General features: G+C 37.9%; 1 protein-coding gene and 1 non-coding gene across 2 annotated transcripts; one reads left to right on the forward strand and one right to left on the reverse strand.

The window, feature by feature from the left end:
* The first annotated feature begins 3,592 nt into the window (after positions 1 to 3,592).
* On the forward strand, positions 3,593 to 3,699 carry LOC140852285 (small nucleolar RNA R71). Its single transcript, XR_012135187.1, has one exon. It is a non-coding gene; the product is annotated as a small nucleolar RNA R71 (small nucleolar RNA).
* Positions 3,700 to 26,641: 22,942 nt separating this feature from the next.
* Positions 26,642 to 47,540, reverse strand: LOC105035174 (sulfate transporter 4.1, chloroplastic). Its single transcript, XM_010910622.4, has 17 exons — positions 46,866 to 47,540; positions 46,475 to 46,523; positions 46,155 to 46,356; positions 45,589 to 45,757; positions 44,312 to 44,377; positions 44,121 to 44,228; positions 42,987 to 43,094; positions 42,838 to 42,903; positions 31,762 to 31,822; positions 31,423 to 31,550; positions 30,286 to 30,327; positions 30,036 to 30,152; positions 28,916 to 28,967; positions 28,470 to 28,608; positions 28,269 to 28,342; positions 27,524 to 27,600; positions 26,642 to 27,452 (listed from the first exon to the last, which is right to left on the reverse strand). Exons 1-17 carry the CDS (start codon positions 47,151 to 47,153, stop codon positions 27,177 to 27,179), a joined length of 2,022 nt encoding a protein of 673 aa, XP_010908924.1. The 5' UTR covers positions 47,154 to 47,540; the 3' UTR covers positions 26,642 to 27,176.
* Positions 47,541 to 72,089: the final 24,549 nt, after the last annotated feature.

Raw genomic sequence — 72,089 nt, forward strand, 5'->3', positions numbered from 1 at the left:
GATAGGTGGTCTGCTACAATATTTTCAGATCCCTTCTTATCTCGAATTTCAATATCAAACTCTGTAGCAGTAAAATCTATCTAATCAATCATGGTTTGGCATCTTTCTTTGAGAGCAGATATCTCAAAGCCATGTGATCTGAATAAATCATAATTTTTGATCCTAACATGTATGATCGAAACTTCTCTAAGGCAAATACTACAGCTAGTAACTCTTTCTTGATTGTGGTATAATTCATCTGAGCTTCATTCAAAGTTCTACTAGCATAGTAAATCACTATAGGATATTTGTTTACCCTTTGGCCCAAGATAGCTCCTATGGCAAAATCAGAAGCATCGCACATGATCTCAAAAGGTAGTGACCAGTCTGGTGGTTGGATGATTGGAGCTTTGGTCACAGCTTCTTTCAGAAATTCATAAGCTTTAAGATATTCTTCATCAAAGTTAAAGGGGACATCCTTAGCAAGCAAATTACATAGAGGGCGGGATGTTTTAGAAAAATCTTTGATGAAACGATGATAAAATCCTACATGACCAAGAAAAGATCGAATTTGTTTGACAGAAGTGGATGGAGGAAGTTTAGAAATCAGTTCAACCTTTGCTCTATCAACCTTAATCCCTCTCTTAAAAATAATATACCCTAATATGATTCCCTCTTTAACCATGAAATAGCTCTTCTCTCAACTTAAAACTAAATTGGCCTCAATGCATCGTTTTAACATTTTCTCCAAATTATTGAGGCAACTTTCGAAAGATTCTCCAAAGATTGAAAAATCATCCATGAATATCTCTAGAAAATCTTCTACCATGTCTGAAAATATTGACATCATGCACCTTTGAAAAGTTACAGGTGCATTACATAATCCAAAAGGCATTCTACGGAAAGCAAAGGTTCCATAGAGACATATGAAGGTGGTCTTTTTCTGATCTTCTGCGTAAATTGCTACCTGATTGTATCCTGAGTATCCATCTAAAAAGCAAAAATATTATGGGCCAGCTAATCTCTCTAAGATTTGGTCAATAAAGGATAAAGAAAAATGATCCTTACGGGTGGCTGCATTAAGTTTTCTATAATCTTTGCAGACACGCCACCCAATAGAAAGTCGCATTGGTACAAGTTCTCCATGGTCAGTGTGGACAATCGTGAGTCCAGATTTCTTTGGAATGACTTGAGTGGGACTCACCCAGTGGTTGTCAGAAATAGGATAAATGATACCAGCATCTAATCATTTAATTACCTCCTTCTTGACTACATCTTGCATATTCGGGTTGAGCCATCTTTGCATTTCTCGGATGGGTTTGGCATTATCCTCTGTGTAAATATGGTGCATGCATATTGATGGACTAATACCTTTTAAATCAGCAACGGTCCAACCTATGGCCTCTCTATGCGCTTTTAATACATTTAACAATTGGTCTTCCTGTTCGTGGGTTAGGTCAGAGGCAATGATTATTGATAAAGTTTTCTCAGATCCTAAAAATGCATACTTGAGTGATTCAGGCAAAAATTTTAGTTCAAATTGTGGTGGGGCCTAGATTGAAGGACGTAGTGGTTCAGATTTTAACTTAGGTAAAGGCTAAATTTTCATTGACCAAGGTAGTGATTGTGCTAAATGAGGTGAATCAAGTAAGGCATTCACCTCCTGATCTTGGATTTCATCATTGAATTCATCCTGAATATCATCTTCTTTCAAATCTAATGAGAAATCAGTTTCAACTATCTCATCTATCAGATCAGTGAATGAACAGCTTTCTTCCTTTTGAGCATACTTTGAGGCATTAAAAACATTGATTCTCACCTTTTGATCCTTAAAAGAAATATCCATAGCTCTTGTTTTACAATTAATATTGGCATTGACAGTGGCTAGGAATGGACGACCTAAAATTATGAGATTTTGATTCAGCTCTTGGGATGGTTCCATATCAAGTATGAGGAAGTCTACTGGAAAATAGCATGTATTGACTTTAACTATAACATCCTCAATCAGACCACGTGGAGTCTTGACAGATCTATCAATTAGTTATAAAATAACCGACGTGTGTTTCACTTCTCCTATCCCAAATTTTTCATTGACCGAGGTTGAAAGTAGGTTGACACTAGCTCCTAAGTCTAACAAGGCTCAGTCAAAGGTGATGCCTCCTATAACACATGAAATCAAAGGTGCACCAGGATCTTTCATTTTCTGAGGTAATGGATTTAACAAGACTGCACTAACATCCTCAGATAACATGATTCTCTTTATTGTTCGTGGCTCACGCTTTTGGGTGCAAAGTTTTTTAAGAAATTTAGCGTAGGCTGGGACATGTTGAATTGCATCGAGGAGGGGTAGATTAATGTGAACTTGTTTAAACAACTCCATCAGTTCCTCGTTGCTTGCTCCTTGCTTTTTATGAGAAGAACCAGCTTCTAAGGCTGAAGGAAATGGGACTTTTGATCTATATATCTCGGGTAACTCATCTGCTTTCTTCTTTTCTTTATCTTTTTTGTTTAGATCAGTAGCAATTTCTGGCTCTGATTCTTCTATCGGGTTAGTCTTAGTTCCAATCTCTTCTTTCAAATTTTTATTTGGGCTAGCATCAGTACTAGCTTCTCTCACCTGATCTTGGTATGGGTCCTTAAGAATCCTACCACTTCTAAATTCAGTAATTGCTTTGGTATTTTCAAATTGAGGATTCTTAGATGGGATATTGGATTGATGACTAGGTCCAGATGGTTGATGAGTGGATGGGTTGTTTCTAAGATTTGGTACTGATTGGCTTGGGAGTTGACCTGGTTCTCTCCTCATGGTAGACTCAGCTAATTATCCTATTTGTGCTTCTAGTCTAGCGATAGATTGTTGTTGGGTCATAATCAATTGTTGTAGTTGGTTTAATTTATCGTCAGTTAGATAGTCTATTGAGGAGGTGGGTATGGTGGCTGATTTTGATATGATGGCTGGATAGATTGATTGGGCTGACCTCTATTGTAGGCATAATTTTGGTATGGAGACCTACTCTGAAAATTTTGCAAAAAAAAAATTTGGGTCTGAGCCTGAGTCTGTTGGGGTCTCCAAGAAAAATTAGGATGGTTCCTCTAGCCTGAATTATATATGTTAGAGAATGGATCATTGACAGGTTTGGAGTAACCTTAGGCAGCTTGAACTTGTTCTTGAATGAAAGGTGGAAACTGTGCAGCCATGGGACATTCGCTCACATGATGGGCCAGGCTAGCATAGATTGAATAAATCTCCTGATAATTAGGTGGTGGTGTGTATTGTGCAGGAGATTGTTGACCTAATGCTAGGAACTGATCAAATTTTTGAGCAAGAAGGTCGACTTTAACAAATCTTTGGGCTATTAGGTTCAGATCGGCCTTAGGACTAGAGTCTGTTTTCTTGATCTCAAAAATTTTTGCCCACTTTTGGTGAGGAATTAATCTTTCGTAGGAGGATAATGAAGCATGATTGATTGAATTTTTACTTAAAGTTTCAAATAAAGTGTAGGCTTCATCCTCACTTTTACTCATGAATGCACCCCCACAAGATGCATCTACGATCTGTCTGTATTGGTCATCTAAACCCTCATAAAAAGCTTGAACAATTTGCTACTTAGATAGACCATGGTGTGGGCATTTTTTAAGAAGTTCCTTGAGTCTCTCCCATGATTCATGAATTTATTCTTCTGGAAGCTGAGCAAATTTAGTGATGGCTCGCCTCATGGTGTTGGTTCGACCTATGGGATAGAATTTCTTAAGAAACTCATGCTGCATTTTAGCCTAAGTTTGGATTGGTCTCCCTATTGTGCCAAGCCAGTACTTGGCTTTGTCTTAAAGTGAGAAGGAAAATAAGGTCAATCTAAGTGCATCATCAGTAAAATTTTGAATTTTCATCGTGGAACAAATTTTTAAGAACTCATCCAGATGCTTGTAAGGATCTTCATTAGTATTCCCATAAAAAGATGGGAGCATCTGGATTGTGATCGACTTGATCTCATAGTGGCTTGCAGGGATATCAGGTAAGTGGATACAAGTCGATGGGTTATAGGTGAAAGAAATAAAATATTCTTTTATCTGCCTAGGTGATTCTCTAGGATCTCCAGCCATTTGATTTTTAGATTTAATATAAATCAACCGTTCAATCTCAGGATTGGGTTCAACTAGGTCAAGATAGAGAGATCTTCTACCTTGCATATACCAGTGCAAACCCTAATGCATATTTAAGTTTTTTTTTTTTAAGAAAAAAAAAAGAGAGAAGAAAGGAAAAGCCCTAGACCTAGATACGTAAAGTGGAAAGACTTAGTTATGGTTTAGTGTTAATTACAATCAAGTTAGCAAACAATTAAACCTAGACACCTATGAGTTTCTTAGACCTAGCAGTTTGATGTAGAGTGGCTTAGCTTAAATGTAAATTGGGTTTGTTCTCACTTCCTTCAACTAGCCAGGTAAGAGGTGGGATCGTGGGAATCCCTCTGTTGCTTGCCTTAGACACCAATTGAATTGGCTAGGTAAGCTAACAGAATCAATTAAATAACCACAAATCCACTTAGGTTGAGCCTTTATAACCTCTAGCCTTAGACACCAGTTTCACGAGTGAGTCCGAACTTACTTTGCATTTGACTTGACCACAATACTCAGAACTGAACTCGATCAATACTAGGGGCCAATGTCTACTTGATTTTAGTTAGGCTAGGGTTAATGTGGGATGCTGGTTGATTGTTTTTAGGCCAAGGGAGGGTGATAAAATCTCCACCTTATCTTGTTATGGGTGTTGCCCTTAAATTGATTTGAGATGAATATGCACAATCAATTTTAAACAAGAGGTTCTATGTAACTAAATTAGATGCATGAAACTAATAAAACTTGAAAGCTTATCTTGTCCCCAGCGATCACCAAAAATAAATCTACAATGATGAATGCTCCTAAAAATTAAGTTTCTACTCTTGTCATGTAATTTTTATTAGGTTTATGTGGATGAATTTTAGGTTAATTAAAAAAATAATAATTAATACTAAAAAAAATAATTAAGGCTAGGGTTAGGATTGATCTCACCAACTTGGAAGCTTTCTATCTCCCTTTTTTTTTTGAATTTTTGAATTTTTTTCTGTAAAAAGATAAAAAAAGTTAGTAAGCAATAGTCACAAGAAAACAAAAAAAAATCAAACATTAAAATTGGTGCCTTCTTCGGTAATGGCGTAAAAAATTTGATACGATCGCGATGCTGTCGTTAGGGCACCATGATTATCAATCAAATTTTGACTTCAATAAAAATTAAAAATATATAGAAAGTAGTAAGTTGGGTCGAATCCACAGAGAAGATAGAATTTTGATTTGAAATCTTTGATTTTACAAAAAAAAAAAAAATTTTGAAGAAAGCAATTTAAGTCAAAAAATAAAAATTAAAAGTATGAAAAATAAATCAGGTACTAAGATCTATTAACTAGATCCTAGCATCTACTTGCAATAAAAATAAATAACAAAAATTTAAAAAGCATAAAAATAAATTGGTACTAAGATCTACTAATTAGATCCTAGTATTTTCGTGCAAAAAATAAAAGACAAGAATTTAAAGTGCAGAAAAATAAATTTTGCATTAATTAAAATTAAAATTCAAGTATAAAAAATTTAAAAGAAATAATAAAATAAAATAAAAATAAAACTATAATAAAGATTTAAAGTTGATCAGTCAAACCTCATCGGAAAGATGGTTGATGACCTCTCCATCTTCCATCATACTCTGTAGAGCGAACCAACTTCTCTCCTTCTTTTTCTTGGGTCTCTAAAGCTATTTAATTTTTTTTTAATTTTTTTTTATACTTTTTACTCAATTTTTCTACTCACAAAGCTTATTCCTGGACCTCCTATTTATAGATAAATTTTTCATAATTTTTTGGTAGGAAAAGGAGTCCTAAAACCTTTAGAAATCATATTAATCCCCTTAGGAATATTCCTGACCATCGGATGGAGCTTAAACCGCTAAGATCTACCCAAAATCTATAGTTTTAATTCTTATTAAAGTCGGATCGAATCACAGCCATTTGATCACACCTGGAATTAGTTCTGGACCATCGGATTATGCTGATAATCTCTTATTCTCATTCGGGAGCATCCTCAGCCATCGGATCTCATGATGGATTCATTTTCGATCGTTCGATCACGCAAAAAATCTTCTTATAAATCAACAATGAACAGCAGTCGTTGGATCGATCTTTAGATTAAATCTCAACCATTAGATGTTGCAAAATAGCTTTTGCTGCCCGTAGACCGTGCCTGTGGACCGCGTAGCATTTTCGGTGGACCGCACCCTGGCTCTGTGGATCGAGCGGCCGGTCCACTGTACATTGAAAGCTATTTTCTTTATTTTTTAGGATATTTTAGCTCTATTTTTATTCTGATTTTTATCTGAAAAATTAAAAAAAAATGTATTAAATTTTTCAAAAATTTCTCTGCATTTTAGTATTTAAATTGCTTAATTAAATTAACTTCTATTTTTTTATAAACATATCTAATTTCATATATTTTTTAAAATTACTTATTTTTTAAGAAAATTCAATAAATTCATGAAATTAGGATTTTTAAGAAGATATTAGCATCATAAATTACCAAAAATTTCGATAATAAATGTAAAAATATATGATTTATCATGCATACTTTCAAAAGGTCCATCATCCTTCTTATTCTTCAGACTCATTAGGTAAGCAGGGCAATTTCGTTTCCAATTGCCATCAATATTACAATGGAAGCATTTTCCTTTATCAGCAATCTTTTTCTTTGAAACCACCTTCTTTGCCTTTTTTTTGCTCTTTACCTTTTATTTCTTCACGGGCATTTTCTTCTTTCCAGTAGACTTTCTTTTGAAAAAAATCCACTCTATAGCAAGTATAGAACCTCTTGACTCTTCAAGGTTCTCTCAGTTGTGATAAGCATGTTCATCAACTCGACTATGGTACATTGGATCTTATTTATATGGAAGTTTACTATAAACTGCTCATACGAAACTATCAAAAATTGTAGAATGAGATCAATCTGTAGGTCTTTGTCCATAGACGTTCCAAACTTCTCAAGCTCTTCAAGGTCTTGGATTATTGTCAGACAATATTCATGGACTGACTGCCCATCACACATCTTCACTTTGAAGAGTTACTTGGATACTTCATAGCGAGCTGCGCGACTCTGCTTACCATACAACTCTTGCAGATGAGCCAGAATCTATCTGACAGTTTTTATATCCTCGTGTTGGTACTACAATTCGTTAGATATTGAGGCCAACACATAGCACCTGACTTTGTTGTCATCGTCCGACCATTTTTCATGAGATGCTCTCTGATTAGCAGTCGGACGGATTGGAAGAGGGAGAAGGTCCTGATCAAGGACATAGGCAATATTTTTGGAACTCAAGACAATCTTTAAGTTTCAAAACTAATCCTCAAAATTAGGTCCGATAAACCTATTAGTCACTAGGATTTTGACTAGGAGATTGGAAGCAGACATAATTTTCTGTAGAGAGTCAAAGTTTCTAGTTAGATTTTATAATTGACTTAATCAATTTATTTTAAAAATTTTATTTTAAAAATAAATTTGGTCACTCACTATTTTCTTGGATCTCCACACTCTCCGGATAGAGAAATGAAATCTCTGTGATTAAGGGTTTTAGTGGGTACTGCGGTCCACCGACTAACTCACCATCTCACCTAATAGTTATTGATGATGGGTCAATCGATAAATGGATAACTCTTATCCAGTATTTTTCTAAACATGTTGCAGCCAATTTTGATCTCTAATTCGTGAAGCCTCACCATGTCCGAAATATTGAGCCACTTCTTAGTTAAGTCAAACGCATTGTTGATGCAAAATAGAGCTGTCATTGGGACTCTTACCATGTCTAAAATATTGAGTCCAACTCCTTCTCCACCTTGCAGCATCTCATGCCTAAAAATATGGTTGCATCTTTTCGATGCAACAGAACCATTGTGTCCAGTCGAGAATAGTTAACCTCGAAAAGGGCTCGCACAATTACAATGGTGGAAGACCGCTAGATTTAATATTTTATAGAGAGATTTAGATTTAGGTCTCATCCTTAATTAGTCATAATTGTTATGACTAATCTAGTGGCATGGGCTAGCTCAAATCGTTAAGCAACCTAAATCAAAACTTGATCGATCAAGTTGGCCAGATAAGTATGATTGTTGGGAGGGTTGCAGATGCTTGCCTTAGACAAGATTTGTTCATGGTCAGGTAAGCATGATCTCAATTAAACATCATGATCGAGACTTATCTTAGATACCAGTTAGTCAATAAGAATTGAATAGGTCAGTCTAGACTCGATCTCGAACCACTAAGCCAAATTAGGTCTTTGAGTTGATCGACAATATATGGCTGTTCATCGATCTGACCAATCTATAACTAATTAGATTGATCATGAGTATGTTTGATCCAGTACTAACTAACTTTTGATTCGATTTGATCAATCACTCAAACTAGACCTAATTGAGCTATCCACACCCAAAATCCATATTTTATAAAATTGTCTTAGATCTTTATTTCTCAATTTTAGATCCATTTAATTTTATATCTTAATTCTTAATTAAGTCCATGGGTCTTATTTAGATGTCCAAACAATTTAGTTCTAAAAAACTTAAAATGTATCTCATACATAATTTTTTGCTTACCTTAAGTCGACTCTTCAGACTTGAGTCGACTCATCATAGTGAGTTGACTCGACTTTGAGATCGAGTCGGCTCGTCGTGATGAATAAAAATCCTGTTGCCTAGCCTATTGAACTGAGTCGGCTCATCTACAAACCAAGCCGGCTCTTCAGGGTCTCAAGTCAGCTCCAATAAAAATGAGTTGACTTGCTAGGGTCTCGAGTCGACTCGAACATAAATCAAGTTGACTCGATAGGCCAATAGAAAGTTTCAATGTTTCAATTCATATGTGCATACCAAAAGGTTCTAGTTTAGATGTGAAAATAATTTTTTAATCTAAACAACTTTACATGCAACATATCAAAATAGATCCTAGGGTTTTTGGATCTAGGCTTTTACAAAAAATTAAATTTTTTTCTTTCATAATTCTTCTTCATGAGATGTGATCACAGCGGCATCCCTACACGCCATAAGAGAACCCATCGATTGGACAAGAGAGAAACTTTAATCTCTGCTTCCTCTTATGATCGGACGGCCATGGTGATAAATCCATTTCAAGTACTAGGCTACTCAAAGATTCAACTAGATCTACACATATATCTCATATATCAAAAATAGATCTAGTCTAACATGTAGATCTAATCTAAACATGCTTAAAAATAGATCTAATCCAAATATTTTTAGATCTGATCACTACTTTAGATTATATTTGAATCAGATCTGATCTTGATTTAGATCTATGATCCATACAATCTGGCTTTGATATCAGTTGAAGGATCGGGTTGCACACCAGATCGGTCAGAGTCGGTGGCAGCGGAATTCAAAACTTTTTTTCGACCCGACATGCAATACATAGATCTAAATCAGATTATAATATGATAAATTAGTAAATAAATAGAGGGTGATCACATCATCTTGTGCGGGTAGATGATCTTCATAATTCGATGATCATGATTTTATTGAAGTCCGCTGTCGAGCCGTGCACTTGTCTGACCCCTTCAGGTATCCACTTAGACCTGACTTGGGATATTTTCTTCATGATTTGATCTGCCTACTCCAAGGCAGGTCTAAGGGCTCTTTGATCAGCTACAAAATTGATCTCCAAGGCTGTTAGATCAACTCTTGATGTAGCCTTTCCTTCCTTTGCTTGGACAGCACCTAAACTCCTTCAAGTGCACCTTGATGATTGGCCCAACACCTTTGGGCGTAGAGTGTAAAAGCAACCTAATACTTTAGGTGTGTGGAATTGGAGAATTGGTGGAGATGAGAGAGAAGCAGAGTTTTGGGAAAGGGACTTCAATTTCAATTGCCAAACTGTTTGGCATTGGGTCAAATTTATAGACCTAATGAGGTAACCACCTAACCAACTTTGGGCAGCTCCCATTTGAAATCAAATTTTAAAATGGGGTCTGCCACTCTCTCCCTCCCTTCTTATCCATATGGGGCGACTCCCCCTTCTTTCTTTTCTTTTCTTCATGCAACATTTGCACAAGAAAATCAAAGAAGGCGCGGAAGGATAATCCTAATTAAATTTTAAGTGGATCTCATCCTTAACAACTTCATTTAAATTTGAACCATTCAAATTTAAACTTGAATTCAAGTGGGACTAACTACTTTGTTTAGCTTTGAAATCTTCAAATTCAAAGAAAAATTCAAATAGAATTAATTTCCTTAATCACTTATCCTTATCCAATAGGACAGGCGTGCACCCTCTCTTTGTGCATGGAAAATCATGAACAAAAAGTGAGGCATGCGCTCCTCTCTTCTCCCATTCCTCATGCACCCCATTTGACTTTCAAATGGGCATGCACCCTTTGAAATTTGAATTTAATTCAAATTTAATTGATGAAGATTAAATGCAACCAACTCTTGATGCCAAATTAAGAGCCCAAATAGATTAGGCTAAACCCTATCTAATAGGAAACTCAATCTAGGAGAAATCCGGATCTAATCATTGGCTAGCAAGATTTTCTTGGATCCAATTAGACCAATTAGGTCCAATTAAGCAATCCAAAGCCAAAATCCTTATTTGTGTGATCTCATAGGTTTAATTCTGTATGGTAATGGGATATGTTATGATCTCTATCAGCAATATCATTGAAACACTTTTTGATGGATTAAATTGTTTTTAATTCAACTAATTAGAATTATTGATCATCAAAATAATTTTAATTTATTTCATAATACATCAGTGACACCTAATAGTATGTAGTGACAACTTATCATAACTAAAAAATAAACCTCTAGATGTAGTTACCGTATAATTCGATTCTTTTATCATGAGTTTCGATAGGATCGAGGCTAAGGATAACTCATCAAACCTCATTCCTATCATATGTCAGAATTAATCGATTCGAGTCTGATGTGAAACTCAATAGAAACATCTTTCTATCTTTCACACGGTCATGACCATGGATTTTAGGACTCAATCTCATAATCTATATAAGACTACTCTTCTATCGAGATCGATAAATTTTATTTTGGTGTAATCTAATTTCTATAATGAACATACTACAACCAACATACACTTTAAGACTTCGAATGGCTAGGAGATCGAGTTATGGTGTAGTCAGACTACAACACCCTTAAGGTGAATGATCGATGCACCTCAGGTCAGAGAACTAAACACAACCACAGCATCGAGGATGTCACTGACGAGAAGATAGATATTCTTATGATTGTTCATGATTGGTCATGCTCAGTATCCTTATTATCAATAAGTACTTGTACTTTTATTTCGGTATCTTCACACCATAGATTCAAGACTCTTCTATCAGAAGAAAGTGATTATACATTAATCTTTCAGATCAATCACCATCTCCATGATAATCTTTTGATCAAAAGTAATTTATGAGTTAACTATAATGGCACATATCTCAAATTCTTAACTCTTGAGAGTATATGTCATTATACCCATTAACCTAATGGACAATTCATAGATACAATAAACACAATGTGAATGAAAATAACTCAATTTTATTAATATAAAAGTTAATTTTATAAATTATATTCTAAGAAAATTGTACAAGTGTCGGCCAATTAGACTTCTAGCGCATACATCCAACAAAATGATATTGTCAAATTTGGAGAAATTATGAGCAAAGAAGAAATAGGCACCAAACTTGACAAATTGCAAATGTGCATGGAGTGACAAGTAGGCATAATCCGATTGGATTAACAAGTTTTTCTTAAAGAAAATTCATCCTATCATCCGAATGTTGCTTGTTGTGGTTACCTAGTCATATTGGAAAGAGAGAAATGCCACCATCTTCCTCCGCAAATCCTCTTACTCATCTTTTGTTGCTTCTAAAGCAATCTGTGTGATATCCAATCCTAAAACCCCACTCCCTTACACGAATCTTAGGGCATGAAAAGAAAATAAAAGAAATAAAAAAAATAATGTTGAAGACTCCCATTGGGAGTCTTCTTCTATGCAAGCCCATCGGAGAGGAAGGCTAATCCAGAAAGGATTCGGCCTCCTCTCCACCCTATAAATCCCCTCCTCCCTCCTTCAAAGCCATCCACGATGAACACCGGCCTTCTCCCTCTCTGTTCTCTTCATTTTCTTTCCATTGAAGCCATGGATGTCCTTATCATGTTTGCCGCAAATCCTCATCAGAGAGCTCATTGGAGCCTGAGGTAAGCCCCAGCCCTCCTTCTTCTCTTCCTTCTCCTCTTTTTCATGGCATCGTGCACCTTTGTCGACCGTCGGATTTGCTGAAAAATCTATAAAAAAGCTAGAACCCTATTTTTTTTCTATTTGATCAAACTTTGTTCTCTCTTTTTCGATCACCGATACCGTCGTTTGTAGCACCTTACCCCTAAGTCTAGACCCCCACCTTCCTGTCCATCTTCTCTGAAGGTCATGGCCATTAGTGATCGGCCAATGATCGGAGAAAATTCAAAGAAAGGGGCAGTCTCTCATTTTTTCGAAATTTTATGGTTTTCTTTTATTGGCCGACTGCTTGCCATCCACCTCCTTTGCTCCGCTGTCGTTGGCCACTTGCTATCATGGCCAGCTGTCGATCTTTCGGCTAGGAACCACCACCCACGTCCCTCCTCTGCTCGGCCAAGAAAAAGAAGAAGAGAAGAAAAGGAAAGAAAAGAAAAGAAAAAAGAATGAGAGAGAAGGGATCTTTGTCTTGTCTCTCTCTCTTCTTTAGTATCTTTCTCTCTACACCATCTTTCTCTCTCTACTTGATCCACGGATCCCAGTATAAACTCAAAATGATTTTTCTATAGAGGCCCAGCATCACTTCGATATCCATGCAAGATGTTGGACCCCATCCCAATCATGTCAAATATCTTTAAAATTCTCTATTGATGAACCATATTGATTGATCTTGGTCTTGATTTCAGTCTATGTTTCATGATTTCTTGATTGAGTCACTTAGATCTAATTCTCAGTTAAGAGGCCCTATATTACCTCGATGCCCGGACAGGCTGTTGAACCGACCACTCAATCTGTAATCTTCTTTTTTTATGATTGAATTTATTGAAAAAAATTAATTATATTTTTAATATGTTAAGTAGGTTCGATAAATTCATCTATCAAAATTTGAAAGACTAAGATGAAAAAGATAAGTAATCATGATACTTCTTACTTACTTTTAAAATTATCGATTATTTTATCATAAAAAAATTATTTTATATTTTTATAAAATAAAAATCAAGCATATGCATTGTAAAATTCATGATTCATGATATAATAGTGATTTATGACTATTTTAATATGAATGACTTATTATGAAATATGAACTTCATATTTATGAAATATATATTTTGTTATGAAAAAAATAATTTCATGAATATTTTATTATTAAAAAAATTATTTATTGATTATGAGCTCAGTAAAATTGTTGAGTATTTTATTTATGTATGATTCAAGAAAGTAGGATTCAATGAAGCATGATTTAAGAATGCTTGCTTTAAGAAAATTTGATTTAAGAAGTATGACTATAGGCTCTCAGATAGCTGTATACGGTCTTACCAGCAGATTATAGTAGTTAGTATACAGCCTTCACCAGTGGGTTACAATAGCTGGGCACACGGCTCTCGCCAGCAGGTTATAGTAGCTCGGCATGTGGTTCTCACCAACAGATTATAATACTTGGCATGACATGATTATGATCCTGTTATGAATATAATAATGATCTTAGTATTTAGTCTGAAAAAATTATTAAAATTATGAAATAACAAAATAACAGATGATTTATGACTTCGCTTATAAAGTTAACACAATTTATGACTTTGTTTACTTTATGCATTGAAAATTATGTTTATGTAAATTGTATAATTTATGCATATGCAAGAGTATGATTTATTTATGATATATTGTCATTACAAAGATTTTATATTCCAATAGCAATTATCTTCTCTAAATGATTATTGATGCATGTGTAAACTTATGCTTGATTTTGGTAACATAATGTAAGGTTTACTTACTGACATGATATAGCTCAAATCTTTTTCTTTTTCTTTTTCTATCCAGAGAAATAAGGTTAGGACCGACGAAAAGATCCAAACTTGGAGATCTGCATAACAAGCTTAAAAATTTTATAGCTGAAATTTAGTTATTTGATGATCATGGATTTGTTGTAAATAATTATGAATTTTTAAGATATGGGTGTTGCTGCAAGGCTCAAAATCTAAAGTTGGATGGTCGAATCGAGTGAGGCTGAGCTGAAGTGATCCTTGCGACCTGATGAGAATTCCTCCAATTTATAAAATCAGTCAAGAAATTGGATGGGGATCCTTCAGTTCTTGACCCTCCAATGCTTAAGTCAGTTCGAGCCTTAAGAATCGAGATGAAAAAGAGTAGAAGAGCAAAAGAGATTGAGTGGAACTAGAAGAGAACTAGGTAGTAGCCAAGATTCTGGTCTAATTTTCTATCAATAGAGTCTCTCCTAATTTCTGAGAGCAGAAGTCACCTATGGAGGATCCCTGACCCACTATTTATAGAGGAGATAAGGAGGTCATTCCAAAGTTTGTTAAGTCATTAGAGGAGTTTGTTAGATGACTAGAGAGCCACCTGTAAGTGAGCTGCCATACAGCTGTGCATATGAGCTGGATATGAGATCGTGATCAGCTGTGACTAGATTGCAGAAACCACGATGGACATTTGCAGAATGACTAAGTCCATCAGTATAATAGTTCTCTTCAGTATATGACTGGGGTGAGATAGAAACGTCATAATAGTCATCCTAGATATAAAAGGCATCAAGGTTTAGATCGGTAAATATCTGACCTAAATATTCTCTTATCTATTGAGATGTCATCCAGATATAATACAAGGATGTCCTTTATTTAGATCGATAAAATATCGAGATGTATCTGCTAACTGATAAATTAGTCTACTGAAATCTGACGCTTTGAGATTGATATCTCTTTGATCTCATATGATGATGCCACATGTCTTGAGACTGGTTTAATGCACCAATACTTTGTCTCCTACTTCCTATGTCCGAGGTAATAATTTTCTAATCAGACTAGGAAGTAAAAGTATCTTCATAAGGTTGGATTTTTACTAATTTGGGAGGTGTTTGCCGTAGAGACTGAATTTTACCAGTCAAGATATCTTATTTCCAAATTAAAATTTTTGGTTCGATTTATTACCGACCAGAAAATCTTATTTTCATACTTAAATTTTTGATCCGATCTTCATCGATTAGAAGATTTTATTTTCATATTTGACTTTTGGCTCGATTTTTCACCGACTAGGAGATTTTATCTCCATACTTAAATTTTTGGCTTAATTTTCGTCGGTCAGGAGATCTTATCTTCATACCTAAATTTTCAATCTGATTTTCATCGATTGAAAGATCTTATCTCTATATTTAACTTTTGATTCGATTTTTCATCGATCAGAAGATCTTATTTCTGTACTTAAATTTTGGATTTAACTTTTACCGATCAGAAGATCTTATCTCCGTATTTTACCTCTTGACTCGATCTTTCATCGATCAAGAGATCTTATCTCTGCTCTTACTTTTTGACTCAATTTTTATCGATCAGGAGATTTTATCTCCGTATTTTACCTCGAGACTTTTCAGACTGGTGTTGCCATCGCTTGGAATAAATGCGTCATACCTCAAGAGTGTCAAAATTAATTACTTGGTTGAAAATGAAGAAACTTGACTTTTCATAGAATAATCTATCAAATCTTTTACCATCATTGCTTGGATGGATGGTTTGAAAATATCAAATAAAAATGCACCATTTGTCAATACCTAATTGGCTTATCAGCTTGGGCACGGATCGGTCTGTCATGGCTAAATCTGGGGGGAAATGTGCCTAACCATCATCTAACTGAGTGTCGGATTAATGTCAGATGTCGTAAATCGATAAGGAGGTCAGTTAATTCAGACTGTCAGATCATCTATAAAAGATTTTTGTCCTCTGGTCACTATTTATTTCTGCTGTTACCATGCAGATGTACTATCAGACTATTTTCAGAGACTTCTCTATGTTGAATGGCTGTCGGAAATAGTGAGAAGCTTCATCGGAGCGGGAGGAAAGGAGTTCATTCTTCATCTCTTGGGAGGATTTTACTTGTTCTCCTTAGGTATCGGTCCTCTTTTATTTGTTCTCTTTTAGCCGTAGGATAGCCTTTCTTCCTTTTTCAATTCTTTTCATTTCTCCTTCACCTTTTTTCTCGAGAAATATGTCTAAGAGAGGTAGAAAGGGGATAGAGACCATTGGTGACTTACAAATTAGGTTATTGGCTATTGAGGCAAGAAATCCACCCCGAAAGGACCCTGAAATCGGTTCTATAAGTGAGGAGAGTCCGAATTATAGCGTAGAATCTCCTGTGCATGGTCTCATAGACTACCTCGATCTAGAAATAGAGGGATCTATTTTGATTGAGGAGAACCTCATAACCCTTAGAAAAAAATATGATATACTCGACGAGTATGAGATGATAGTGTCGAGTCTGAAAAGTCAGATTTCTGAACCTCCCGAGGGTTGTATAGCTTTCTATGATGAGTCCCTTCGATCTGATCTATAGTTTCTACTGTACCATTTTTTTAGTAATATTTTTGATTTTTATAGGGTCCACCCCACCTAGATAACTTTGAATGTAATTAGAATGATCATAGTATTCATAATCATGTATAATTTCCTTCACATAGATCTTAGAATATCCCTATTTAGGTCTTTGATCCTTTTAAAAAGGCATCCAAGTGAGAAGGATTGGTGGTATTTTTCATCTCGAAAAAATCATAAGTTTGGACCTAGTCTTTCCTCTTCAATTCATGACTGGAAAGGCTATTTTTTCTTCATCCGGACTCCTATTCCATGGAGTTTTAGGACTTTATGGGGATGTCCAGACATGAAACATAATTTCAATGATGAAATTCTCTTCGGAGATGAGGTGGTTCATTCAATCCTGATTACCACCAAAACACCCAAGCTATCCTCTCTAGTAAATGATCAGGTGTTATATGATGTTAGTATCAGCCTGTACTCTCCTCGGAGTAAGACTGAAGTATTTACTTTTCAACTTTATCCTTTCTTTCTTGTTTTCATTATTCTGAAACATATGTCTAATGTAGAAATGAGGTTCAATCCAGAGAGGGTGGAGGATAGAAAAAGGAAAGACCAATCAAAGCCATCTGCTGCTGCCCCTACACCAAAATGAGTCAAAGGTGTGGAACCTCTTGCTCAGGTGTTGTCCCAATCTTTTTCAGAGACACCTTCTCTGGCCAACTCAGGAAGAAGTGAAGCTTCTTGAGGACCACAAAATTTTCTCCGGGCCTTGTCACTAGAACCCCCACCTCGCCAACCCACTTTGGTGAGAATCAAAAATAACAATGTCCGACCTGTGCCTCCTTCCAAAGAGACAGGATGCAAACCGATCGCAACTTCCACAACCATATCGAGCTCAGTTGAAGGAGATGCCATGATGAGAATGTCACTTTTGAAGCTACCCCAATTAGGCTGCAATCTCCTCGAATCAGTGATGCTGACTGTTGATCTGGAGGCACATCGAAAAAATAAACCAAAGGAGATCGCCAACTATGGCTTCGAATAGCTCATGCATGTGAGTTTTCTTTTTTTTTTTTCTTTTCCTCTTTTTTTTTCTTTCTCTCTTTTTTTTTTACTTCAGTGAATAACCGATCTGAACCTTTGTCTTGTAGGTCACCATCGATTTCAAGGTCATGTATGAGAACGTGGCCTACTTGTTGAAAAATAAAGAGGTCATGGATGCCAACCTGATCATTCTCCAGGAGGAGAAGAAAAAGGAATCCAAACTTGCTACAGGACTCAAACATCAACTTGAACAGAAGTCGAAGGCATTGAAGAAGAAGAATTAGAATCTATTGGACTTTCAGCGAAAAATCAATGATCAAGAGAAAAAATTTTTTGATCTGCACACTATCGTCGAGAAGAATAAGAAACTGGAGCCAAAGCTTAGAGAGATGGAGAAAGCCAATGAGGCTCATGAGAAGGCCGTCGAGGCCTTAAAGAAGCAAGTTAAACAGAAGCAAGACAAGGTGGCCTTAACAGTAGAATTATATAAGGTCTTCAAGGAGTTCGAGGAGGAAGTATTGGAGAGCTCTGAGGGTGCATATGATTATGCCTTCAGTCAATGCCGCAATTTAATCAAAAAATTATATCCTAAGATAGATATCTCCAAGGTCACTCTGAAGGTGGCTGTCGAGATGGGCATAAAGGGGGATCTCGAGTCATCCCCTGAAATGGTAGAGGAGCCAGCTAAAGAGTCTGATCGATCTCTTACTGAGGTGAATACAACTGAGGCCATCACCGTAGAGCCTATATCTATGGTGTCTCTAGTAGAGACTGAGGTTCTCGAGGCCAGCAAAGAATCAGAGTCCACTATAGCTGTAGGGCCCACTATCACTGCTATTGCTGAGAGACCAGAGCAAATCAAAAAGAAATCAATCAAGAAGAATTCCATTGCATCGGTAATCATCCGATAAAGATTTTCTTTCTTTTGAGATGTATTAACCTGATATAGATCTTCTTCTTTTTTTTCTTTTCGGAACATGTAAACCCAATATGGGCTTTCACTTTTATATATTCTTTTCACATCAATGCAAGAAACATTTTCTAGGCATCATGATTTGGCTTGTGCATTCTAGTAAATTTCATTGCTTGTCAGGATAAAATAATTACATATATCTTTATAATTCAATAGAATCAAAAATTGATAACCTTAAATTTACCTATCATCAATTAATTGAAAGTCATGGTTCGGACATACCTTTATTGGTATGACCTCGAATGGATCAAGTTTAAGATTCAACCTTAAGATTGATATTTTGAAGAAAACCCAAAGACAATCTTGCTCCAGAGATTAATATAATATCATATTAGTTCAAAATTGATGTAAGATCTTTTCGATCTCATGTTCGATATAAGACTCATCAGTTGATGGGAGGATCAAGCCCTTCAGGGTTATGCTGGACTAAAATCTGAATTATTTGTGCCCTTCAGGACTCTACCAGAGTGAAATCCAGAGAAATCCAGATTAACATTCATGTCTCTTCAGGGCTTTATCAGACTGAGATCCGGATTAATATTTATGCCTTCAGGGCTTTATGGAGCTGAAATCTGGATTGATATATATGCCCTTTGGGGCTTTATCAAGTTGAAATTCGGATTAATATATATATCCTTCGGGGCTTTACCGGATTAGAATCCAGATTGATATATATGCCTTTCAGAGCTTTATCAGATTAAAATTCAGATTGATATGTATACCCTTCGAAACTTTACTAGATTGAAATTTAGATAGATATATATGCCCTTCGAAACTTTATTGGATTGAAATCCGGACTGATAGATAAGCCCTCCGAGGCTTTATCAGATTGATATATATGCCCTTTGGGATTTTATCAGACTGAAATTCGGATTGATATATATGCCCTTCGGAGCTTTATTGGACTGAAATCAAGATTGAAATATATATCCTTCGAGGCTCTACCAGTTTAAGGATCGAATCTCGATAAATGAGAAAACATGATATATAAGAAAGAGCTCGTTAGAGTATTCTCATTGATAATATTTTTTAAAATTTTTATAGAGAATAACAGACCTATCTAAATTTTTGATTCTATAAGCCCTTGGATGAATTACATCAGTGATTTGATAAGATCCTTCTCAATTGGGGGCTAGTTTACCTTGCTCGATAGGCTTTGAAACTTTAGCTCATCTTAGAACGAGGTCACTCTTCTGAAATGACTTCGATTTCACTCGGACATTATAATACTTAGTAATTCTCTACTTATAGATTGCCATTCTAATATAGGCTTGTTCTCTCACTTCATCAAGAAGATTCAGGTCGGTTCTCAAATGGTCAAAATTGATTACCTCATGAAAATTTCTGACTTTATCAGATAATAAGTCAATCTCAATTAGAATCATAGCTTCAGTCCCATAGGTGAGCCTGAAAAGAGTTTCTCCTGTCGAAATCCGATACATGGTTTGGTATGCCCATAGTATACTCTGTAGCTCTTCGGCCTACAATTTTTTTGTATCGATGAGCTTTGTCTTCAAATCTTGAAGGATAGTTTTATTGATTACTTCAGCCTCACCATTTGATTGTGGATGTCTAATAGAAGTGAGTCAATAATCAGTATAAAATTTGGAGCAGAATTCATTGAACTTGAGGTTGTCAAACTACCGACTATTATCAGTGATGATGATCCGAGGTAAACCAAATTGATATATTATAGATTTTCAAACAAAATCTCACATCTTTTTCTCTATGATTTGGGCTAAAGGTTCTACCTCTATCTATTTTATAAAATAATCAATGGCTACCATCAAAAATTTTTTTTGGCCTACTACTACTAGGAAAGACCCCAATATATCCATCCCTCAAATTCTAAAGGGCCAAGATGTGGTAATAGAAATAAGCTCAACAGCAGGTAGATATTGGATGTTAGCATATTTCTAGCATTGGTCGCATTTATTGACAAGATCAGCTGTATCTTTTTGAATAGTTGGCCAGTAATAACCTTATCGGATTACTTTATAAGCAAGTAATCTATCTTTCAAATAATTTTCACATATCTCCTCATGTACTTCTTGAAGTGCATAGTCAGCTTCAAAGGTGTCAAGCATCGAAGTAGAGGAAGAAAATAAGACTTCTTATATAAATAGTCTTCTTGAAGAACATACCATGGAGCTTGTCTTTTAATACTTCTGGCCTTAGTTGGATCATCAGGTAGAACTCCTTTAGATATGTAATCTATGAGAGGATCAATCCAACTCAGCTCATGATCGATCTAAAATATCAAGAGTACCTCAATACTAGGTCTATCCAACTGTTCAATCAGTACTTTCTGATTCAGTTCGAAAAAATCCAAAGTGGCGAGGTCTGACAGAGCATTAGCCTGGCAATTCTGACCTAGGAATTTGGAGTACTTCAATCTTTTCAAAATTTTTGGATAGCTTTTTGACATTCTGCAAATAATGAGCCATCATGAAATCCTTGACTTCAAATTGACTCTGGACTTGGCCAACGACAAGTTGCGAGTCTGTAAAAATCTTTAATTTTTTGACTTCAAGCTCTTTTCCCATTTTGAGATCTGTCGTTAAGGCTTTATATTCAGCACTATTATTGAAAGCGTAAAAATTGAACCTTAGGGTCTACTCAGTTACGAACCCTTCAGGACTAGTCAAAATTAAACTGATGCTACTTTTCTGAAAATTTGAGACTCCATCTATATATAGGATCTAGAATGAATCATCACTTTAGGACTTACTGGGATCAACCCATCATTTGGGATAGTGCACTCTGCAACAAAATCAGCTAGTACCTGACCTTTGACTACAGTTCAAGGTTGGTAGTGGATATCGAATTCACTAAGTTCAATAGCCCATTTGACGATCTGATCTGAAGTATCAACTCTTTGTAATATTGATCTGAGTGGCTGGTCTATCAATACTGCAACAGTATGAGCTTGGAAGTAAGGCCTGAGTCTTCGGGCTGCCATGATCAAAGTATATATCATTTTTTTGATCTTTTTATATCAGATCTCTGCATCTCGCAATAGTTTGCTGATGTAGTAGATAGGCCTTTAAATACCCATTTCTTTCTAGATAAGAATCAGGCTGACTGCATAAGATGAGATGGAAATATACATGTATAGTTCTTCACCTTCGATCGGCTTGGAAAGAAGAGGTGGAGAGCCAAGATACTTCTTAAGATCTTCAAAAGTAGTCTGACATTCTTTTGTCCAGCTAAAATTCTTGATATTTCTTAATATTATAAAAAATAGAAGGTATCTTTCAGTCGATCTGAAAATAAATCGACTAAGGACTGCCACCCACCCGATGAGCTGCTGGATTTTTTTGATAAAAGATAGGTATTTTATTTTCAATAATGCTCGAATCTTTTCAGGATTAACTTCTATTCCTCTTTAACTAATGAGAAAGCTAAGAAACTTACTTGAGCCAACTCCGAAGGCATATTTGTTTGAATTGAACTTCATCTAGTGCCTCCTAAGTTCTCTAAATACTTTTTTCAGATCGGCAATATGCCGATCCTCTTCGGTGCTTTTTACTATCATGTCATCAACATAGACCTTCATATTCCAACCAATTTGTTGCTTGAAAACTTTATTAATGAGGTGCTGGAATATTGCACCTATATTTTTAAGACCATTTTGTAACAATACAAACCTTTTTTAATGATAAAGGTAGTATTTTCTTCACCTTTTGGAGCCATTTGGATCTGATTATAGCTTGAGAAAATATCTATAAAGCTAAGGAGCTTGTGACTAGAGATAGCATCTATAAGCTGATCAATATTCGATAGAGAAAAACTATCCTTTGAGTAAGCTTTATTGAGATCTTTATTGTTGATGCATATCTTTCATTTATCATTGACCTTTTTGACCATAACAACATTGGTTATCCATTTCGGATAATGAGCTTCTCTGATGAATCTTGCTTTTAAAAGCTTATCAACTTTCTCATCAATAGCTTTCTATCTTTCTGGAGTGAAGCTTCTTTTCTTCTATTGAACCAGTCTGAAATTTAGATCTACATTTAGTTTATGAATAATCACATCAATAGAGATGCCAAGCATATCAGAGGTCGACCAAGCAAAGATGTCAGCATTTGTTCGTAGAAACTTGATCATTTTATCCCTTAAGTTAGGCTTAAGGTTGACACTGATCTGGATCTTTTTTTTTTGGATCATCTTCCAAATGAATGGCTTCAAGTTTTTCCATTGGTTCATCTCGAATTTTTCTGACCTCATCTAATGTATCTAAAATATTGATTGGCATAATTTTCATCGGTTGCTTTATCTTAGCAGAAATTATAAAATACTGCGCCACCATCTGGTTGCCACATATTTCACCAACTCTTTCTTTAGTCGAAAAACACACTAGCAGATGGTAAGTAGATACAACAGCCTTGAGAGCATTGAGATGAAGTCGATTGAGAATAGCATTATAAGTAGATGAAACTCTGACCATCAGAAAAATGAGCTGCATCGTTGACTATCTTAGTTCCTGTCCTGCTATAACCGGCAAGGTAATTTCTCCCTCGACCATCACAAAATTTTTTGAGAACTCGATGGGGGAAGTATCGACCCACCTGAGCTGTCTGGCCAAGTTTATTTTTAACAAAACATCATAGAACAATACATTAGTAGGGCTTTCATTATCAATAAGAACTCTTTTTACATCATACTTTGCTATCGCCATAGAGATGATGACAGCATCACTATGAGGGGTTTGAATTCCCTTTACATCATTATCAGAAAATGAAATAACAACTTCAATTCTCTATTTCTTGGGAGATGGGTCATCAGTGCCAGGTAGGACATCGGATATCATATTGATAATATCAATAGTTAGTTGGTTGTGGTCATCAGAAGTTCCTTCTACTGGAGGTCTGTATTCTTCGATTTTGATTGACCTAACATATTCGCCGAGGTAACGTCGATGCACCAATATTTTTATCTCATCTCGTAGCTGCCTGCATTCCTCGGTGTCATGGCCATGATCTCTATGGAAGCGGCAATATTTTTTCTTGTCTCTCTTTTGTGGAGGGGCCTTTAAAGGATCATGCCTTCAGATATATTTTTCTTCTTCAATTTTCATCAAAATTTGAGCATGGAGAGCAGATGGAGGGGTATAAGAATCAAAACGCCGAGGTGGGCTTCTTGATCTTGGATTTTTTCGGTGTCGATTTAAATTTTTAGTCTGTCGTATCTCATCATTCTCTCTCGATCATTTTTTTTTCATTTTTATCCTTCTTTGTCTGCCTTAAGATAGCTTCCTCTTCCTCGATCTAAATATACTTATGCATCCGATCAAGCATCTCATCATAGGTATCCGAAAAGTTCTTATTTAGAGAAAAAATTAGAAGGTTGCTTCGGAGTCATCTTTTCAAAGCAGACATGGCAACTGATTCATTAAAATTTTTTACTTTCAAGGTGGCCACGTTGAAACGAGCCATATATTTTCGAAGATCCTCTCCTTCCTATTACTGAATAGAAAAAATACTATCTACATGCCTCAAATGAGATCTGTGAGTATCAAAATAAGTGATGAACAGTCTCCCAAGCTGCTCAAAAGAAGAGATGGACCTTGTGGTAGTCTAGAAAGCCACACCCTTACTGCCTTCTTGAGGGTTGCAGGAAAAATGATGCACAATAGGGCATCGAAAGCTACTTGCAAAATCATGAGGGTCCTATAACCCTCGATATGATCCATTGGTTCAGCAGAGCCATCAAAAGACTTGATGACGGGCATCTTGAACTAGTTTGAAACTAATTCATTTAAGATTTCATGAGAGAAAGAAGATCGAAGATTGAAACTATTCTTATTCTGAGATCGTCCTCCTATCTGGAGCTCTACCAGACATTTTTCAAGATTCAGGACCTTAAGCTCCAGGTCGTCCCCTCTTTGAATTTTCAGAGTACTAGGGGTAAATTCATTGTCAGCCTCATCAATGTGGTATTCATCTTGATGGGCTGGTTGATAGCTGTGCTGAGATAAAGCATTTGGGAGATGAGCTTTTTTTGACTGTTGCTCCTTCTTTTGAAACTATTGAACAGCTACTGTCAGGACTTGAACTTGTTGAACAAGGAAGCTAAATTATTGAAGATCAACAGCAATTGATTGATGTGGTAGTGCCTTAGGTGCTCCTTCTAAAGCAGAGGGAGAAGAATGTTGAGCTCGTACCTTAACTATCTTTTCCACAAAAGAAATCAGAAGGCCCTCCTTCTAGCGCCAAACTATTATTGTAAGGCTCAAAATTTGGAATAGGACGAGTCGAATCGAGTGAGGCTATGCTAAAGCGATCCTTGCGACCTGATGAGAATTCTTTCAATCTACAAAATCAGTCAAAAAATTGGATGGGGATCCTCCAATTCTTGACCCTCCGATGCTTAAGTTAATTCGAGCCTTGAGAACGGGGGTGAAAAAGAGTGGAAGCAAAAAAGATTGAGTGCAACTGAAAGAGAACTAGGTAGTAGCCAAGATTCTGCTCTAATTTTCTGTTAGCAGATTCTTCTCTAGTTTCTAAGAGCAGAGCTTATCTATGGAAGATCCCTGACCCTCTATTTATAGAGGGGATGAGGAGGCCATTTCAGAGTTTGGTAGGCCGTTAGAGGAGTTTGTTAGGCAGTTAGAGAGTCATTTATAAATGAGCTGGCATACAGCTGTGCATATGAGTTAGATATGAGATCGTGGCCAACTGTGATTGAGTTGTAGAAACCACGGTGGGTATTCGAGAATGACTAAGTCTATCATTGTAATAGTTCTCTTCGGTATATGACCAGGGTGAGAGAGAGACGTCATAATAGTCATCCTGGATATAGGAGGCATTGGGATTTAGGTCGATAAATATCCAACCTGAATATTTTCTTGTCTGCTGAGACGTCATCCTTACAGAATATAAGGATGTCTTTCATTCAGGTCGGTAAAATATCGAGCTGAATCTGCTAACCGATAAATTGATCTGCTGGAATCTGATGTTTTGAGATTGATATCTTTTTGATCTCATATGATGATGCCACGTGTCTTGAAGCTGGTTTAATGCACCAATAATGGATTTGTATTTGATTTTGAATTTAGATGCTCTGAACCAATATTGGTTTAATTATCTGATGAATAATAAAACTGGATCTTCTATTATATTTTATTTATGATGTATTTTAGCTGATTATGATTGATAGACTTGGTGTTATTGAGGATGGTATCCTTTGGTAGCATGGTCGTGTTATGTCCCGGATTTGGGGTTTGACAATCTAGACCTTCAATGATTGGTTGGTTCTTTGCAATCACTCTGTTCTTCCTGAATTCAGACGAGTGTGGACCAACATCAGAAGCATTCCCAGTGACATTTAGGCCCCGCACCTCCCTTGCAACCACAAAATTGAGAGAAAGATCAATATAATCATAGTTGCAACGTGTTCACCTCTGTGTCATTGGCTTTTGATGCTGCCTCTTTTCCTTCACAATCCTGTTGCCAGGTGCTCTTACTACCTGTTACCAATGGCTCTGTTTTTATACCGCAAGGAATCTTGCAAGGAACCTTGCCAACATCGCTGCTCGACCTCACTTGCTCTGATTTCTGTAACCTGTAATTTGAAGTGATGTTGATCTCTATTTTTTGGTTTGTACACAGGCCCTTCCATGTAGTCTTTTATCTCCTTGTAAACCCATCCCCTGTAAATAGCTTCAGTTAATAACAAATGATGGGTGGCCGATCCTTTTCACAGCCTCCCTTCCTTTCAAAAAAATGTTACTTCCTACACATCAGCTGCTATGTAGGTATCTCCGGCAAGCATGATCAAAATTGGATAGATTTTGGACCTATTTGAGCTATATGCAAATGCACGATTGGTGTTGCAACGTACATTTCAAAATGCACAAGGGTATTTGCAATTTCATGCAAAATACAAGAGTTTCTTTTTTTTTTTTTAAAGCCCAGTTTATTTTCTAGGAAGTGCGCTAGTAAAAATAATGTCAAAAGAAAAAGGAAGAAAAGAACAGAGAAAAAGGGATAGACTTGTAAGATCATTCACAGGTGGGAATTAATGTCCTTCTATAGAACATAAGGTTTAATGTATAAAGTAGCTGAGGATCCTTTACAAATTGCTGACATTTTTTGGAACCTCGAGGCTTTGTACAAGATGGCTTTACGTTCTCATTCTTATCTGGTAGCTGACAGCACATCCACAATCAATTGTAGGTCGACGCAAATTAATTGGACCCACTGATCACTAACCATGAAGCACGTGTCTGCCAGCCTAATTTTAAAGCCTGTAAAACTTCAAAACCAAGCAAACAATCAAGGATATACAAGATACGAAGGTGAGTAATTTCAAGGCCATTAGCCAGTGGCTCTGCTGTGGAATCATTTCTTTCCAACAAAGCTGATTTCAGTCCTGGGATCTCAAGTCTGCCATTATTAGTTATACTTTAGAACGCCGTCCAACTTGTCACCGGCATGAAGTATCCTACTCGAGAAGGCCATAATACTCTAGTTTTTCATACCGTTCATGGACATAGGATAGCACTGACCGAACCAGCAAATGATAAGCCAGTCGAGAAACGACACTCAGACCACCTTTACAGGCAGCAAAGGCTCTTGACCAGGAGGGGATTCATCTCCATCTTGTTGTTTCCATAGCTTTTGGAGGAAATCAGGTTGCCCACAGGCAGTCGAATTCCCCAGTATTCTTGGTGCAGTCCCATGCAAGTTCGACATTTCCTGGAGGCAAGCCTGGACAGCCTCATGCACGCTCACAAAATACCAATTCTTGCCAATCATTTCAACAAGGCCTGATCTTGAGAGAGTCAGCAGAACTTTCCGGTTTGGATTGGAAATTGCAATCTGCAGAAGTTCCCATGGGATCAGTTAGAATGCAAAGTAAGAAATGGAATCTCAGATTTAAAGAGGTTGACCTGGATTTCTTGTGATTTGTACTCCTGATGCAGGTCCTTGAGAGCTTGAACAGCACTACAGTCAATATATGGAACAGCTGCACAAGATATACAAGTAATAGATAAAAGAAAGAGAGAGAGAAAGAAAGAAAACAATGATTATGTATTAGTATAGGAATAATTACTCTCTTGTCAACCCTGCTACACTAACTCATAGCACTATGTCTGACCCTTGCTGTTATCTTCCAGGCACGTCATTATAAGGAATAGAGGACCCAGATTGACTGTGGGCTGAATGTAAATTTTCATAAGCTACTTCAAATGACCAGGTTTTTTTTCACCAATTCCACAGATTCTAAATCCACGTTCTTGCAATATCTAACGGATGCTTGTTAATCAAGAATTTAGGAATCTCAACAAGATCACTTGGTAAATTCTGTTTGTGATACAGACCATGATAAAGCAATAGTAGATACTTGCTAAATTATCACTATATCAACAGGAAAAATAACAGGGTTATTTTCGTTGTGCTTTATAGGACCTTTAGATTTCCCTTTTCTTCTTTTTCTTGCAATGATTTATTGGTAAGGATAACTTACTGTATAAAGAGATAGGTTATAAAAGAAAGGAAATTAAGACAGACAAAAGTCCTAGTGTTTTATTTTAAAAGCCATATTTTTTACAGTATCCATAAGAACATCTTCAATGTCCTTTGCCTCGGTGGGAAAAAATAACTGATTATGTTCTGAATAACTTGAGAACTTACATGCCATTTCAATGATCACGAAATAAACCTTTTCGGTTTCTGGCCCGTACTTTTTGGTTTGATATTCTTGTAACCTGCTAACAAAATATTGTAATCAACTCCATGTTTCACAAGTTTGCATGATTATTCAATCTGCAAATTTGGCATGCCATTTATCAATTTTCTTGGTTCATATGCATTCTAAAAATCCTAAGCCTTCACCTGTCCCTGATGTAACTGGCATTTGCAAAGTAGATTGGTGCATCAATTCGAACAACAACAATTCCATCATATATACATGCTTCAGGATACTGTTCAATGTTTCTGTAAATGGTGGTCCCAGGAAGCCACCCCAAGACAGCTGCAATAACAAGATCCAGGACACAACTAATTACAAACTCCAAGAAAATAGTAACAGCAATTAGATATGTTAGAACATGTAAAGTTATTATATATGAATGTAAAATTCAAGCAATTTCAGTGTTAGAATGTAAAATAACATGGACATTAATATGATTGTAAGTTGTAATTACAGCATGACTTTGTCAGTTGTGTATTCAAACTGAAGTCGACTGAAAATATTTTACGTTACAAGTCTGCTAGCTCCCATGACCTATTTTTCATCAGTGTCTAAATCATTTTTGGGACAATCAAGAAGAAGCACTAACCAATATGTGGATTTGCTGATTCATGGATGACATATGCAAGGGAGGAGCTTACCTGCAATATAGATAAAATCAGAATCAGGTTTTCTTATACTTTGAGTCACTGATGCTAGCAATGTGATCTACATGGACTACTTGCATTGGTCAAATACGAAATCCTGAACCTTTAAGGACCATTAGCATAAGAGTTCACAGGTTTTAGGCATTGCTCATATAATATCTGTCTGATATGATGTTTTATATGCAACAACTCTAGTGCGGTACCACTAGCTGTTAGCTTGGATGGTATCACCTCTTGCTTCTTAGACAAGAGGATGGGGTTCCATCCAGTTGTCTTGGCCCTCTTTTCAGCCTCAATTTGAAAGTCCTGTTTCCATGAGTACAAGGCTCGGTCTGCCCAGAAATCTGGGTTCCCACGTAGGTAGGGTGGGGGTTTTTGAAACCAAGGGTGGGTTTGGGTTACTCTATGCTTGGTGTAATTATAGTTGAAAATTGATAAACAGGCTAGATTTCAGTCAGAAAGCAGTCTCGAAGTGATTATTTTGGATATCATTCACTGCTACAGGAATACACGACAAAAAATGAAAGGAATATTAATTTGTAAGAATAGGCCTGTGTGTCAGAAGAGATATTTCCAGTATATTATAGCAGGTGGCTAAGGTGGAGATCTGCGTCTGATGGCAAAGGAAAGGTGCATGAACATAGAATGATTCTGGCAGAAAAATAGTTGAGGTGCTTGCAGCAAAGCTAAGATAGATTGAGCCGGACATAGAAAACTCAAAGAGCTGCATGTTAGTAGGGCACAAAGTTTGACAGAACCAGATCATTTTCAAAAAAATTCCATACATGACATTTATGAGAGAAAACCAGTTCAGTTTCTATGGACAAGGTAATTCATAAGGCCAACTTTAAATAGCTAGGACAAGCTGTAATCATCAAGGTTGTCAAACTCACTTAACAACAACAATGGAATTCCAATTATAGCCTGAAATTAAAGAGGGGAAGAGTAAACAAGGCTGCTCTAAGAAGTAACCTATTTGATCAGACTTTATTAATCCAAAAAGATGAAAAGAATAATTTGTATCCAATTTCAAATTAACAAGCAACAGATAAAGATCCTTACCCCAACAAGCACACCAATCTCAATTCCAAGGAACAATGTTGTAATGCAAGTGATGGTCCAGAGAAGGAAATCTTTCTTGTCCACATGCCACAAAAACAAGGCTTCCTCATAATCCACCTGATGTGATACACATTATATGTACAAATGAGCAAATAACTTAAGCAACCTACCACGAAGTAAATTAAGCAAGAATAATTTAATTAATATTACAGATCAAAATACTACCAAGATCTGGTATTCAGGTACTTACAAGACTTATACCAACAGAAATCACGATGGCAGCAAGTGCACACTGAAACAGTAACATACAAAGATATGATTAGCATAATTATTCATCCCTTGAAAGTTTGAACTGTTGAAAAGTTTAACAGAAACAAGTTTAAAATAAGTCTAAGAACCAATCAGGATAATAATGATCCCTTATCAATGAAACCTCCACTCATTTGGTCATAGCTTCAGCCAATATGATAAACTAAAGCAGGAATTCCCTATGCATAAGCATTACAAACCATAGTTCCAGTAAAAGGCATGGCTGCATTACTTATTCTTTAGAAGCACAGATATCTTATATTTAAAGTTGATGAATAAATGGTTGGCCATGTTCCATCCTGTTGTCAAAGAAATTGGCAGCCCCAATTTCAGGCTCTTGACTAAAGCTGATAAAATATTTGCGGAAGAAGAGAAAAAATAAAAGAAAAAGGAAAAAGAGAAGAAACTTTATTATCTCTATTTCAATTTCATTTAATACATCTCAGAGGTTATTTATACTAGTATACAGACTGCATAAATAAAAAATAATAACCACTGATATAGAATCAAGCTAACAAAGAAAAATAATACAGAATAATATTAACAAAGGAAAATGCTATAGGATTGCATCAACAAAGAAAAATATTATGGGTTGTCGTGTGATCCCTAAAATCATGTGATCACTTAATATCATTCTAACAAAAGCAACAATGCCATGGCATATCTAACAGTCAAGATCAAGCTGATCAACGTACTTGAGGACTTGTTTCATCATTTTACGACACTAAGGCTAGAAAATACAAAGAAGCAGAAGCAAGGAGAGAATATTTGATGGTAACATCCCAAAAGAAAATCTGAACTGTATTTACTCCTTCTCTTTTCTTCTTAAATTACCTAAAAAAATACAGGCAAATTGTATTGTTAAAATGTTTCCATGTGATTTGTACAAATCAATTTCTTTGGGGTTCATACTACCGATCTAGCATGTTATGCAGTATTATGAAAAAAATGTTGTCACATGGAACCTGTATTTATATGCCAACAATCAGTCATTTCTATTTTTGGTTATTAATGTCAGCATATTGCAGGGATCTAATCCTGCTATGAGTCCATGACTTGCACAATAAGCTAAAACTACCTGAGGTATATCTGTAAACAATGGCGTCAAGAAAAAAAGAGCACATCCCACTGTTAATCCCATTATAACCCCAGATAATCCAGTTTTTGCCCCACTATCATGATTTACAGCGGACCTAGAAAAAGCACCTGCACAGCAACAGCCAAATTACCATGGCTATGCAAGGTCAGTACTCATTTTGAAGAAAGACAGAATTTTTGAGAGAATTGAAGAAAGACAGAATTACGGATATATAAATTAACTGGGGATCAGTGCTTTAGTGGCAGTGTTAGGAGAGAAAAAAATGATAATTTGATATCTTAATGCTTGCAATTGGTAAAGCACATTTAAGACATTCACCTGTAGCAGGGTATGCAGAGAAGAATGAACCACAGATATTGGCCATGCCAAGACCGAACAACTGCAAAAGCAAAGTAAAAAGATTATTAATTCATAATAAGGTTAAAGTTATGTTGCATGCTACATTTAATTTGTAAATGTAAGGTTAAATTATGTCGAATGCTACAGTACTGAATGATGTACATTACAGAAAGAGTATGGAGGTATTTGGTGCATTACATAGGTAATGTTGCTATGGTACTGTGATTGCAAAGGGAATGTGATTACCTGATTAAATAACAGTAATCCTACATTGCAGTGTTTGGTATGTACAGTAATGTTGTTGTAAAATAATAGAAAATCCTATATTGTAGTGTTTGGTATATAATTTAAATTACATGGAATATAGGCTAATTTTTTCAAAATACTCCATCCTTACTTGTTGATTATTGTTTATTTTCTAAAGGGATAATTTAATTTGAGAACCAACCATTTTCGGTGACATTACCAGTGTTTGGGTCTAGCATTGATTGTATTATACATCAAAATCATTTCAGAAGAGATGAAATGACAGAATCATTAGCATTGGTCCCCCAATGCATTCTGTTTTTAACCAGAAAATAATAGCAGGAAGCTCATTCTTGTAAATTGTAAACTTCAGGCATTTTGGTAGCATAAATGAAGACATTGAATTGTTTAAGATATATGATGCAACCAATTTTTAGCAAGTACTAGAAGATCATGGATCATCATTTTAGACAATATTAACTCAATGTAAGACATTTGTAGAGATGTTTTATGTTGCTGGGAGGCTCAAAATCTCAAGCGGAGAGATCGGATGAAGCCATGCTGAAGTGGCTGTAGCGATCCAATCCGAATCTTCTTCGAAGAAACCTGTAAAACAAGTCAAAAATCGATGGGATCCTCTGATCTTTGACCCTTCAATGCTTAAGTTAATTTGAGCTTCAAGAACAGGAGGTAGAAAAAGTAGAATAGAAAGCAGGAGGATTTGTATGGAACTATAAAGTTTATGACTTTGTGAGAGCTAGAGTTCTAGTGGCAGAGTCTCCCTCTAGTTTGAGCTTGGGATTTGAGAGTCAGAACTTACCTGGAGAATCCCCTAACTCTCTATTTATAGAGGGACTGATGAGGCCGTTAGAGAGTTTGTTAAGCTGTTAAAGGTCAGCTGTAAGTGAGCTAGAACATAACCGTATATATTTGCTGGAAATAAGGTCATACTTAGCTATATGTATCAGCTAAGGATGAGTTATAGTATGGCTGTATGTGAGATCATGGTCAGCTATGGCTTAGTTGTAGAGATTGTGGTGACTCTCATAGAATGATTGCTACCGCTAATATAATGGCTCACCTCGATAAAAAATTGAGGTGAGATCAAGTATCATATGAAATCGAGCGTCTCGGATATATAGAACACTTTGCTTCAGGTTGGCTTTCTTATGAGCTCAGTCTTTGATTCAGGTCGGCTTTATATGAACTCAGTCTCTAATTCAGGTTGGCTTTCTTATGAGCTCAGTCTCTTGTTGTTTTCAACTTTCTGTTGAGGTCGACTCCCGTTGAGGTCGATTTTATGGTGACTTCGGTCTCAAGTTGAGGTCGGTTTTGTGGTGAACTCGATCTTAAGTTGAGGTCGATTCAATGATATGGTGAGGTGGGATAAACTCCACAACACTTGCTCTTCACTTCTGAGTTTGAAGAAGTTATTTTGGATGAAAGAAGTAGTCCAAAAAAATAAGTTCTCAACTTGTTCGAGGTGATAAATTTGTACCATTTAATTTTTCAAGTGAACTGCTCATAATTTTGAGTAGATCAGAAGATATCCTCGATCCAGAGATCGATATTTAATAGAACTTCAAAATAACCTCGATCTGGAGATCGATAATAAAATTTCAAGATAATTTCGATCCAGAGATCAACAATAGAATTTCAAAATAACTTTGATTTAGAGATCTATATTTGATAGAATATCAAAATAACTTGGACCCTAAAATCGATATCTATATGAGCTAAAAGATAATATCGATTCGTAGATCGATATTTGAGAGATCTTATCTTCATTTATGTCTCTCGGAGCTCTACCAATCCGAAGATTGAATTTGAAAAGATCTTATCTCCATTTGTGCCCTTCGAAGCCCTACTAATCCGAAGATTGAATTTCATAGATTGAAAGATAATGTGCAAGAATAAGCTCATCGGACTATTTGTTATTGATAATACTTTCGAAGATTTTCATAATTCTAAGTATGGAGAGATCGATAGTTTATAAGATAACATCAATCCTGAGGTAGGTATAACCTCGACCTAGAGATTGATATTTTGTAGAGCTGAAAAGATAACCTTGATCGTGAGATCGATATTTATGTGAGCTGAAATATAATCTTGACCTTGAGGCCAATATCTGGTAGAAATTCAAGATAACCTAGACCTTTAGGTCGGTATTTGATAGAACTGAAAGATAACCTCGATCTTCAGATTGATATTTTATAGAACTGAAAATAACCTCGACCTCTAGATTGGTATTTTATAGAACTGAAAGATATCCTCGACCTTCAGGTTGATATTTTATAGAACTAAAAGATAACCTCAACCTTCAGGTTGGTATTTTATAAAATCGAAAGATAATCTCGACCTTAAGGTTGGTATTTAGTAGAACTGAATGATAATCTCGATCTTCAGTTCAATATTTTATAGAACTGAAAGATAATCTCGACTTTTATGTCAGTATTTTATAGAACTGAAAAATAATCTCGATCTTCATATCGGTATTTGGTAGAATTGAATGATAACCTCGACCTTCAGATCATTTATAGTACTAAAGATAACCTCGATCTTCAGATGGATATTTTATAGAATTGAAAGATAACCTCAATCTTTAAGTCAGTATTTGATAGAATATCAAGATAACTTCGATCCTAATATCAGTATTTGATAGAACTGAATGATAATCTCGACCTTCAGATCGATATTTTATAGAACTGAAAGATAACATCGACCTTCAGATTGATATTTTATAGAACTGAAATATAACTTCGACCTTCAGATCGGTATTTGATAGAATATCAAGATAATTTTGACCTTGAGATCGGTATTTAGGAGATCTTATCTTCATTTGTCCCTCTCGAGGCTCTACCAATCCGAAGATTAGATTTTTAGGAGATCTTATTTTTCATTCCTCTTAGGCTATACCAATCCAGAGATTATATTTTGAGAAGATCTTATCTCTATTTGTGCCTCTTAGAGCTCTACCAGTTTGGAGATTGGATTTGGAGAGATCTGTAATAGAATTTCAAGATAACTTCGATCCGAAGATCAATATTTCATAAAGCTGAAGATAACCTCGACCCTGAGATCGGTATTTTATAGAGCTGAAAAGATAACCTTGACCCTAAGATCAGTATTTGGTAGAAATCCAAGATAACTTCGACTCTGAGGTCGGTATTTAATAAAAATCCAAGATAACTTCGACCTTGATGTTAGTATTTTATAGAGCTGAAGATAAGTTCAGTCCTGAGATCGATATTTTCAAGATAACCTCGACCTTCAGATCAGTATTTTATAGAGCTGAAGATAACTTCAGTCTTGAGATCGGTATTTTCAAGATAACCTCGACCTTCTGATCGGTATTTTATCAAACTGAGAGATAACCTCGATCTGTAGATTAGTATTTGGGAGATCTTATTTTCATTTATACCTCTTGAGGCTTTACCAATCTGGAGAATTAGATTTTGAAGAGATCTTATCTCTATGCCTCTCGAGGCTCTACCAATCCTATGGATTGGATGTTGAGGAGATCTTATCTCTATGTCTCTTGGAGTTTTACCAATCCTGAGGATTGAATTTTGAGGAGATTATATCTCTATGCCTCTCGAGGCTTTACCAATCCTGAAGATTGAATTTTGAGGAGATCTTATCTCTATACCTCTCCGGGCTCTATCAATCTTGAGGATTGAATTTTGAAAAGATCTTATTTCTATGCCCTTTGGAGCTCTACCAATCTTGAGAATTGGATTTTGAGGAGATCGTTATCTCTATGCCTCTTAAGGTTCTACCAACTCTGAGGATTGGATTTTCAGAAGATCTTATCTGGAGATTGGGTGTCTCACCTTCTGATGAGCCTCTGTTGAGCTTTTTTATTGAGGTCAATTTTTTGATGAAGTCAAATTTATTTAGTCTTATCTACTCAATCTTCACCTTATATTTGGGCTTGATATTCGTCATGGCTTTATTTAACTTTTGTTTTAGTTTATGTGCTCAAGAACCTGTTGTCTTGCAAAAAGAAATAAAATAGTAGATGTAGTTTAAGAATCTATTACCATGGAGGTTATGCATTCTGTTTGAGAGCCTCTGGATTCTGTTTAACTCCTTATTCTTTGCCTTAGCTTGGGCTTAAGCTTTGACTCCATTTGGACTTGTTTTTGCTTTATGTTGGCTCGATTTCTATTTTGGTTCGGCTATGATTTTGATTTCGGCTTGGCTATATTTTTCTCCTTTGATCCTACAAGAAGAAAAAGAGAGAATAGCAGATGGAAGCTTAAGAGTCTTTTACTAGGAGTTTTTGTGTGAGAACTTGCGAGTTCTACTTGATTGCTTGTTGTTTGGCTCTGGCTTGATCTGTGCTCAGTGCCGACTTAAGGGTAAAGCCACCAAAGCAAGGGCTTTAGGCCCCAATTTGTTTTAGGCCCCCAGGCCCCCTCCCTCTGCCATCCATTTGCACCACATCCAGCCATCCACCTACGGGCACGAGAAGATGAATGGCACTGGAGACAAAGATGGAGACAACGAGATAGGAGACGACGAGCGGGAGCGACGAGACAGGAGTGGGTGAGGAGGCCTCGAGGCAGAGAAAAGCGGTTGTTCGTCAGGGCCATGGGCGAAGAAGTTGGCAATTCGGGCAGTGGGGTTGTCGGAGAGCTTGCAGAGGGAGGCCTTGAGGCAAGTGAGGGCGACACCAATGAGAAGACCATCAAAGGCACCGGTGGTACCACCGTCGATAGAGAGGATGCGGACCCGTCCCATCATCCGATGGTAACGATCTGACTTGAGGGGCGTCTCCTGGTCTCCGATGGTGGACATTCCACGCTTGAGGGATATCTCTAGCAGGGCAGAGTTTCAGGCTTCCGGCGGCACCACGGCGGGGGGTTTTCGAGCTTCCGATGTCTGAGCGACGGCAAGGAAGACGGAAGGTCAGAGTCTCCATGTATCGGTTTGTTTCTTTTATTTTTTTTCCTTTCCTGAGTTGTGACACATATGGCAACTGGAACTGGCAATAGCGTGGTCAAAGAAATAATGCTGCATTGTTATTTTTTTTTATAAAAAGAAGGTTCAACTTGAATCGGGCTATGGATTCCCTTTACTTTTAACAGCATCTTTTGTAACAATCATGCTAAATCTTTACTATTATAGATGGAGGCCACTTATCCCTGCTTCAGTATACTACACACCTTTTGTTCAGGTTCAAAGTTTGGCTGGGTTACTCAGATTAATATTTCTTTTCTAATAATTTTTATACCTTTTGGATCTACTGTATTATTCATAGTTGTTGTTTCTTTTGTTTTCTTTTTACTTTTTGAACTTAGTCCTCTCCGTTTACTAATGCAAATGTTTGTATTGGGGCTATGTTCAGATGTTTTGTACATAGTATATATTTCTAAATAAACTCCTATAGTCGTGTACAAAAAATGCTTCATATTGGATATAATATGAAGGGCAAACAGAAATATATGAAGGCTAATTCTTGTACTAAAGTTATATCAGTTTTTAGAGTGGTACAATATATATATTCATTATTTTCTTCTTCTACTAAATGATAAAAAATTTTACACAATAATATATCTAATCTAACTCTTAAATCATTGTCATAAATATATTGAAAAAGTCGTATTGAAAATGTTAAAGCAATAAGATTTCAATCTCCACAAATAAAAGATGTTTTATTGAAATTAGCAGAAATTAGTGAAAATTCTAAAACTAAAAGTGAAGCTAATTGCTTAGCAACATATGAGTTTGAAAATTTTGAGTTTTTGTTGGGTATGACTATTTGGTATAATATATTATTTGCTGTTAACTTAGTTAGTAAAATTTACAATCAAAAAATATACATATTGATGTTGCTATAGAACAACTAAAAGATCTTCTTTCTATTTTTGAAAAATATAGAGAATATAGATTTTCATCTACTATAATTTTTTTTAAAGAAATTATATTTGAAATAAAAATAGAGCTTAAATTTTATGATAAATGTATCATTTATAGAAAGAAATAATTTGATGAGAATATTTACAATGAAATAATAAAATCCCTTGAAGAAATATTTAGAATTAATTATTTCTTATATATAGTAAATTAAGCAATTTTTTCACTCCAAAGAAAATTAGAACAGTTTCAGATATATTGAAAATATATTTAGTTTTGTATTTAGCGATAAAAAATTGAAGTAATCAGACAATGATAGTTTGAAAAAATATTGTCTTAATCTTGAATGTTTCTTAAAATATAATAACTACTCTGATATTGATGATTTAGATTTATTTTCAGAGCTAAAAATTTTAAAAAAATTATATAAGTAGAAAATAACAGTCCAATGGACATACTCAATCATATAAAATGGCTCGACTCTTTTTCAAATGCATATATTACTTTTAGAATAATATTAATAATTTTAATAAGTGTTGCTTCGGTAGAAAAAAATTTTAAAATTAAAATTAATAAAATCTTACTTAAGATCAACAATATCTTAAAAAAGATTAAATAGATTAACTATATTATAAATTAAAAAAAATATTAGAAGAACTTTATTATAAAAATTTAATTAAAAATTTTGCATCTCAAAAAGTTAGAAAAATAAAATTTCAGTAAAAAATTATATAAAATTTAATAAAAAAATTATATTTTAGTATTTAGCTTTAGGCCTCCCAATGTGTTGAGCCATCTTGTCTGTGCTTTGGATCATTTTAATTTTGACTAGAGATCAGGCTCTCTTTCTCTCTCTCTTTTTTTTTTTTCAAGACCTGAACTTTTGGAGATACTCGTGGGTTGCCTCAGCGCATAAGAAGCACAGGGCCGGAAATCAATGTCCTCGGCTTGATGATGTTGAAAGTAAGGTGCAAACAGGATGATCCTGCAAGTCACCTAGGATTTGTCGGAGGTCAGATTCGTGTGTCGGCCTCATTCAGGCCACTTTAGATTTATCCGAGGTCAGATTCATGCGCAACGCACTCGGTGGAGGTTTGTTGAAGACAGGGCCTTCATCACTTCTAGGCTTTGGAGACACTCATAGGTCTCCTCATCATCTCAGTCCGACAAGGTTTGGCATAAGAGAACTTTGTTCCAACAATGGAGATGCATAGAAGCTTGGGATATCATCGATCTATTGGGAGGAGATGCATGAGAGCTTAGGAGGTGCACAGCAGCTCGAGAGAGAACCGAGCTACCCATGCTCGACACCGGGAGGAGGCGAGGTGCAGAGTAACTCGAGAGAGAATCGAACTACCCATGACCGACATCGTGAGGAGGCGAGGTGCATAGGAGCCTAAAGATTACCGACCTGACTAGTGTTGACGTCGAAGGTCCACCAATCGGATCGGATTTGGTGTTGGGAACGCCCACAGAAGCAGACAGGAGAGTCGGAGACCACTGGGGGCCACCAATTCGGTGGAGTCCATCGTCAGGAGGCACGAGAGCGAGGGAGACATCGGGGAAGGCCGGTCTGCCATTCATGGCTCCAGGAGGCGTCGGTGAAGGCGGATCGGCCGTTCCTGGCTCTAAGAGGCGCACAGGAGTGCCGGGGATGCCGAGGAAGGCTGTTCCATCGAAGTCAAGCACCAGGAGGAGCACAGGCGAGGCTACATCAGGAAGCCATCAATCCGACGGAACTGGCGGTGTTTTGGCATCAGAGGCTCATGGGAGCCGACGTTGTTCAGGCCGGAGAAGAGAAGCGTAGATGTCGGGACCGTCGATTTGGTGGATCCGACGTCGAGATGTGCATGGGGGCACCGGAGGCTCGCTAACTACCTTGGGCGGAGGGAGCTGATTTCTCCCTTCTTTCCCCCTTTTCATCCTTTCTTTTCTTTTCTATTCTTTTCTTTTCTTCTTTATTTTTTATGTCACCTGTAAGGTGACCTTGGCCATGTCCAAGGCCAAATGCATGAGAATTTTCTTCTCTCTTCTTCTTTTTTTTCTAATATATGCACACACATATATATATATATATATATTGATCTGTCTAACCTCACACAGTCCGATTCATGTTTAACTATCCTATATAGAACTTAAATAATTATATTTATAATGAATAATTACGATCAAGGGGTTAGTTGGCTCAAATGATTGGGTTAACTCTACCCCTATGTATATGAGATATTATCCATTTTGACTCGTAACCATTTTTGGGCCTCAATGAGCTTTGATCATTTGGAGCTTCATAGTTTTACTCTTTACGAAGAGGGAAAAAGTTTCGATCCATATTAGCCATACTTCCTCTTAACCCATAACTGATGTAAGATTGAAAATGTTATCTCTTTACAACATGAATATTATCTTACCTCAGTTGGGTCAATCATGAAGCATATATAGCTTAATATAATAAGTTCAAAATATTAAGAATAATATGGCTTTAAAGATTAGATTGATTAATTAAGAACAAACCAATCTTAATAAATTGAATATAATAGAGGTTTAAGAAATACCTCTATCCGATGTCGTTATAGGTAGATTGGATCTCCCATATATTAGATGAAATTTATCTTAAGATATTTCATCTCCTTCCCTTTCAAGAGTATGTTGTTTTAAAATCTCAAATCGGAACTTGAGTTTTCTTAAACATATATCTCATTCGGATAGACTTTTTTGTCCTTGTTTGATTTTTTTTTCTTAGCTCACGTGCTCAAGAACCTGTTGACCTGCAAAGAAAATAATAGAATAATAAATAGAGTTTGAGAGTTTATTACCATAGAGGTCATGAGTTCTGTTTGAGGGTCTTGAAAAAAGAAAAGGTCAAAAAGAATATTTTTGCCCATCATGTTCTTGAGCACCGAGCCTGACCCTTTGATTTTCTGAATTGATGAGTGTCGTCACTTCACAGTATATAGGGACCGTTTTCATTAATGCCATGAGTTAACAGCTTAAAGTTTTAAGGATCGTGTAGTAAAGTGATGTGACTTGATAAGATTATACAAAGAGATCTAACCTCCTATGGATAAGAAATGAGATATTAAAAAAAAATTTATTGAAGGTTTATCGTCAATGTGATGCCCTTTTGGGGAAGAACTTTCATCTGTCCCCCAATCTCCATTGAAATGGAGGTGAAGCTAGTTTTGGCACATCTCCAGAGAATGACAGTGAAGGCACGTAGTTATTTTATGCTCTCTGATTTATCATTTTTTCATAAAGTTGTTGGCACAGGCCCCCCTTCTAACATCAATTTATTGTTATGAGGCTCAAAATCTCAGAAGAAGAGATCAGATGAATCCATGCTGGAGTGGCTACAGTAATTCGATCTGAGTCTTCTGTGAAGGAACCTGCAAAATAAGTCAAAAATCGATGGAGATTCTCTGGTCTTTGACCCTCTGATGCTTTTAAGCCTCGAGAACAGGAGGTGGAAAAAGTAAAATAGAGAGCAAGAGGATTTGTGACTTTATGGGAGCTAGAGTCCTAGTGACAGTCTCTCTCTAGTTTGAGCTCTAGTTTGAGCTCGAAACTTAGGAGTCAGAACTTACCTGAATGATCCCTTGGTCCTCTATTTATAGAGGGGCTGATGAGACTATTAGAGAATTTGTTTGGTCGTTGGAGGAGTTTGTTAGGCTGTTAAAAGCCAGTTATGAGTGAGCTAGAGCATAACTAGGTGTATTAGCTGAAAATGAGGTCATATTTAGCTGTATGTGGCAGCTGAGGATGAGTTATAGCATGGCTGTATGTGAGATCGTGGTCAGCTATAACTTAGTTGTAGAGATTGTGATGGGCTCTCACAGAATGATTCTGCCACTAATGTAATGGCTCATCTCGATAAAAGATCGAAGTAAGATCAAGTATCATATGAGATCAGACGTCTCAGATATATGGAACACTTTACTTCAAGTCGGTTTTCTTATGAGCTCAGTCTCTGGTTCAGGTTGGCTTTATATGAACTCAACCTCTAATTCAAGTCGGCTTTCTTATGAGCTCAGTCTCTTTTTGTTCTCAGCTTTTTGTTGAGGTCGGTTTTATGGTAACCTCAGCCTCAAGTTGAGGTTGGTTTTGTGGTGACCTCGGCCTTAAGTTGAGGTCGGCTCTATGATAAGGTGAGGTGGGATAACCCCCACAACATCTTGTATTTTAGATTAGCACTGGCCACAGAGATAATAGGGGCCTTTCCAACTTGTTTGGCGGAGTGTAGCCCAATACCGTTACCATTACGATGTGGCACTTCAACTAGAATCCGAGGGTGCGAAGACGGCGACCCCATGGTACGGATCCAATTTGATTCTGATTATATCTCGGTATATCTATTTTGGTGAGATATGTTATCTTTGAGGCATGAGTACTTTTTTAGAATTTTTTTTCTCTTGTACTCTATAATCTTCATGATTAAAGATAGTGAAAATCTTCGTCCTTCTCTGTCTGTGGTTTTTCCCTTGATTTAGGGGTTTTCTATGTAAATCCTGTGTATTTGCATTGTTCTTTGTCTCTTCGATTTCTTGTTTATTGACGTTTTGCTACAACAACATTTTATCTAGGAGGATCTCAAGAAGGAAAACATAATTTGAGATTAAAGCGAAAAGGATTTAAATCAGTATACAGATCGATTCCATATATGTCAAGAAATTTCAGTTTGACAAAAAGCCAGCCATGTGCATGTGGCTGTATGTGTTCCAATGAGCAATCGGTGAGATTGTGAGAAACATTCTTCTAGTGTATTGCCTTGTCCAGGCCCAGTTTGGTATTAGTGATAAATTGTGAAAACTAGAATCTACTGCATCATTATTTTTCTGAAAACAAGTTAATACAGCATATGTGAAAGAAGAGAATTCTGCGTATGTTTTTAGAGACATCAGTTCTCATTACCAAAATAAAAGCTTATGTGATATAAAGTTTTCCAGTCTTTACCTCTTGATTTGGATCCAATTCATACCCATTCTTTGCTGCCAAAGCTTTGGCTATCCCCACAGATTCCTAAAGTTCCAAATTGTTAGTGATTATTTACTCTGGAAAATGAGAGGAGAGGATGGAGAGGGAGAACAAAATTTTGATTTTACCAAAACCGCCACAGCCGTGATGAGAAATGCAGTCGATATTAGGGATCGTGCATACTGAAATTCTCCAGGAATATGGAATTTTGGAAGCCCTTGCGGTATTTCACCTATCTAAAAGTAATAAAAATGGAACAAATCTTATTACCTGGAAGAAGCTGTAGTTCTTTAAGAAAGAGAAAAGGAAAAGTGGCGATCATATTGGCCTACTGAAGGACTAAACAGTCTATCATTCACAAGAGGTCTGTACATATTATGCATGTTGTATTATATATGTGAATTGGCTAATCAGAATTCCCTCCTTGTATCTTCAAAATGTCATCAGAGTCGCAAACTTTTCCACAACATTTGATATATATATAACTTGAACATGAGACACCATGTCAAAAACAAATATAACAAACTCCAGAGCAGGTGCCTGATTCTTCTTGCTAAGATTTATATCTGATTTCTATCAAAAAAGAAAAAAGATTTGCATATGATATTGTCCTTCATTTGGAAATTTTGACATCAATGCGAAACAGTTGATTGATTTTCTCCATTTCCATATCTTTACATCACTATCCCACTCACAACAAATGACAACCAAAGTTTTGTCTGGATAACTCTGGAAAGGTTATATAGTGGAATCTGATCCTACAGCAATGAGATGAATAATCCTATCAGTAACTAAACTTTTATCTTCTATTATTAAAAACTAATAAACAATGAGATGTGGCATCTTAGAAAATATGAAGTTGGTGACGACAATATTGGGTAGATGAAGATGCTAAATCTATGTTTCAAAGCCATTTACAGAAGATTTCCTTCAAGTATAGCTCTTTGCATGCTTACAAGAAAGACTCAGTTTAAAAGGTCCTAGCATATATGCATCACCATATTATAGGTTTCTAATTTCTCACTTTGGCTGTGTTCTCGTAACTTCTCATGTTGGAACGTCATTGCAAGAGATGATCTTTGATTGCATATAATTTTAAGCAGTAACTAGCCTTCCCTTAGTTAGGTTTGTTCTTGCATAAAATGAATGAAAATACAAAGTGGAGAACATGCCCTTACATCTGAATCTTGTCAAATCAAATATAAAAAGCAACTAATATCACAATCTTCTATGCAGGCGAATCTGACAGACGTACATCTTACCACAGAAATTGAAGATGGATGAAAGACTTTCATGAAAGATGTACCCAGTATGACTGCTAGAAGTGGTCCTGAAGAACCAAGGAATTTCAAATTCTTTTTTGTTTTCCCCTGCAACATTTTAGTCATGGCAACAGTCATTATGTTTGCTCTCCTTGAATATTAGTTGGAACTTCAAAAAAAGTAATAGGCACCAGGTGCTTCATGAGGATGATAACTGAAAGAATGGTAGATCCCATTACAAAGGGGGGCCACGAGAACTGCAACAAGAAGGAAGTCAGTAATAGAGCTAGTATATATTAATGATTCTTGAAACAAATTCATCGTAGGATGTAAAGCAACAACACTTGTGTAACACGACGAACAGTTCTGAACTTCAAAGGAAGGGCATGAAAGATAGTTAAAATTGTTACTGAGGACAAACAAATAAAATTTGGGCTCCTTAAAAAAATAAATCTGTAAGTGTGACCTGATGCCAATTTGTGCTTCACACATTCATCTTGCAAGTTGTGAAAATGGATAGTTGCAGAATTAGTAAATTTTCACAATATAGTAGCCAATGAAGGCGAAAACCTGTTCGTGCTGCAACTCTACTTATCCACTCTTTGGGCACTGTTAACTAATAACTCCTACCAAGATTTTCCCTCGTTGGCACAATTTATAAAACGACTGGTTGATTGCATGGTTGAGATAAAGGACGGCAAAGTAGCAAGTACACTTCATATATCAGTTAAAACGTCATTCAGGAGGAAAAAAAACTGTCTATTTCTTGTTCAACCACCGAAGAAATAAACTTTATCTCAAGTTTGAGTCATCATCTTTATAAACCCTTCTTCGTGATTGTTTCTGTTTACAAGACCACCAGCTATATTTCATGTGAATGTAAGAATTTAAAAGAAAAACCTTTAACGATGGATGCATCATTTAGGCTTTGACAGATAAGAGACCAAAAATATTAGTTCTTGGATTACATGTAAATTTTGTTTTATATGGTGTAACAGGACCAAATAAATAAAGTAAACAAAGAAACACAGGACAGATTTTCAACTCTTTCACAAAAAAAATTTAATCTTTGATCACACTTTGCATGCCAATATCAAAACAAGGTATATCCAATGCAACTCATTGAAAAGTTGCTGCCGTTATTACAAATTAACAAGCCTTATCCTTGTAAAGTGAAATTATTGCAATACCATAAAAGTTATTGCAAACAGAATTCACATTGAAAGTGCAACAAAAATTCATGGCATCACTTTTATTGCTGCGACATAGGCTGCCAAAGAAAGTGACCTCTAAGTTGAGCAAACTTATTATCAAAAATCAAAATCCCAGGCAGGCGGATTCTCAAATGGCAGGTAATAACTGAAACCATATGCATGCTGGAAGTACGAGCAGAGCATGCAGTAAATCCATATATCAAGAACACAAAAGACTCCCTAGTTTACTAACAGGAAGGATATTGAGAGCTCACATTTCCAGAACCAGCAACAATACTTTTCGCAAGTGGTACAATTTCACTGCTCCTAACTATGTCGTATCCTAAGAAGTATTTGGTTTGAGATAGTGCGATTACAATGGCTGAAGCAGTAATGAAGCCAGAAATTACAGAGCGACCGATGAAACGGAGAATCCAACCAAGCCTGAAAGGGAGAATGGAGATATAGCCTCGTAAGAGAAGACTCAGAAGACAAGGGCTGTTCAAGAAATGAACATGCAGTCTATTCAAAAAAAAAAAAAAAAGGAAAAGAAATAAACATGCAAATCAAGAGCTTTATAAAGAAGGACAGAACATAAAAACCAATACAGAGTGTTGCCTAGGATAATGCCACAAGTATAACTTTTTTTTTCACTGATTAAGGAAATAAGGAATTGAAAAGTCGTAAAATGCAACCAATAATGCAGACATGGATTTGGACACCTACTCAGACGCCCCTTCATCAAAGTTGGAAGATACAAAGCCAAACCATGTGAAGGCCATAATCATGACAGTTCAACTGTACCAGTTAAATCGGGGAAGAAGAAGAAGAAGTCTGATACCTTAGCAGCCCCATTATACATTCTACTACGCCAACCATAAACGCCAATAATATAGCAAGCTCTGTGTAAAGCTCATCTGAGGGATCAACAATGTTACTCACAGCATTCAAAACTACGAGAGAGACCAGTGTCACAGGACCTATTGCAAGCTGACGGGATGACCCAAATATAGCATATGCGAATATTGGAACAAAACCAGAATCTGTGTGGAAAACCGACTGGTTTCAGAAAATGCAACAACTGATACACAACAAACTTTTGATCAAAAAATTAAATAAAATATAAAAAAGTAAGCAAAATAGAGAGATTATTGTACTCACAGAGCCCATAGATTGGATGAAGCCCAGCTAACTTTGCATATGACATTGCCTGACAAATAATTCAAAGTGAGTTTCTCCAAGTGCCAACTTGACAATTAATCATACAAGGATATGTAATGATAATTAAAAAAGTAACTTAATAAGAAATTTATAGATATTAGCCATGAGATTTTAATATCCTTATGGATGTAATGACAACTAAAACAAAGATGTTGCTGACAGAAACTAATACTGTTTTGATTGTAGTTCTAAGCATCCTAATTCCAGTTATAATAGACATGGTTGTTCCTCAGCCAGAATCAAAAATTGAGTAGCTCTGTCAAGACAACTAATTAATAAACTTCATGATTCGAACTTCCTATTCCCCCATTAAAAAAACTAGTGCAAGCACCTGAGGGATGAGCATGACACCGACGGTAACACCGGCGACGACGTCCATCTGGAGGTACTCTCTCCAGCGGTAGGTGCGGATCCACCGGATGCATGGGAGCAGCAGCTCCAGCAACTCCACCGCTGTCATGCTACCGGCTTTAGACCTCCACCGGAAGAAAGGCGTAGCCAAGGAAGGAGGCGGCGATGGGTGACCGAGCGGCGTCAACCTTGCCTGCCGGACTACGCCGGTGCCGATCTTGCCGTCCGGGAGGTCCAGAGAGCTGGAAGTGGCGTAGGGTATCTCCATTCCGGACCTCACACCTACCAGCTACGTGAAGGCGACTGGGCTTAATATAAGATGGAAACTGTGGAGGTGGATGTGGCAGGGTATATATTACTGTAGATTTGGAGGTCAAGTTGTATATCCTGGTGCTCCAAAACCATCACCGCAGCGTGGAGCACTGTTCAATAGTTAATTACCGGGTGGTGGGCATGCAGGCGGCAACTGGAACGTTTGGCTCTTCCTACTGTTTCGCTTCCGGATACTGGCCTCCTGGTATCACGATTTGAAGGAATGGTGCAGATTGTAGGAACCTTATACCTGCTGAAGTTATGGTGCCTCTCTGTGCACCGTCGCAATAGTTAAGTTACCTCAATTTCGTGCGTTGCGAAAGCTCCCACGTCTCACCGCGAAGAATTTTCCAACTCCTACAACGGCCAAAGCATTGATTTTAGAGCATCATTGGATTTTAGTTTCCTAGTACGGTACCCACCCGAGCCGTTGTTGAGTCCATCAAGTAACACTGACGCACCATCGGGTTGATAAATGATGGACTTGTGGTGTAAGATACCAATCTTCTTGGCATTCGTGCAGTAGGGCTTTTTGGTAACGGGGTTGAGCCCCAAAAATGCTGTTCTTATGTTGTAGGTTTATGCTGACAATATTTGTGGAGAACGGATCCCCCGCCGTGCACATGTGGCACCATAGGATGCGATCCACTCATGGATGCCATGCGCCATAGAATGGGTGGCTATCAAACAACATATACAATATCCATCGCATAATCTATGCTTGTGCACAACCATCCATCCTGCAATAACTAGCATACATAGGTGCACCACATCCTGTGGTGCCGCATACGCACCACAGATAATTCATGACCTTGCTTGTAACATCTGACTAGTTTTTCAAATGACGCAGCTAGTGACGTTGATTTTAACATATCTTTTAAAAAAATCTAAATGATACCATCTGAAGGTTTAAATATAGCTTTCAAGTTTCCAACACATTGATTGATGGTGTAGATGGAGATGAACCGGAGGTCTAAATATAGCTTTCAAGTTTCCAAGACATTGATTGATGGTATAGATGGAGATGAACCGAGAACTATATATATATATATATATATATATATATATATATATATATATATATATATATATATATATATATATATATATATATACACATCGGATTGTGTTAGCTTTAAAGAGTATTTTAATTTTTTTATTATTTATTTATATTACGGCCAACTCTTTATTGTCTGTCGTCGGTGATGAGCATCTACAAAACAGCATCCTCACAGATCGAAGTTGTATTCAGCGGAGATCCTCCGATACTTAAGTTAGAGTGAGAATTGGTGAACAGTAAATTTGAATATCGAGTGTAGCAAACCTCTGGTCAGAAGTATCCTACCAGTACTGTTCTCTTATCTTCCTTTTATAGATGAATCCGATACAACCGTCAAGCACGTAGTCTCGCTTTTTATGGTACTAAATTATCGGACCATAATTATAGAGTTAGTGGGTTGTTAATTTCCAATAATTGCCGTCGCACGTAGTCAATAATCGTTAATAACGGTTACGGCATGTTGAGCAGATTGACCGACTATATGTCGGTTATCTTGGTATGTCGATAGAACGTTCGTGTGACCATCGGCTAGTAGTTCTAATATGCCGACGATCTCAAGTCAAAGATTGTTCTGTCGTCACTCCGTAATAGCCGAGTATCAATTAGTTTGTCGACCATGAGTCGGCTTCGAGTGTCAATTAGTTTGCTGACCATGAGTCGGCGTCTACTGATGCATAGTCAGAATTGTATATTCAATCGGTTGATCGTTATTGAGTCGGATGTCGGAGGTTCGTTGACTTTAGTCGGAGATCGATTGACTTAACCCAATAATTTATTTCTAATCATCAAATTAAATATGAATTATTTGGATTTCTAGTTAAAGCCTACGTGTTTTATTTCAAAGGTTATGTCTATTTCATGCCAGAAAATTTTTTTGTTATTTGAAAAAGCCCTCTCCGTGGGCAGGCGGAGGTATCGCGGAGAAGCTATGGGTCGTCGGGGGTGGGTGGGCGGGTCTCGCAGAGCAGAGGAGGGGCGAGGCATCGGGGTTGTTGGGGGGCGGGTCGGGGGGGGATATGGCCTATGGGGGCGGTGCAGACTAGCCGCGGGCATCGAGGGCCCGAGGGGGTGGGTGGGAAGGGATCGAGATAGGAGGAGCCGTGTGCCACAGCAGGGCGCCAGGGGGGGGCACAAAGAGAAGCCACGGGCGCCGGCGGGTTAGGGGGGCAGTGGTTGTGTTTTGGGGTGCAGCGTGGGATTGGGGATGATGGCGGAGGAGCCGCGGGCGGGGGGACAATGAGGGGGTGGGGGGGTGTGCAGTGCGGAGAAGCCATGGGCAGACAGAGGAGGAAGAAGAAAGGAAAAAATAATAATAAGAAAAAAATATTATCTATCAGTCCCTAATTTGACTCACAATTATTTTTAAATCCCTCAAGTTTTCAGTTAGAATAAAATATCTCTGGACTGCTAATGACTTATTTTTGGATCCCTACCATCTCCTGTTGCCATCTGCTATAATTTAAGCCCATTTAAATGATCGAAATGGCCTTGATAGTTTTAGAGGAAAAGATTAACCCTGTAGAGACTTACTTAGTGATGGTTTTTGGATTATTTGCAAATGCCGCCCCTCTAACTTCCTCAACTGAAATTCTTTCTTAATGCCACATCTCTAATCCCACATCGCCGCCACCACTACCACCCTACAAGCCAATTGCATGGGGATACGATGGGATATTTCTTTATTATCTTCCTACTCATTTGCATGACATTAGTTATTTTATCTATATGAGGTATTATGTTTTATCATTTACTGCATCATTTTTATATGATTATGATAAATCTCATAAATTAGGACAATAATTTTAGGGCCATGATGAGATCATACCAGTGAGACCTAAAATCTTGATAGCCCCAATCTAAAAAATTTTCAGTTATTGGATTATCTAAATTTTTTACATTAAATCATAAAATTTTTTAGATCAAATCTAAATTTTTATGATTTTAAATTAAAATAATTTTGATTAAATAAGATTAGATGTAACTAGTTTCTTCGCAACTTGCATTACATACAACACCTAGGATTTTAAGATCTAGAATTTTGCAAGAAAATAAATTTTTTTCTTTCATTTTTTTCTTTATGGGATCTCACAGTGGCACCCCTACATGCCATAAGAGCACCCCATTGAATGGAAAGAGAGGGTCATGTAACCCTACTTACTCCTATGATCGGACGGCTTGATAATTATCCAATCCGAGTATTTTGCTACTCAGAATATCTAATCTAATTCATATATCATATATACAAAAATTTAGATCTAATCTAAATTATATTGGATCTAATTTTATATTAGATCATATCTAAAATTAGATCATAATATATCTTATGCATTGCTAAATTTAGATTTCAACTCTACATGCATATATGTTCATATCATAATGAACCTTTGCTCTGATACCATTTGAAGGAAAGCGTGGTAGTTTTATGCATGTATTTTTAAAATTTTATAATGGAATATACATAGATTAAATAATTTAATCTATAATATATGCATAGATCAAATCTAAAACTATCATACAGGATCCATGATATGAACTAATATGTATGTATGTAAATCTGAAATCTAAAATTCAACAAGTATAGATCATATCTATATGTAATTAGATTACATCTAAATTATATTTAGATCATATCCAAATATGAATTGAATTCAAAACTTCATACTTGAGCGTGGGTATTAGATCACTGCATCCGAAATCTATAGCAATTGATTCTTCATGATGCTCAACAGCCACACACGTGTCCGACCTCTATGGATATCCGTACGAAGCCTTTGTGCTGATCGATTTTTTTGGAAGTGCTAGCTTATGAAGATACCATACTTTGACTGATCTAAGAAGAACATAAAGAAGATGAAGAATAAAGAGATCCTCTCTTTTTTTTTTCTGGATCCACACATCAGATCTCTATGATAGAGATCAAGAGAAGAACCTTTTCTTCTCAATTTTTTCACGCACAAGAGAGAACCTTTCTCTCTTTCTTTCATGCCTTTAAGAAGAACTTTTCTTCTCTAATTTTTTATGATAAAAATTAGATCTAATATAATTTTTTATGCTAAAAATTATATGAAATCTTAAGCTCTAGAAGAATCTAAAAGAGAGATCCAAGAGAAGAATTGTTCTTCTCTCTTCTTCTCCTTTTTTCTCCTTAATCTAGAACTCTAGGAAGCTCTAAACATCCAACTAGATTTTTTAGTATTTTTTTTTAAATTTTTATATTAAAAATCAGATCTAATCTGACTTTGATCTTAAAAAAATAAAAAATAAAAATTAAAAGAAGAACTCCTTTTCCAAGGCTGCACACAAGAAAGAAGACCATTCTTCTTTCTTCTCTTTCTCTCATTGGGAAGAACTTTTTTTCTCCAATTTTTTACTATAAAATCAGCAAGAAAAGTCCTCTTTGATGCCTAAGAACCAGCAGCAAAAAATCTCATAAATCACTCCAAGATGAAGAGGAGAAAAGGGGTTGGCGTGTGGAGTATGGGGCGTCCAAGAGTCCCTCATTATTATTTTTTTTTGTGATGACAAGAAAGAGGGAGGGGATGCTTCTTTTCTCATAAAAGAAAAACAAGAGGGTGCACATATGGGGCGTGGGTTATTTCATGGAAGTGGGGCATGGAGATTTCTCAATATAAAGAGAGATGGGGCATGAGGAATAAATATCACATGGGGTTTGGATTGGTTGAGTCTTATTCTAAATAGGATTCAAGAATCTTGTTCCAACTCTAACTAATCCTTGAACCCAATCCTAACAAATTTAAAAATTAATTATAATAAACTAACTAATTAGGTCCTAACCCAATTATGAAATCAGTTAGGCCCGAATTCAATTGAAGAATTAGTTAGATTAAAATCCCATTGATCTAGAAATTAATTCTTGATGGATATCAGAGGAGCTATTTGATAATAGGACTTGATCCAATCAAGCCTATTATCCAATAGAATTTGATTCAATCAAAATCTATATAAAACTAATTAAATCCCATTCAACTTAGAATTTAATTTACATCTCTGAGATCAATTGGAACAAGCCTTGTTATTTAATAGGGATGCATCCAATCAATTCAAAGTCAATCTAATTGAATCCAATTTAATTAGATTTAATCCAATCCTTATTGCTTAATCAAATTGAGTCAATTAATAATCATATTATTAATTAATTATTTTTTTTAATTTACTAATCATTAGTAAATAATTTATTACAATCTTTGCATAGGATTAATCATCAATCAAATTGATAATTAAATCTTTCAACGATTCATAATTGTCGATCAGTTATTTGATCAGATAGGTATTTCTATGTATGTAACCCTATAGATTCGAACCTAAGCCAGTAGCATAAGAATAATTTATGTACTAATCGATGTTACCATCTAGTAATAATTTTTGACATCCGGATAGGCCGAATGTATGCCCAGCAATACTCTAGAACCCATGTGGATATAGTTATTGTATAATTCATCCCTTTGATACTTGATGCTCAAGGATGACTAAGGGTTAAACTGTCAATCCAGAAAGAGTGGTCTACATTGTATCTCAACTTCAAAAATCATGTGACTCCTCACTAGAACTACTTTAGCCAAAGTTTTGCTAAATTGAAATACAGTGATGCATTATCTTCAATTTTACTTGAAATGGTCAATCTCATCTTGACTTGCACTTAGACTTCATAAGTACTTGATTGTATCTAATAACTTTCCATCATCGAATTAAAAATTCATATAGTTTGGTACCAAAATACAATGAGTTACTTGCAAGTCACCGAGGCAGCCTCAGATCAAAGGGACACTTATACCCATATCCCATCAGAGCAATCCTTGACAGCAGAGTGCTTCAAAAGTGATCATGCTCAATGAAATATACTCCTACATATCATCCGTATATCATATCCATGTCATCATCTATCTTGGTTAAGATGACAATCAACTAATATGGCACACAATGATCTACACTCGATACAATTATCATCCTTATAACAATTGTATCATTTGGTCATGAGCAAGATTTAAGAATCACATGATAAATCTTCTTTTATCATTTTGAAAGTAGCTCTAAGGACTTCATCATAACATATGAGTTCTATTTTGAAAGATATATTCCTTATGATGAATTTGCCATATAATATTTATCATTTTATAATTTATATACATGTATGGAGCATAGTCATCTACAACCTAGATAATTGACTTTAGGACATAATTTCCAACACATATCAAGCTATTAAATAACATAATAAATAAATACTTAAGAATATATTTAACTATTTACTTATATGATAAATAAAAAATATTATAAATAAAAAAGAGAGATCATATCCTTTTTTTTAGTTTAAAAATGAGTGACAGTATTTTAGAACCAACAAAATAGGGATAAAGGTGGATCAGCTGAGGCCGTGCCACAGATCCAAAGAATCATAGGAATGAGGGAGAGGTTGGAGGAAAAAGAAGAAAAACAGGAAGGAAAAGAGAGAGGAAAAAATAGAGGATATAAAAGAGATATTACCACCTTGACTGCTGGTAGAGATGGAGTCAAAGGGAGGGCGGCAGCAGCGACGGTGACATGAGATTGGAGATGTGGCATTAAGAAAGAGTTCTAGTTGAGGAAGTTGAGGGGTGGCGTTTGCAAATAATCCAAAAATCCATCACTAAGTAAGTCTTTGTAGGGTTAATCTTTCCTTCCAAAACCATCAAGGCCATTTCGGTCATTTAAATGGGCTTAAACGGCAGCAGATGGCAACAGTAGATGGTAGGGATCCAAAAATAAGTCATTAGCAGTCCAGGGATATTTTATTCTAACTAAAAATTTGAAATACTTAAAAATAATTGTGAGTCAAATTAGAGACTGATAGATAATATTTTCTTCTTATTATTATTTTTCCCTTTCTTCTTCCTCCTTTGTCTGCTCGTGGCTTCTCCGCACTGCACACCCCCCCACCCCCCCACTGTTGTTGGGTTTCGATGATGCAGTGAAATATATATATTTCTAAATTTTTAACATGCATTCAATAAATAAAAATAAGATTTAACAATTAAACTCAACCACTAGAACTCAAAACCCTAGGAACCTCTCGATGATTACTATCAAATCACAACACAAGCATATGAGGAGAAGACTAAAAGTCATATACCACCATGAAGATATGAACTGATGATTTTGATATCTTCACAAGACTTCAAAGTAGAAGTACTTCAAAGTAGAAGTCCTTCAATAGTGATCCACATAAGATTGATCAGGGTCCTTCCCAACTCGTCATAGTGCTGCAGCCTTCTTCACAAATGCACTGCCAATTGTCCTTCACTAGCACACGATGCACCATTGCTTGTATGCCTTCATGACCTCCACTAGGACCACTCTAGGAACTCTTTCCCAAAGTATCAAACCACACTCTAATCAGATTTTATGTTCAACACATGAAAAATCTGATTTTAGGACAACTATCTCATACTTTCTTTTTTTCTTCCTCTTTTTCTTTCCCTTTTTCTTTCTATTTTCACTTTAAATTTTTACCACCTCTTTCTTATCTAATCCCACGTCCAAAATAAATTTTGGATAATTTTTATGCCATATGGGGAACCCCTTAAATAAGGGATGAAGAGGTGCCATACAAGACACCAAGGGGCGCCAACTCTTGGCGTCCCAACTCCCTTACACGCAAATATAAATTTTTAATGTGTAAACCCAATGAATATGGTATGAAAAAAGAAGTGTTTTACAAGCAGGACTCTTTCTCTATTAGAAAAAATTTGGACGCCATCTTGTGGCATGGGGAATTAAGGAAACACGTGGAATTAAAGAGTCCATGACAAGGTGGACTCTTCCACATTCAACGCACAAAATAAATACGTCCCTTCTAATATTTGGCATGGAGTTCTTTCCATGAGAAGGACTCTTCATCCACTTCCACACCCCATATTCCAAGTGCCATCCTATGACACGAGGTAATTAAAAGGAATGCGTGAATTTAAAGGAAGAATGCAAGAGTCCTTAACAATTAAGACTCTATCATAACAATGCAAATATATAACATCCCATTTAATTTATGGCATCCAATTTCCTTCCAAGAGAAGGACTCCTCCTTTTTATCTATGCCCATGATCCCAAGGGCTATCCCATGACACAAGAAATTATAAAGAATGCATCAAACTTGGTAAGGAATTTAAGAGAAGTAAAGGAGAAGGACTCCTCTTCTCCAATGCCAAAATAAATGGGGTGTCCCAAAAAAAATATGGCATGTAGCTTGGTGTGGAGGAGGCAGGTTCCACATGGAACACTTCTATAAAATTAGATAAAATTAATTAATTAATTAAATAGTTCAAACACAATCATATTAGATCAAGACAACAAGACTAGGTTAGCACAAACACTTTTGCACTGAACTCAATTGAGAACTTAGGTTCATTCATGTGCTAGCAATTTAATTAACCCATTGAATTTATAATAAATTCAAATTGATTAGATCAAAGATAAATCTCTATTATGTATGATACATTAGGTTCCAAATCTAACCAGCGGTGGATCAAAATTCTCGACGTAATCTTAATCTAATTAGATTAGGTCAGCTCGAGAGTCCCAATCAACTAGGACTCTTCTTAATTGATTCTTAAATTAAACTCTTTTAATTTTGAAGAATCTATGAGTCAAGATTGACATCTAGCAATGTGTCATGATAATATGAAAGATTTGAAATTTGATAAAAATATTAAAATTATCCTTCCATAGTAAGTTATCGTGCAATTCAATCCTTCGATCATACAACATCTCAAAAAGGCTATGAGTATGAAAATATATCAAATCCAAATATCTAACCATATGTATCTCGATCTGATGATGATGACTCGATTGATGAACTAGTAGAAACTATTTCTTCTGTTCACCCCTGCTCTGGTCAGAGACTCTTAGAGTCACCATCCTATGAGATCACATAGGATGTTCTCTCCTCCTACAAAGAGTGACTGATTCTTTGTTGACCACTCACAACCTTCATGCACACTTTATCATACCCAGAATATCCTACACATATCTCAAAATGGTATACTAGAAAATAAATCAAAGTAAGGATCTATGCACACAAGGTACTATGGTGATCTCAGGTCAAAGGATCTCATGCACCACTCCCACTAAAGAACCATCTGTTGACATGCTGTAAGGCCCCATCAGATATTTTTTTGCAGGTCAGTTCAGTGAACTCATTCTCTAATGAGCACCTACATCTTTGTATTAGTGTCACTACACAAGTGGTTGTGAGATCAACCACCCTCACATCGAGCATACATAGGATGTACCAATCTTATCGAAGTCATCGATCTCTGACTCGATGATCCAACGACTAAAAACTTTTTAAATTAAAGCTATCAAGATTTTAGATTTCACTGGCATGATCTCATCACGGCCCTAAAATTATTGCCCTAATCTATGAGATTTATCATAATCATATAAAAATGATGCAGCAAATGATAAAATATAATACCTCATATAGATAAAAAACTAATGTCATGCAAATAAGTAGAAAGATAATAAAAAAATATTCCATCGCATCCCCATGCAATTGGCTTATAGGACACTATTCTTTCAATCTCCCACTTGCACTAAACTCAATCGTCCCTGTACCTGATGTCCATGCAATCAGGATGGTGATTACACTGCTACTATGTATGGCTTAGTGAACTGGTTCATTATGATGTTCTTAATATTTACTCACTTTATGATCAAATCACAAAAGAGATGAAAGTGCCTAGGATGTGCATGGGTACTCGGTGAGACGACACCCAACTTAATAATGAACCTTTCATCAGGCAACTTTTCTTAGCAATCTTTACTAACAGCAATTAACTGAGTCAAACATAATTTACTGCTTGGAACTCTTCCAATTCACTGCTCCTCTAGTACTTCTCAAGTACTGTGAGAATGCTTTTTATAGTTTTCAATAGATCCTATCATGGATCAGCCTAAAATCAATGATTATGCACAAGGCATAATTCACATCAAGCTTGGTACATTGAATATATGGATAAGTAAATATATTTATATCCATTCCTGTTGAATCCTTTCAATATTAAATTCTTTGTACCTAGACTGGAACAAGCCCTGCATCCACTTACACCTATCCTTATAGATGCCAAGAATATTGGATGCTTAACCTAAGTCTATTCCATGAAAACTTCTGTGATAAGCAAGCTATTGACCGAGTGTAATATCGGGACTACCTTCCCAATAAGCTGTATGTCACCTACATACATAACCAAGAAGTTAGTGAGACTCTCACTTATCTTCTTGCACACACATATGGTTTATCTATATTTGATAAAGTCAAATATTTTGACTATCCCATCAAAAATAGAAGTACCATCTCCTCAATTTCTGCTTGAATTCACAAATGCATTTGCCCTCTCACTAGAGACTGCTTCTCTAGATTCTGTGTGGCAATAGCAAAAATCTGAATAGGCATCCCTGATAGCAACCTGTTGGGTCATACCCATAGGTGCTCCTACCATAGTCCACACTTGGTTGATGTTCAGGGAGTCCATTTTGGATGTCAAGTTTTCAGGCCAACTGTTAGAGTCCCTACTTGTAACAATCTCCGAATGGGTCAAGTAAAACGTCATTCACAATGATGTATGGTGTACTATCATTCATAATGACAAACCCATATTTGAGTGGTACATTATACACTCGAATTGATCTTTCGTGAGGAGGTGTGTATCATGGTCGTGCCTCATCACTGGGCACATTTGATTGAGGATTAACTTGTGAACACTCCATAGGTTAAGATAGGATAGTTTATAGGTCTTGAACTTCTCAAGTTCAATTATCCACCCACTATCTCCTTTTAGAAATTTTTTTTTTCCTAAAAGGTGGCATATCTACTGACAAAATACCTTTTGTTAAGTAGGGTGGTAGATATAGTATTACATACTATTCTTTTAGGATAACCTATATACTTATAAAAATCTGTTCTAGTACAAACTTATGTACATCAACCCTTTTCACATAAGTTGGGCAACCTTCCTTTTACCTTTTCTATATCTCATATGAGTGCTCGTAACAGATTTGTTGGGTATAAAATCTCCCCCCGGCCGAAGTTTGTAAAGAACCGATCTTTCCAGAGCTCTTCCGGCTCCCGACCTTGTGCATGGCGCCTCTCTGAACCTCCTCGATCATCCGAACTTCTTCGATAGTGAACTTCTACATTCATCCATCGGGCCGTCCCGAAGGCCCTCTAGGACTCACTGTCTGCCAACCTTCTACAGCAACCGACCCCCTGAGTTTCTACCCCGAACTTCTCTCGGGCTTCGCCAGCATCCGAGCTTCCCCGACAATATGATTTCTATGATAACCAGACTCCACCTGAGTTTCTACGATGGTCGACCACTCTCCGGATCCTAATCGAGCTCCCACGAGAGCCGAACTTCTACTATGAGCGGTCTACTCTGAGCTCCTACAGCAGGCTGGCTATCCCAGACGTCTACTGTAAGCAAATTTCATTCAAGCCTCTACTATAAATAATTTTCTTCCGAACTTCTATTCCAGGTAGACTTCAGCCGAGCTACTCCGTAGCGAGTGGATTTTGGACGAACTACTACGACGAGACACCACTCCGAGCTTCCACGATAACTGGTCCTTGTCCGAGCTCCTACAATGGACGGTCCCCTCTCGACCTCTCACGAGAACAGGATCCCGTCCGAACTTCTCTAGCAGATGGATTCTGGACGAGCCTCTATAACGGACGAGCTCCAGCAGCTGGGTCCCTACGATAGCCGATCGCCTTCGATGTCTGCCGAGCCTCCCCCGTGCTATCCAAAGTCCATCGCCGACTGACCTCCTACCAGGCTCCCCATAAAATCGGACTTCTCCGACGGATGATCTTCGGATGAGCCTCCACATCAGATAAATCCCAGACGGACTTCTTCGGACTCTGCTAACAGAAAATCTCCATCCGAGCTCCTACGATAGGCGACTCCCGCCTGAAACATCAGTGACCTCGGAACATCCGAGCCTCTCCCAGAACAACGATGTGAAGAGCCATTCTGCTTCATCGGGCATCCCAGCCGAGCTTCAACCGACGGATCCGAACTCTCTGACAAGCCACGACAAGCACCGCCACCCTGCTCCACTCTTTGAAATAAATTTCACGCAGCTCCACCACTCTCTGGCAAGTCACGACAACAGACACCACTCCACCCCCCGCAACAAGCTCCACATGGCCCTGAACGACCCCTGACACCACTACTCTACGTAACAAACTCCACGCGGCCCTGAACGGTCCACTACCAGACGGTTACAGACGTCGCTGTCGATCAGTTTTGCCCTCCATCTATAAATAAAGACTCCCAGATATATTCTTCTCTAAGCTCAAAAAACTCTATCTTGAAACTCTGCCTAAATTTTTGCTCGAGCACTCCATTTCTGTTGAAGCAGAGTACTGACTTGAGCATCGGAGGATCTTGCCGGAGCACCCCTAACTCCGGTTTAGACTTTCTTTGCAGGTCTCGGTGGTGGCCGCGGTCATCCTAGCTCCAGCTTCTCTGACTTCGACGAAATTCTGCACCAACAGAATTGACGCTAGAGGAAGGACACCGTGTCTTCGCGGTACCCTTGTTCTTAAAGGAGTGCTCAACGGGACCGATTCCTATCATCTTCTCCGACATCCTCTTCTCCTTCCTCTACTAGATCTTCACCCGATGCCTCCCCGCAAAGCATCCATCAGGCGATCCATGGCCTCCGCGGCCAGATCTCAAGCTCCGGCCTCACCCCCGATTTTTCAGGCCTCTCCCCCTCCTCCAACAATAGTGGTCGACAGATCCATCTGACGCCAGTCTAAAGGTAGGGAGAATCGACTGAGGACCCTACCACGACCGACGCCATCAAGGAGGGAAGAACAACCTAAAAATCGGCTTCCAATCGGGATCATCTGCACCATCTCTGGAGAGCCCCGGAAGGGAGCGGCCAGCGGATCGATCGGACCGCCCAAGTGGCAAAGGACTGAAGGACCCATAACCTTTACTAAAGAAGACACCCAAGAGGTCCAGTTCCCCCATAATGATGCAGTTGTAGTTTCTTTAAATATTGCTGATTATGATGTACACCGCATTCTTGTTGATAGTGGAAGCTCGACTGATATTTTATTTTACGACGCCTTCTCAAAAATATCCATCTCTGACGGTCATTTGGGGTCGATTGGCTCTCCTTTAGTAGGGTTTACTGGCGATGCTATCCCGGTGGAGGGAGAAATCCAGGGCTCTGGTGGATTTTCTGGTGGTGAAGGCACCGTCAGCCTACAATGCAATCCTCGGCCGACCTGGCCTCAATGCCCTCTGGGCTGTGGTGTCAACCTACCATCTGAAATTGAAATTCCCTACTAACCAGGGGGTCGGAGAAGTCAAGGGAGATCAAGCCCTGGCAAGGCATTGCTACAATATAGCCCTGTAAAGAAGTGGTCAGCTTGACCCCTGTCCGGTTGATGGATTAGACACCCACGACAACCTGACAGAAGAACGGGGCGGGCCAATGGAAGATCTTGTCTCAATTCCTTTGAATGATGGGAACGAGAAACACATGGTGAAGATTGGCTCCAACTTGGGGAAAGAGGTACGGATGCAGCTTATCAATTTTCTACGAAAGAATGCGGACGTTTTTGCTTGGATTCCGACGGACATGCCAGGGATCGATGCTGAAGTTATGCAACACCGTCTGGCCATCGATCCCAAACACCGGCCGATAAAGGAAAAGTTCGAAGTCATGCACCAGAGAGACAGGTGGCAATAGCCGAGGAGGTTGATAAACTCCTAAAGGTCGGATTTATCAGAGAGGTCAACTATCCGAACTGAGTTTCCAATGTGGTCTTGGTTAAGAAGGCGAACGGCAAATGAAGGATGTGTATAGACTTCAAAAAACTGAATAAAGCCTGTCCGAAGGACAGTTATCCTCTGCCCAGAATTGACCAACTAGTAGATGCAACCTCGGGCCACGAGCTTCTCACCTTCATGGATGCATTCTCCGGCTACAATCAGATCAGGATGGTGCCAGAGGACGAAGAAAAAACTACTTTTATAACTAACCATGGCCTTTATTGTTACAGGGTCATACCTTTTGACCTCAAAAATGTCAGGGCGACATATCAGCGGCTAGTGAATAAGATCTTTAAAGAGCAGATCGGCCGCAATATGGAGGTCTACATGGACGACATGCTCGTAAAGAGCAGATCCTCGGTGAACTACGTCGCCGACCTTGAGGAGACCTTCAGCACCCTTCGAAAATACAAGATGAAGCTGAACCCAGCCAAATGTGCTTTTGGAGTAACCTCAGAAAAATTTTTGGGCTTCATGGTATCGGGGCGAGGGATCGAGGCAAATCCGAAAAAGATTCACGCCATCCAGGAGATGACTGCCCCGAGGTTGATAAAGGAGGTTCAGTGCCTCGTCGGGAAAGTAGCGGCTCTAAATCGCTTCATCTCGAGATCGACCGAGCGATGCTTACCTTTCTTTCAGACCCTCAAGCAGCCCAAGAACTTCTGTTGGACCGTTGGATATCAGCAGGCGTTCGAGGAGTTGAAGACCTACCTCGGCTCATCACCATTATTGACAAAGCCTGAGCCTGGAGAGGAATTGTTCCTATACCTGACGGTTTCCCCTGTGGCCCTCGCTGCAGTTCTGATTAAGGAAGAAGTGAAAATTCAACGACCGATATACTACATAAGCCGAGTATTGAGAGACGTCGAAACCAGGTATACTAAGTTAGAGAAACTAATTTATGCCTTGTTGATTGCAGCTCGAAGGCTCCGACCTTACTTTCAAGGACACACCATAACGCTGCTCACCGACCAGCCGATCAAGGTGGTCCTGCATCGAGCGGATGCCTCCGGAAGAATCACGAAATGGACGGTCGAGCTCATGGAGTTCGATATCAACTATCGACCTTGGCCAGTGATCAAAGTCCAGATATTAGCGGACTTCATGGTGGAATGCACTATCCCAGAAGAGGCCAAACTTGGACAAGATGAAGCCGATAATCCAGGGCTCCGACCGAACTTCCCCGAGGAAAGAGCCGATCTCCCTGATGGTTCTTGGGCCCTCTACGTGGATGGTTCCTCCAACATATCAGGCGCGGGCCTGATCTTGGTCAATCCAGACGGGATTGTCGTGGAGTATGCACTGCGCTTCGAGTTCTCTGCAACAAATAACGGAGCAGAATATGAAGCTCTGATTGCAGGACTAAAGGTTGCCAAAGAATTAGAAGTAGATCGGCTTCAAGCCTACAGTGATTCTCAATTAGTAGTAGGACAGGTCAGTAAAAATTATGAGGCTCGGGAGGATAGTATGGCTAGATATCTCGAGAGGGTAAGGGAGATTATCCCTACCTTTGGCAGCTTCAACATCAGGCAGATCCCGAGATCGAAAAATGCCAGGGCCGACCTTCTCTCCAAGTTGGCTACGCTGGCTCTGGTCGAACTGCCTAAGGAAGTCTTCTTCGAGGTTCTGAAGCGCCCAAGCATGGAAGAATCACAGTCTATGATGGAGACCAGCTATGAACCCAGTTGGATCGACCCGCTAGTTGCGTACCTCAAGGATGGGGTTCTTCCTCCTGATGCAAAAGAGGCTCGAAAGCTTAAGAACCAGGCCTCCCAATATATCCTCTACGAAGGCAAGCTATACAAGAGGTCGTACTCCTTGCCCCTCTTGAAATGTCTCCGACTTTCTGAAGCCGACTTCGCCTTGAAGGAGGTACATGAGGGAGTCTGTGGAAATCACCTGGGGACCAGGTCTTTATCCCATAAGCTACTCCGACAAGGTTATTACTGGCCTACCATGTACCATGACTCCGTCGAATATGTCCGAAGATGTGATCGGTGTCAGAGATATGCCAATGTACAAAGGCAACCTGCCTCCGAATTTACACCATTGAGTGTCCCATGGTCGTTCGCGCAATGGGGGATGGATATCTTCGGATCTTTTTTCATGGCATCAGGACAGCGGAAGTTCCTTCTGGTGGCAATAGACTATTTCACCAAGTGGGTCGAAGCTGAACCTTTGGCAAAAATTACGGAAGCTAAAGTGCAAGACTTCGTCTGGAAGTCGATTGTCTGTAGGTTTGGCTTACCCAGAACCCTCATTACTGATAATGGGCAATAATTTGCTGGAGCAAAGTTTGCCGAATTTTGTGAGGGCCTAAACATCTCCCACAACTTCACCTCGGTGGCCCATCCTCAAGCAAACGGTGAGGCCGAGGTGACTAACCAGACTCTGTTGCAAGGCATCAAAGCGAGACTTGAAAAGGCAAAAGGAACTTGGGCTGATGAGCTCTATCATGTGTTATGGGCATACTGGACTACTCAAAGATTGCCCACTGGGGAGACCCCCTTTGCCCTAGCTTTCGAGACAGAAGCCGTGATCCCAATAGAACTCAAGCTTCCGTCAGCACGAGTCATGGCGTTCGATGAACAGCGCAACCCACAGGATCTCAAGGCCAACCTTGACTTGTTAGAAGAAAAGCGAGAGGCGGCTCAAGTTCGGATGGTGGCTTACAAACAGAAAGTAGCCCGCTACTACAACTCCTGGGTCAAAAGCAAGGTCTTCCGGGTGGGGGACCTGGTGCTACGGTGAGCCGCTGCCTCACAACCTCAGAATCAAGAAAAACTTACCTCGAACTGGGAAGGCCCGTATGAAGTCAAGGAGGTAGTCCGACCCGAAACATACTATTTAAAAGAGCTCGGAGGAGCAGAGCTTCCGCGACCATGGAACTCGAAAAATCTACAGAAGTATTACCAATAGCTACGCCTTAAATAAAAGTTTCATACTTGCATATTTTTCTTTTAGCATGAGTTTATAACGACAGAAAATAACTCTCCCATGCAATTGAAATTAAGCTTGTTAGGAATAGGAGGAGAACCTCATCCTAACATGAGCAAAGTCGAAGGCTCAATTTCTTAAAGACCGGATGGGGGGAGAGGCCCTTACAATAGCCCTTATGTGCCCCCACAACCTTGTTAGGAATAGGAGGAGAACCTCATCCTAACATGAGCAAAGTCGAAGGCCCGATTTCTCAAAGACCGGATGGAGGGAGAGGCCCTTACAATGGCCCTTACGTGCCCCCACAGCCTTGTTAGGAACAGGAGGAGAATCTCGTCCTAACATGAGCAAAGTCGAAGGCCCGATTTTTTAAAGACCAGATGGGGGGAGAGGTCCTTATAAAGGTCCTTACGTGCCCCCTAGCCTTGTTAGGAACAGGAGGAGAACCTCATCCTAACATGAGCAAAATCGAAGGCTCGGTTTTCTAAAGATCGGATGGAGGGAGAGGCCCTCACAACGGCCCTTATGTGCCCCCACAGTCTTGTTAGGAACAGGAGGAGAACCTCATCCTAACACGAGCAAAGTCGAAGGTCCGATTTTCTAAAGATCGGATGGAGGGAGAGGCCCTCACAATGGCCCTTATGTGCTCTCACAGCCTTGTTAGGAACAGAAGGAGAACCTTATCCTAACACGAGCAAAGTCGAAGGCCTGATTTCTTAAAGATCGGATGGAGGGAGAGGCCCTCACAATGGCCCTTATATGCCCCCACAGCTTTGTTAGGAACAGGAGGAGAACCTCATCCTAACACGAGCTAAATACGACTGTCGGGAGCAAGGGGAAGGCCTCATCCCGATGCAAGTAAAGACTCGATCGATCGACGAGGAGGAAAGCTTCCTCAATGACTCCTCTACACTCTCACGACCCTGTCAAGAGCAGAGGGAAGACCCTCACTCGAATGCGAAAGAAAAAGGAGAGGATGAAAAAAAAAAGCCGACGAACTACTTCTGCGACAAGTAAAAACAAACTACATCAAAGACATAAGGGACTTCGTCTCAGTCGCAAAGAGGAAACCTGACATAGATCGAGGATAAATCAACCTCCTCAAAGCAACGAGAAGTTCGGACCCCCAAGCTCTAGCACCGGGAGAAAGCACCAAACTCAAACAGCCTCAAAAGAACCTACGATCATAAACCGAAGGGCAAATCAACACTGCAACGATCGGGAACCTCCAAACAGCGTCGACATCGAACACGACGAAAGACAAAAGGAGTCTGGTAAATAACCGGTTAACATCAGAATGGATGAGGTAATAAACAATTTTATTTTCATTTCATTGGTGAAGTATACATTACAAAGCCTTGAAGCCCAAAAAAAAAAAAGAAAGAAGAAGAAGAGAAGGGGATGAGATAACGAAAAATTCTCTTTTCATTTCATTGGTGAAGTGCACATTACAAAGCCTTAAAAAAAACCAACAAAAAATAAACAAAACGAACAGCTCTAAAGGAGCTCAGCTTCATCAGACTTCGAACTCTCAGTTTCGACCATCATCGAGAATTACTTCAGGTACTTGGCTTCTTCATCCAGTCCCCCTTTTCGGATCAGCAATTACTCCAGCATTATCTTCGAAGTACATGTAGACGCCATCTCTTCCACGCCATGGCTTTCGCTGCCTCACGATGACGACGGACATGACCTTCTTTCTGAGGTCAGGTTCCCCCTCACAGTGGCGGCGGGCATGACCTTCTTCCTGAGGACAGATTTTTTCTCGCGATGACACGCACCAGGAAGCCCTCGCAGTCGAGGATGTGCTATAAGCGCGAGCTCTAGGCCATCAAGGTGAAACGCGGCCGGATCTGTCTCTTCTACCCTCGCCTTCTTCGCCAACCCGAAAGTTGCAGTGTCTTCCCGTTCGTGGGCTTTCAGACTCTGGGCTAACATCTGAGCCGTGACCGCACCCATTTACGCGACGAAGGAAGACCAGCACGGTCTGTGAACAGGGGTACAGAAGCAAAGAAAGTTTTGGGGCTAACCCAAGCTGGTCTAAGGGAGGCGGGGGTACAGAGATGAGGATGACTCAACGGACGCCTGAGGCCAGGAAGGAAAGACCGAAGAAACTCATGTACAAAGTGAGATCCCCGAAGGAGGGGAGGCAGGTTTAAATAGGCGATGGGGGTCGGTACAATAATGGCTGCAGGACTCCTCAGGCCAGTCCATAACCACCGTGTGGCCCACTCAGCGTGGCAAACGGCTGAAGGTGGCCGATAATTAGTAACACCATTATGATACCGTACCTAGGGCCATGCCCTGGCGGAAATTCTAAAAAAATAGAATTCTTTTCTGAAAAGGCTCCAGTACCAGCGTGCCGAATGTCAAATATCTGGCAACCACCGAGTGCGGAAGTCGAGGAGGACAGCTTCGGTCGGGAGAACTTCTCTGTACTTCATTCGTAACCCGAACTCGAAAGTAGGGGGACTGGTGTTGGGTATAAAATCCCCCCCCGGTCAAAGTTTGTAAAGGACCGATCTTTCTAGAGCTCTTTCGGCTCCCGACCTTGTGCATGGCGCCTCTCCGAACCTCCTCGATCATCCGAACTTCTCCGATAGTGAACTTCTACATTCATCCATCGGGCCACCCCGAAGGCCCTCTGGGACTCACTGTCTGCCAATCTTCTACAGCAACCGACCCCCTGAGTTTCTACCCCGAACTTCTCTCAGGCTTCGCCAGCATCTGAGCTTCCCTGACAATGTGATTTCTATGATAACCAGACTCCACCCGAATTTCTACGACGGTTGACCACCCTCCGGATCCTAATCGAGCTCCCATGAGAGCCGAACTTCTACTACGAGCGGTCTACTCTGAGCTCCTACCGCAGGCTGGCTATCCCAGACGTCTACTGTAAGCAAATTTCATTCAAGCCTCTACTATAAATAAATTTCTTCCAAACTTCTATTCCAGGTAGACTTCAGTTGAGCTACTCCATAGCGAGTGGATTTTGGACGAACTACTAGATGAGACACCACTTCGAGCTTCCACGACAACTGATCCTTGTCCGAGCTCCTACAATGGACGGTCCCCTCTCGACCTCTCGTGAGAACAGGATCCCTTCCGAACTTCTCTAGCGGATGGATTCCAGACGAGCTTCTATAATGGACGAGCTCCAGCAGTTGGGTCCCTGCGATAGTCAATCACCTCCGATGTCTGTCGAGCCTCCCCCGTGCTATCCGAAGTCCATCACCGACCGACCTCCTACCAGGCTCCCCATAAAATCAGACTTCTCCGACGGACAATCTTCGAATGAGCCTCCACATCAGATAAATCCCAGACGGACTTCTCCAGACTTCGCTAACAGAAAATCTCCATCCGAGCTCCTACGACAGGCGACTCCCGCCTGAAACGTCAGCGACCTCGGAACATCCGAGCCTCTCCCAGAATGACGATGTGAAGAGCCATTCTGCTTCATCGGGCATCCCAGTCGAGCTTCAACCGATGGATCCGAACTCTTTGACAAGCCACGACAAGAGCCGCCACCCTGCTCCACTCTCTGCAACAGATTCCATGCAGCTCCACCACTCTCTAGCAAGTCACGATAACAGACACCGCTCCACCCCCCGCAACAAGCTCCACGTGGCCCTGAACGACCCCCGACACCACTACTCTCCGTAACAAACTCCACGCGACCCTGAACGGTCCACTACCAGACGGTTACAGACGTCGCTGTCGATCAGTTGCACCCTCCATCTATAAATAAGGACCCCCAGATATGTTCTTTTCTAAGCTCAAAAAACTCTATCTTGAAACTCTGCCTAAATTTTTGCTCAAGCACTCCATTTCTGTTGAAGCAGAGTATTGACTTGAGCGTCGGAGAGTCTTGCCAGAGCACCCCCAACTCCGGTTTAGACTTTCTTTGCTGGTCCCGACGACGGCCGCGGTCATCCCAGCTCCAGCTTCTCCAACTTCGACGGAATTCTGCACCAACATATACTAATAGATCAATTATTCTCTTTTCAGAAATGACTATAATATTGTCGTTCTATTCACTGTTAGATAGTAAAAATATTATCAGATCTAACTTCGATAGCTAGTATCAAAAGTTGAGTATAGTTTTTGAGCAAATTGATCAAGAAGTCTCGGGCTAACCCAAACAGGCTTAAAAGAGAAATCAGCAAATGGTTGCCGGTCAAGATAGTTATATGATAACTCTTTGAAATTTTTCTATTAATAATACTACTACCTGGGTATAGGATACCGACAGTATAAGCCATGTTTGTAAATAATTGCAAAAGACTTCAAGATAGTAGAAGGTTTGAAAATGGCAAGAGAACTCCTAAATGTAAGAGTTAGAAGTCTGCTCTAGTCTTAACATTAAGAATCGTCGAGCTTGTTCTCAATTCTGAAAATATCATTTTAAGTGATTGTCACTATTATCTAATTTTATTGATGGTGTCAATAAGAATGATTATTGTGATATCATTATGAATGATACTGTAATAATGAGTGGATAATTGAAAATGACATAAACTCAGTATCATAGTCTGTTAGTGTAAAGTACACATCTAATTAGCATCTTTGATTAGATAATGTCACTGAAACCTACCTTAGACATAGTTGACTTAGTCATTTTTTATTGAAAAGGATGAATGAGCTAGTAATGTTCTGAGTTTGATTCATATTGATGTATTTACACTCATGAACATAAATACCAAAAGAGGGCTTTACTACTTCATTAAAATTTTTGACAATCTATCTTGCCATGGGTGCGTCTTACTTATGAAGCACAAGTTTGAATCGGTTGAAATGTTCAAATAATTCCATAATGAGGTAGAAAAATAAACAGCAAACTACAAAGAGTAATAGAACTCATCAGTTAGATTGATGAAGTGAATACCTTTACAGTAAGTTTTTGACATATCTTGAAGAGAATTTGATTCTCTCTTAATAGACCTCTTCTGGGACATCACTGTTTAAAAAAGATATCTGAAAGGAGGAATCAAACTTTGTTAGATATAGTTCGATCCACTATGAGGTTTGCTGGTCTACCTGAGGTTATGTTTTAGAGACTACTTGATATATGCTCAAGAATATTCCGTGCAAATCGATTACCAAAATTTCATATAAGATATGGACCTGGTTAATTCAATGCTCTTTTACCTTAGCATTTGGGGTGTCGAGTTTATATGAAACATTCAAAAACTGATTAGTTTGGATCTTGATCTGATAAATATTATTTTAGAGATATTTTTTTTACCTTCCTAATGGACATGAGATGTTCATAAATCTTAAGATATTCTTTTTTTAAAAAAAAATTGATAAAAAAATTGATGCCATTAAAACCAAGCATGATAAAGCTTAGTAGGTAGAGGAACTGACTCTAACACAAACCAACAGAACCAGAGTTGATTAGATCAAATTCGAAGCCTGATGTAAAGGCATCCTTGAGTAGATATGGTAGAGTACCATATAAGCCAAATAGAACTTCAGTTTCTAGATTTGGGATGGGGATTTGATCTCCTATACAGATGCAATATAGGGATCTAACTTTGAGAAGTGGCTTAGAGCCATTAAATCTAAAATAAAGTCCATGAAGATCGATGATGTATGGACATTCATTGATTCACCTCAATAGATAAGACTCATAAGGTGTAAGTGAATTTTAGATGGATAGAGATGCAGACGAAAAGGTGGAGACCTATTAATTCTGTCTGGTTGTCAAAAGATTCCATCAAAGTTATAGTATTGACTATGACGAGATATTTTTCATGTGACAATTCTCAAATCCATTCAGATTGAATCAAGCTTCTCAGAGTTAGAACATATGTTTTGAACATATGGCTTCGTTGAGAACGAAGCAAAATTTTGTATGTATAAATAGACTGATAGTTCTGTAAAAGTATTCTTTGTATTGTTTGGATGAAATTTTTTTAATCAAAAATGATATCCCTACATTACAGGGAATAAAAGCTTGGTTGTCATCTCTATTCTCCATAAAAGTTTGAAAGGTTATGAAACCATCCTTAAATATTTATGAAATACTAAGGACCAATGGCTCATTTATGAAGAATCTGACTTAAAACCTATAGAATATTGATTTCAGTTTCTAGTTGGATCGAAATGACAAAGTTGTGTCAAGTTATATTTTTATCCTAAAAAGAGGAGCGACATGCTGAAAAGATTTCATGTAGTAGTCAGTAGCCAGTTTTATTTACGATATGGAGTTCTTTGCGGTATTTGATGCTAGTAAAGAAGTTATTTGGTTATGGAAGTTCATTAGTGAGCTTGGAGTGACATCCTCCATTGATGATCCAATCCTTCTGTATTGATAGCAATACTGGAGCCATAGCTCAAGTTAAAGAACTGATGTTCCATCTGAGAACTAAATACTTTCTGCATTGCAATCACCTTGTTCGATAAGATCGAAATAAAATTAATTTTAGGAAGATCGACTGAAAGGAGAACTTGACCGATCCATTGACTAGAGCAATCGGATCTAATGAGTTCGATGATCTCAAATGAAAAATAGATATTTGATATCGATTTGATTAGCTTTAGTCCAAGTGAAAGTTGTTAGAAATTATGTCCTAAAATCAATCATCTAGGTTGTAGATGATTGTGCTCTATATATGCATATGAATTATAAAATGATAAATATTATCTGACAGATTTATCATAAAAAATATATCTTCCAAAATAGAACTCATATGTTATGATGAAGTCCTTAGAGTTACTTTCAAAATGATAAAGGAGGATTTATCATGTGGTTCTTAAATCCTACTCATGACCAAATGTACAATTATTATAAGGATGATAATTATATCGAGTGTAGGTTATTGTGTGCCATATTAGTTGGTTGTTCTCTTAACCAAGGCATGTGATGACATGGGTATGGCATACGAGTGATATGTAAGAGTATATTTCACTGAGCATGACCACTTTCGGAGCACTCTACTATCAAGAATTGCTCTGATGGGATATGGATATAAGTATCTCTCTAATATGAGGTTGTCTCGGTGACTTGCAAGCAACTCACTGTATTTTGATGTCGAACTATCTAAATTTCTAATTCGATGATGGAAAGTTCTGGGTACAGTCAAGTACTTGTGAAGTCTGAGTGCGAGTCAAGATAGGATTGATCGTTTCAAGTAAAATTGAAGATGATGCATCACTATATTTTAATTTAGTAAAATTTTGACCAAAGTAGTCTTAGTGAGGAGTCACAAAATTTTTGAAGTTCAGACACAATGTGAACCACTCTTCTTGGGTTGACAGTTTAATCCTTAGTCATCTTTGAGCATCAAGTGTCAAAGGAATGAATTATACGGTAATTATATCCACATGAGTTCTAAAGTATTGCTGGACATACATTCGGTCTATCCGAACATCGAGAATCATTGCTAGATGGTAACATCAATTAGTACAAAAATTATTCTTATGCTACCGGCTTAGGTTCGAACCTATGAGGTCACACACATAGAAGTATCTATCTGATCAAATGGCTGATCGACGATTATGATCGTTGAAGAATTTAATTATCAATTTGATTGATGATTAATCCTATGTAAAGATTGTAAAAAATTATTTACTAATATTTAGTAAAATAGAGGAATAATTAATTAACAATATAGTTGTTAATTGACTCAATTTGATTGAGCAATGGGGATTGGATTAGATCTAATTGAATTAGATTCAATTAGATTGGCTTTGGATTGATTGGATGTATTCCTATTGGATAACAGGACTTGTTCCAATTGATCTTAGGGATGCAAATCAAATTTTAAGTTGAATGGGATTCAAGTAGTTTTATATAGGTTTTGATTGGATCAAATTTTGTTGGATAATAGGCTTGATTGGATCAAGCCCTATTATCAAATAGCTTTCCTGATATCCATCAAGAATCAATCCCTAGATCAATGGAGTTTTAATCTAACTAATTCTCCAATTAGATTGGGACCTAATTGGTTTCATAATTGGGCTAGGGTCTAATTAATTAGTTTGTTATAACTAATTTCTAAATTGATTAAGATTGGATCCAAGGGTTAGTTAGAGTTGGAACAAGATT

This window comes from Elaeis guineensis, chromosome 10 (assembly GCF_000442705.2).
Source record: "Elaeis guineensis isolate ETL-2024a chromosome 10, EG11, whole genome shotgun sequence".
Lineage (NCBI taxonomy): Eukaryota > Viridiplantae > Streptophyta > Magnoliopsida > Arecales > Arecaceae > Elaeis > Elaeis guineensis.

Excerpts from the sequence above, each read along its gene's own strand:
- LOC105035174 (XM_010910622.4), bottom strand. The coding sequence starts at position 47,153 with ATGGAGATACCCTACGCCACTTCCAGCTCTCTGGACCTCCCGGACGGC. Across the intron at positions 46,524-46,865 it reads GTGTCATGCTCATCCCTCAG|GCAATGTCATATGCAAAGTT; the intron begins GTGCTTGCACTA and ends ATTATTTGTCAG. Across the intron at positions 30,328-31,422 it reads TGTTTACAGATATACCTCAG|TGTGCACTTGCTGCCATCGT; the intron begins GTAGTTTTAGCT and ends TTACTGTTTCAG.